The following is a 72089-nucleotide window of genomic DNA, read 5'->3' on the forward strand; positions in this document are numbered from 1 at the left end:
GAGCAATTGATCTAATGTGGTGGCAGAGGCTGTGTCAAGACTAATGTAATCTAATAGATAATTTCTATATTGGTTAGAATTAAGATTATTTTTATTTTTCCAGTTCATGAGGACTGTTTTCTTGGCTATGCATAGGGCAGTGAAGATCATATGGGCTATATTCTTTTCTGAAGTGACATTATCTAAGCTGCCCAGTAGACACACTAAGGGGGAAGTTGGAATGTTACATTTCAGACACTTTGATAAGTCTTCACATATCTCGCGCCAAAACTTTTGCACTGGTGGACAGAACCAAAGAGCGTGGATGTAATTGTCTGGTGTATTGCCTTGACAGTGTGAGCAGTTGTTGGAAGATGTAAAGCCCATCTTGAACATCCGATGATCTGTATAGTGCACTCTATGAAGTATTTTGTATTGTATTAATTGCAGACTGGGATTTTTAATTAATTTAAAAGTTTTTAAGCAAATCTGAGACCAGAAGTTTTGGTCTAGGTTGACTGATAAATCTGCTTCCCACTTTGCAGTAGGAAGGGATATTGATTCATCTAATTTAGAAAGTGTTCTGTATATTTTAGATAATAATTTGGGGGATTTAAGAGTAAGAAAATGTGCCGCACTTAGTGGTGTTTGTAATTCAACTTGACTGAGGTTAAATTTCTTTTTGAACAATATGGGATCAACAAGACAAGGTTTTTAGAATATCAACAAATTAAATCCATAGTAAAAAAGAAATTTAACCTACCCGTTGTTCCTGAGCATGTGCGCGCATGCGCACAACACAAAAAGGGAAGCTAAGCGCATCCGGCTGTGATTTCACGCTACTCCATTGTCATATTTGCAGGAGAATAGGTAAGTAGTAAGTATTAGTACTTTTTATTGATGTTGATACTTGATTTTTTAAGCCTTTGTGATTGTTTGTCAATATTAAAGTGAAGTCACTATCTGCTTTCTACACAAAACTGTCGAATTTGCAGATTCAGTGAAGTCTGCTGTCAAGTTACTGGACACGTGGTATTTGCACAACACTTTTGAGTCCGCAGCTTCAGTGTTTTAAGGCTGTTTCGGTAATGTCGTTATTTAATAAGTTAAATTATTTGCATTGTCAACTGCACATATTGAAGCTCATAAGAAAATGTTTACTGACATTCGTAGATATGGAGAAGAAGTGGGAAGAGATTTACGCGTTCATTTCTGCGGGCTCCTACCCTTCAGGATATGACAAGGCTCAGAGGCAAAATCTCAGAAGATATGCCTCAAAATTCAAACAAAAGGGTCAGTAATTTATTGTTAATACTAACAACTCATATATGTGGTTAAATTAATTTCTAAATATATATTGTTTTACTGATTAAGATGGCGCCGGTGAGGTCGGCTGCCGTCACGACTGCTCCGACCACTTTTTCTTTGTCTTTGTTTTTTAAGTTAGTTTTCAGCGTTTCTAAATCGGCAAAATCATCACCATTGGGTACATTAGGTATGACAGTGACACTCTTGTTTCTATTGGTATACAATGTACTCACAATTCGAAGTTTTTAACTCCGGATCCGAGCTGGCCGAGTGAGATCTCGAGGGAGAACAAAGGGAAGCGGCGGCGGCCTAGAGGGAAGCGAGCCGGCGTCAGGAACAGGCTGAGAGCTCGTGCACACCGCACACCTCTGCCTAGCATCCTGCTCGCCAACGTCCAGTCACTGGAGAACAAGCTTGACGACCTCAGGGCCAGGATAAAGTTCCAGAGAGACATTCGGGACTGCAATCTCCTCTGCTTCACCGAGACATGGCTGAACCCAGCGGTGCCGGACCACGCCATCCAGCCGGCCGAGTTCTTCTCGGTTCACCGCATGGACAGGACACGGGACTCGGGGACGTCAAGGGGAGGCGGCGTGTGTTTAATGGTGAACAACAACTGGTGCAACAGTGCGAACGTTGTTCCTCTCACACGCTCCTGCACACCAAATCTGGAACTACTGTCCATCATGTGTCGTCCTTTTTATCTACCTCGGGAATTTACATCGGTCATTGTAAGTGCCGTTTATATTCCACCACAAGCGGACACGGTCACCGCCTTATGCGAGCTGCATGAGGCACTCACACAGCACCAGACACAACACCGGGACGCTGCGCTTATTGTGACGGGGGACTTTAATAGCGCCAACCTCAAACGCGCAGCGCCGAACTTTTATCAACACATCACCTGCCCCACCAGGGGTGAAAGGACACTGGACCACTGCTACACTACGGTCAAGGACGGCTACAAGGCACAATCCCGCCCCCCGTTTGGCAAATCTGATCACGCCGCCATCTTCATGCCAAAATACAAACAAAGGCTGAAACAGGAAGTTCCGGTTCAGAGGAAGGTCGCGCGCTGGACGGATCAATCGGTGGCCACGTTACAGGACGTACTCGATGACGCAGACTGGGGCATGTTCAGAAACAGCTCTGACGATGATGTCAACGTGTTTACGGAAGCGGTTGTGGGATTCATCGGGAAACTAGCGGATGATACCGTGGAGACAAAGACTATCACAACGTTTCCCAACCAGAAGCCGTGGGTGGATAAAACCATCCGCGACGCTCTGAGATCCCGCACTGCTGCCTACAACACGGGACTCATGACGGGGGACATGGACCCGTACAAAGCCGCGTCATATAACGTGCGGAGGGCGGTGAAAGAGGCGAAGCAGCGCTACGGGAGGAAACTAGAGTCACAACTCCAACAGAGTGACTCTAGGAGCCTGTGGCGGGGACTAAGGACAATAACGGACTATAAAGCACCAACAACCGGTATGACGAACGCGGCCGTGACTTTGGCAGACGAGCTGAACACTTTCTATGCTCGCTTCGAGGCTGCAGCTAAGGTCTCCAACAATGCTAGTGTTAGCGGCGCTAACGGCTGCAGACAGGAAGATACTGCCAGCACCGGAAACGTGCTCGTCATCTCCGAGCATGAAGTAAGGAGAGCCTTCAAGAGAGTGAACACCAGGAAAGCAGCAGGACCAGACGGCATCCCAGGTCGTATCCTAAGAGACTGCGCATACCAGCTAGCTCCTGTGTTCACTGAGATATTCAACATCTCTTTATCTCAGTCGGTGATCCCCACATGCTTCAAAGAGTCCATCATTGTTCCTGTCCCGAAGAAACCCCACCCTGCTTCTCTCAATGACTATCGCCCTGTAGCCCTCACCTCAGTAGTGATGAAGTGCTTTGAACGCCTGGTCAGAGACTTCATCATTTCTTCACTACCAGACACACTGGACCCACTACAGTTCGCTTACCGTCCAAATCGTTCCACAGACGATGCCATCTCTCATCTCCTCCACACATCACTCACTCACTTGGACACTAGAAGGGGGAATTATGTTAAAATGCTCTTCATAGACTACAGCTCTGCATTTAATACCATAATTCCCTCCACACTCACCACCAAGCTGGAGCATCTGGGACTCAGCTCATCTATGTGTCAGTGGATCTCCAACTTCCTAACTGGCAGACCACAGGCAGTAAGGATGGGTGGACATGTCTCAGCCTCCACCACTCTCAGCACTGGAGCCCCCCAGGGGTGTGTTCTGAGCCCCCTGCTGTACTCTTTGTACACATATGACTGTGTGGCCACTACCAGCTCCACCACCATCATCAAGTTTGCTGACGACACCGTCGTGGTGGGCCTGATCTCTGATAACAACGAGACGGCCTACGTGAAGGAGATTAGGAATCTGGAGAACTGGTGCCAGAGGAACAACCTCCTTCTAAACGTCAGTAAGACAAAGGAGCTGATAGTGGACTTCAGCACTAAGCAGGAGAGGAACTACCAGACCCCCGTCATCAACGAGTGCCCAGTGGAGAGAGTGGACAGCTTCAAATACCTCGGAGTTCACATCACGCAGGACCTGTCATGGTCCTGTCACATCAACACCGTGGTGAAAAAGGCCCGACAGCGTCTCTACCACCTCAGACGCTTGAGAGACTTCCAACTGCCCTCCAAGGTGCTCAGGAACTTTTACTCGTGCACCATAGAGAGCATCCTGGCGGGAAACATCTTAACCTGGTTCGGGAACAGCACCATGCAGGACAGACGAGCTCTACAGAGGGTTGTGCGGGCAGCTGAGGGCACCGTCCGCTCCGAGCTCCCTGACCTGCACTCAATCTACAGCAGGCGGTGCTGGACCAAGGCCAGGAAGATCGTGAAGGACCTCAGCCATCCCAACAACAGACTGTTCTCTCTGTTGAGGTCAGGAAAGCGATTCCGCTCCCTGAAGACCAACACAGAGAGACTGAGGAGGAGCTTCTTCCCGCAGGCGATACGGTCTCTCAATCACACCACCACACAGTACTGACCCACACATATGGTTCTTACACACACACTGGACTTTCTGGACATTGTTTTTGCACAACACTGGTCACTATATTCTTCATTTCCAGTTAATACTTGTACAGCTGCTGTTATTGTGTATATATTTATTTATATTTAGATTTCTTCATACATTCTTATATAGTTCTATATTGTGTATTGTGTATTTTGTTGTACAGTTATTTTATTTTCAACTTTAATTTATATATTTTATCTTATTCTTCCCAGTTAAATTTACCCTTCATTCTAATTTGTGTTGTACAGTTATTTCATTTTTAACCTTAATTTATATTTTATTCCTTCCTAGTTAAATTTACCCTTTTTAATTTTTCATATTTATTTCCTATCTTATTCATAGCCTTTTCCTTTTTTGTTTTCTTTAGGTCACGAGCAGTTGTCCAAGCATTTCACTACATATCGTACTGTGTATGACTGTGTACGTGACAAATAAAATTTGAATTTGAATTTGAATTTGAATTTGAAATTTGCAGGTGGAGAACTCTTTGTTGGAACCAGAAGAGTAGTAAAAACCATGGATGATGCCAGGAAGATATTTCATGAGTTTCATTCATCTCCAATTGGAGGACACACTGGCACACACAAAACGCTAAATGCAGTGTGTTCCAGATTTTACTGGTTTGGTATGACAGTTGACATTAAAACATGGGTATGTATTAACTGTTTGTACTGTTGTTAAATAGTGTTTAAAATAAGCAAATTTTTTGATATCAGTTAAAAGAGAAACTGTACACTTGCAAAATATAAATAAATATGGTCAATTAGTGATATTGTAGTGAACCTGTAGGCCTGGCAGAGATTTGAAGACGCGCACACAAACTATTGTTGCTAAATAGTTTGTTCATTAGAGAATATGTCATTAAGTGTTTTTGTTTTTTACAAATGAGAATGTTGAACATTTACGTGAACTCCATAAATATTTTTACCTTAAAGATTCTGGAATGTGACCAGTGTCAAAAAGTTGGGAAACCACTAACTGCTGTGCAACCGTTGCAGTGTATTCAGGTAAATATTATGCCCCGTTTACCCATCAAACTATGCTTGTAGCTCATATTCATAAAGGCAGGAGGGTTTGCCAACTAATTTTAACCATCAATGTTAATGTGTACATTATACAAATTGTTATTCAAATTATTAATTTGTCCTTGATAGGTGTCTGAAGTGTGGGAACTTATTGGTATAGATCTTACTGGACCTCTTCCTAAAACTTCAAGCGGCTTCCAGTATATACTTACTGCAACTGACTACTTTTCAAAATGGGTTGAAGCTTTCCCATTAAAAACGAAATCTGCATCTGAGGTAGCCCAGCACTTGTGCTCCATTATATATAGACATGGCTGCCCCAAAAGGATTTTGTCAGACCAAGGCAGAGAGTTTGTGAATGAAGTAAGTGTTAAATAATTTTCAGTTACATTTGTTAACTTTACTTCACTGGGGTCAAAGATTTTTTCTTGTGTGCTTGTATAAGAAGTATAACCTTGTCCTTATCTGTTGAAGCTCAACTCTGATCTTTGCAAGTTATTGCAAATTGAAAGAAGTGTCACAGCACCATACCATCCACAGACCAATGGTCTAGATGAAAAGACCAATGACAACATAAAAAGGTATGCCTAATTTTTATCTATCAGTTTTTAATAACATTACTTATGTTATTCAAACTTAATTGTTACTTAATAATTTATTAATTTCTTTACTTCTAATTAAACTTTCTGTCTTACTTACTGTGTTTACATATTTCTATGCCTGCATTTAGAGCCCTCCGAAAACTGGTGAATGACCAGCAGAATAACTGGGATCTGTATCTAGAGCCCACCCTGTTTTCACTTCGGTCAAAAGTACATACCACAACAAAATACACACCTTTTTTTCTGATGTATGGAAGAGAGGCAGTATTTCCATCAGAAGTGCCTGCTCAAGTGCCGGTGAGTGTTTGTCAAATTCTTTCTATGTTAGAACTAAGAATTGAAACCATTTAAGAAAAAAACCCAGTAATGTCTTTATGAATATGATATCATCTTGTTTTAATTGCTAATATCTACAAAATTTTAGATTTCCAACATCATTGGTAAATGGTAAATGGCCTGTATTTATATAGCGCTTTACTAGTCCCTAAGGACCCCAAAGCACTTTACATATCCAGTCATCCACCCATTCACACACACATTCACACACTGGTGATGGCAAGCTACATTGTAGCCACAGCCACCCTGGGACGCACTGACAGATCTGCCAGACGACAAAAGGTACAGTGACTATGTACAGTCTGAAAGTGAAGCACAACATGCAGTTAAAGAAACTGCACAAGAAAACATTGCGAAGTCACAAGACAAGCAAAAGGTTGCATACGCCAAGCGGGCCCTGAAAAAGTACAAAAATGTTGTGTACAATGTAGGGGATCAAATTCTGCTTCTAAATATGAGGAAACGTGGGCGAAAAGGAGGAAGACTTGAACCGGATTTTTCAGGTCCCTACACAATTGATGACTTCAGTGGAAAATGTGTTAGACTGAAAAACGCTGAGGGAAATACTTTAAAAAGTCTATACAGTATTGACCACATTAAACCCTATAGAAGAAGCCACCCTGTCCAAGTCTCAACTCCAACTGAATCTGTTGAGAGTAGCCCATCTTCTGAGATGTGGCCTTGCAGTCCTCAGCATCAACATGAAGCGCTGCAAAATAACAGATCCTCTGTCATTCAGTTTGCACCAAAAATAGCTCAGGTAAAATCAGTCCAAGCACCAGAAGAGCTTGTACCAGTGACCCCCCAGAAACCCAGCACGCAAGAAAAAGGTGGCATAGCTAAAAATCTCATTCTGACCGGTTGGTCAATTGTTGCCTGTTTGGCTAGTCAAATGGATAGAATGTTTTATTTTTTTCTCCCCTCTTGCTAATTTTGACCTGTTGGTCCAATTTTGGCTAATTTCTGATTTACATAAAGCTACTCCCCTCTGGCATGTTTATGTTGTTGGCCCGTTGGCCCTTGTCTGCTTGTGGCCCGTTGGCCCTTGTCTGCTTGTCGCCCGTTGGCCATTGACCGTGATTTTCAAATGGCAACTGTTATTACTAAAGAAACTTATCATATTTTGTTTTTTAGTGAAGTGGCTTTGGGCTGCAAAAGACACCGGGCGTGTGGAGGCAGTCGTTGGGCCATACAAATTGTATGACTCTTCTTTTCGCACACTGGAGGACAGTGGGTGGCTTTCTGATGAGGTAAGTGAAATAATCATTTTTGGTCCTAGTGGTGGTCTGTAAAAATAATCTTCTTTTAATCCAAACAGGTCATTGATGCATACCTGCACTGCCTCATTAGGAAACAAAAGGCAAGTAAGAACGTATGCCGGTTATTTCACAAAGGTATTTTATACAATTTTGTAATCTTTTTAAAAAAAAAATAAATCTTGCATTTTTCAGAAACCCGTGTATCAGTTGTCTTGCGTTGTTGCAACCTCTCTGTTTTCTGGGAAGTTTAAATGTGTCAGCAAGGTAATGTAGAGGTTATATTGGTTATATAGTGTATGTTATGTAAATAAATCTAAACCTTTATAAACGTAAAAATATTCCACAGATGTTGTTTCCGGCTGAGGACATTTGGTTGTGCCTACTGAACTCTGGTGCACACTGGATCCTTGTGGTACATGTTCACACCTCATGTGTTTTTTCTCTTTTTTGTTTTACTGTTCTTTTTAGCAGCATATTCTTATTTTGAAAATGCTTACAATTGATTATGTTTACTTAAGTGAGTGTAATACGCATATTCTACTAAATACAATTTTAATTTTAGGTTGTCAAAATCTCCTCACAATCTATACTGCTGTTAGACCCTCTTGGAAATGAAGGTTGTTATGAAAGGAAAGTTATGCGTAACTGGAGGTATTCATCATTCATTAATTATCTGTTTTAGGTTGTGGGGTTTTTTTTCTTTTTATTTAGAGCAAAATGCTGGCTAAATTTTAAAAACTTGTTTTGTTTTTATTAGGAATTTTCTGAAGATGAAAGGAAAGGAAGAGTCCCGAGTGGATTGGAAAATGGAGACTCTGCCACACAACAAGCACATGGACTCCAGCAGTTGTGGAGTTTTAGTGTTGAAGGTATTTAATAACCAATTGTATTTAATGTATTTAACTAGAATTAAGTTAATCAATTGCAATTACTGTAGCATATTTTACAGTTTGCTGAACACTACCTTCTGAGTGGAGAGGTTACTAGGGTGCTGACCACTCCAGAAGCCATTGGGCTGCACCGCACTGAAATTGCTTGCGGACTGCTAGAACAACAAAGTAAGTTGAGTCATGTGCTTTTGTATTGCAATAGCACTTTCAGTTTTGTTTAAAACTGTTAGGTTGAATGTCAGTGTGTTTCTAGGTAATGCTGATGACTACTGTGTGGTTTGTTCCATGCTGGAAGCCGATCCTGAGTCCAGTATGATTGAAATGGTAAAACAAATAAACCACAAATGCAATATACAGTGGCTTGCAATAGTATTCGGCCCCCTTGAACTTTTCCACATTTTGTCACATTACAGCCACAAACACAAATCAATTTTAATTGGAATTCCACGTGAAAGACCAATACAAAGTGGTGTACACGTGAGAAGTGGAACAACAATCATACATGATTCCAAACAATTTTTACAAATGAATAACTGAAAAGTGGGGTGTGTGTAATTATTCAGCCCCCTGAGTCAATATTTTGTAGAACCACCTTTATCTGCAATTACAGCTGCCAGTCTTTTAGGGTATGTCTCTACCAGCTAGAGACTGGTAGAGACATTGGTCTTTCACGTGGAATTCCAATAAAATTGATTCATGTTTGTGAATGCAATCTGACAAAATGTGGAAAAGTTCACAGGGGCCGAATACTTTTGCAAGCCACTGTAGTAATAATTTTCTCATCAAATTCATAATGTTGGTTAACACACTTACACACCCCCCCTTCTCCCTCTTCAGGTGCAGTGCGAGTTTTGTTCCAGATGGGTACATTTTGGATGTGCTCAATATGACAGCAGCCTGGTCAAGTACCTGTGCGACAAATGTGCATAATTTGTACACTGTTTCTTTTTCAGTTCTTTCTCCCTGTGTTCTGTTGGATCTATAAATGTCAAATATATGTATCTGTAAATATATTCAGTAAATATATACTGTAACTATAATGGAGTGAGTTCATTGTCATAGTTTATATAGTCAGGTGTTCCAATCACTTCAGTGGTGACAGCTGTATAACTTAAGCACCTTGGCATGCAGACTTCTTCTACAAACAAGTGCCAAACCATGCTACTGTTGTTATTATAAACTAGAAGCATAATTCTGATGGGAAGAATTACGTGCCAAAACATGCTACCTTTGTTAATAAGAGCAAGAAGCATAATTCTGACGGGAAGAATTACGTGCCAAAACATGCTACCTTTGTTAATAAGAGCAAGAAGCATAATTCTGACAGGAAGAATTGCGTGCCAAAACATGCTACCTTTGTGAATGTGACCTACAAGCACACTTTAATGGGTAAAAAGAAGTGTCAAACCGAACTGCCTTTATGAATATCAGCTACAAACATACTCTGATGGGCAAAGTTAAGTGGCAAACAGTCATATCTACTTAAATTTGTGCTGGAATTATTGTTTGGCAGCAGAAATGTGCATAAATTACATACAGTAGGACATTTTGCCAAAGTAGGGCAGTTTGTCATATGGCAGCGTAAAATTATCCTACTGGTAGGACGGTTTGCCAAAGTAGGACTGTTTGTCAGGGGACACCGTAAAATTATCCTACGGGTAGGACGTTTTGCCAAAGTAGGATGGTTTGTCAGAACACCGGCCCAGTGTTGTTCTTTTGGTTTTTCCTCTTGTATCCATCCCCAATATTTGAATCCGTAACACATGTTAACTCTGCTTGCTTGTTGAGATGCAGATTATGCTGTAGGTAAGGCACCACAACCTTGAGAAATAACATGAATCAATTATTTAAAAATGATACTGTTTTGTAGTTTCAGACAAGCTCTAGCAACACTGGATTTTGTTAACGCCCTGGAACAGCATCCTTCACTCTTCTTCTCATCCATGTGCTACACCAAGACCAGGCTGACAGCTGATGTTCTAGAAAACATCTTCCATCCACCTGGCAGCACCAGGCGTCAGTCGAGAGTACTAAGCCACTGGCAAGACTACCTGCTTTCCGTAGAAGGTATTAAATTTGGTTGAAACTGTAGTAATGTGTATATTTATGTCAGCATAGTGTAATGGGACTTTTTTTCAGTTTATTCTCATTAGAAATAACTTTTTTTTCCTCCTTTTCCATCCTCAGAAAAAAGTGGAAATCTGTCCATATGTTTGCAACTGGACTGAGGGAAATTCCTCCAGCAGCAATTCTTATGCAAGGGGCTCCAGGTCTCAGATTTGACTTTTAATCTTTAATGATGCCATCACCTAACAATTCCTAAAAATTACTTTAATTACAAATTAAAATATTTTTGTTGTATTTATTGTGTTTACAGTGGTCCCTCATTTATTGCAGGAGTTACATTCTAAAAAATAACCCGCGATAAGTGAAATCTGCAAAGTAGCTAGCTATATTTTTTACAATTATTATAGATGTTCTAAGGCTGTAAAACCCCATAGACGTGGATGGGGTAGCGCATGTGCATGCGGTTTGTCTTTTCTGGTCAGGGAGTGGAGAATCACACTGCAAAGAGAGCTATAGGATGCTTCCTCCCACTGTTCACTGAATCGCCCATCCACAAGTTTTGCAGTGCTGGCTCAATCGTCGGCTGCCACACCACTAAGATTAGTATAATACTCTAACTCAGTAACAGACAACAGTTTGATAAAATGCTATGTAAAAAAAAAAGAAACCACAAGATTAGATTCTATAAGTTTCAAAGACATTTAGTTTATATTTTTTATATAATACAGTACATGTGTACGAATGACCGGCAATAATTCAGTCACTGAAATTATCCATGAAACTACACTCAACAAAAATATAAACGCAACACCTTTGTTACTGCTCCCATTCCCCATGGGATGGACGTAGAGACCTAAAATTCATTCCAGATACACAATATAACCATCCCTCCCAAACAGTGGTCACAAATCAGTCCAAATGTGTGGTAGTGGGCACATCTGCTATATTGAGATAATCCATCCCACCTCACAGGTGTGCCACATCAGGATGCTGATCTGACATCATGAGTAGTGCACAGGTGTACCTCAGACTGCCCACAACAAAAGGCCACCCTGGAATGTGCAGTTTTGTCTCACAGCAAAATGCCACAGATGCCACAAGCAATGAGGGAGCGTGCAATTGGCATGCTGACAGCAGGAATGTCAACCAGATCTGTCGCCCGTGCATTGAATGTTCATTTCTCAACCATAAGCCGTCTCCACAGGCGTTTCAGAGAATATGGCAGCACATCCAACCCGCCTCACAACCGCAGACCTCGTGTAACCACACCAGCCCAGGACCTCCACATCCAGCAGGTTCACCTCCAAGATCGTCTGAGACCAGCCACCCAGACAGCTGCTGGAACAATTGGTTTGCACAACCAAACAATTTCTGCACAAACTGTCAGAAACCGTCTCAGGGACACTCAACTGCATGCCCGTCGTCCTCATCGGGGTCTTGACCTGACTCCAGCTCGTCGCCGTAACAGACTTGTGTGGGCAAATGCTCACATTCGATGGCGTCTGGCACGTTGGAGAGGTGTGCGCTTCACGGATGAATCATGGTTCACATTGTTCAGGGCAGATGGCAGCTGAGAATGTCCCAGTTCTTGCATGGCCAGCATACTCACTGGACATGTCACCCATTGAGCATGTTCGGGATGTGCTTGACCGGTGTATACGACAGCGTGTACCAGTTCCCACAAATATCCAACAACCTCGCACAGCCATTGAAGTGGAGTGGACCAACATTCCACAGGCCACAATTGACAATCTGATAGACTCCATGCGACGATGTGTTGCACTGCATGAGGCAAATGGTGGTCACACCAGATACTGACCGGTTCTGGGTCCCCAGACCCCCAATAGCGCAAAAAACTGCACATTCCAGGGTGGCCTTTTGTTGTGGGCAGTCTGAGGTACACCTGTGCACTACTCATGATGTCAGATCAGCATCCTGATGTGGCACACCTGTGAGGTGGGATGGATTGTCTCAATATAGCAGATGTGCCCACTACCACACATTTGGACTGATTTGTGACCACTGTTTGGGAGGGATGGTTATATTGTGTATCTGGAATGAATTTTAGGTCTCTACGTCCATCCCATGGGGAATGGGAGCAGTAACAAAGGTCTTGCGTTTATATTTTTGTTGAGTGTAGCTAAGTAATTCCTTAATGCGTGTAGATTAAAGAAACGTATTTTACCTGGATAAGATTGTCTCTGATGAGTCTAAGGTACAAAACATGCCAGCGACGATGATTACCTTTTACTAGCTACATGAGAATTAAAAATGTACAAAAAAAAATGGAGCGACATTTCTGGGTCCATTTTAAAGTTTTCACGCTGTGGCGATAGCAACCGGAAAAACAGCGACCCGAAGTAAGGGCAGACTTGAACGAAGGGTAGAAGGCTGTCCAATTTCACAGCCACTCACTTCCGTCCTAAACGGCCGTCGAAGCCCAAAGCCTGAGAACTGGCTTTGTAACCCTTTCCATACTGACAGATGGCAGTGACTTTGTTTCACAGGTGTTTTTTTAGATAGTGGCATGATGTGTTGCTTTTTGAGATCTCTTAGCCAGCTTCACTTTGTCAGACAAGTCTGTTTCAGTGATTCCTTCATTAAAAAGTTCTGCCAGTATTCAGGGTGTGTTTGTTGAAGTGGAAATAAGCTTTCCAAAAACTATGGTTAATGACACTTTCATTATCTGTTGTCAGATAATCAGTGTTGGGTGTAATGCATTACTAAGTAGTGCGTTACTGTAATTAAATTACTTTTCCACTGAAAAAGTAGAGTAACTAATTACTATTCATTTTTAGGTATTTTCATTACAGTTACTTACAATGTACTTGCGTTACATTGTAAAATAATTAAACTCACTGAATATCATTATTTAATTTCAATAATTTGTCTTCTAAACCTAGAAGTAAACTCTGCCGCTTTAACATCGCTGTAGTGCAGGTGCACGTCATTTTGCGCCAGTTTGCTGCATAGTCGTATTCGAAAGATGTCGGACTCGGATGAAGCGAGTGGCTGTTTTATGAAATGGACATATTCCCGTGTCTTCACTTTTCTGAAACAAGCAGACAAGAATATTACAGTAATATGTAACCTATGTCCTGGGGAGAAAAAACTATCGGCTGCTGTTAATAGCATGAGTAATCTACTGAAGCGCCTGACATGAGAGCATAGACGAACACTTCTGAGTGATCCTTGTTCATCATCCATGGATAACACCGCGGCAACTCCTGCTAAGCAGGCAAAACCTGATTTTACTTCAGCAGCACAGAAAGCGTCTGAAGGCGAGCTTAAAAACATGATTGCAGCCTATATTGTGGAAGAGATGCTACCGCTGCCTACTGTAGAGTCTCCGTCTTTAAAACAATTTATTTTTTATTTAAAGAGTTTAATTTCTATTGTTTGCCCACTCAAGGTTTATAGGGTTTATAGAGCCCGCGCCTTGATCCAGGCCTGACGACAGCGGCGGACCATCCGTTCAGCAGCAGGCACGTCGACCTCCGCTTCCTGATGGCTGAAGATAGGAGGATGAAAACCATGACAGACCTCAAAGGGCGAGAGACCGGTGGCGGAAGAGACGTGAAGGTTATGAGACAACTCAGCCCACACCAGGTAACAAGGCCAAAGCGACGGTTGGGCAGAGACGAAGCACCGTAAGAAGCGCCCCAACTGTTGATTGGTCCGTTCAACCTGCCCATTGGTCTGAGGGTGATAGCCGGACAAGAGGCTGGGAGACGCTCCAATCAGGCGGCAAAAGGCTTTCCAGAACCTGGCGGTGAACTGGGGCCCCCGATCGGAGACTATGTCCTTGGGGAATCCGTGAAGCCAGACGACATGGTCCAGGAGGAGCTCGGCCATCCGTTTGGCGGAGGGGAGGCCGGCCAGGGCAACCAGGTGCACCGCCTTAGAAAACCGGTCCACAAAGGTGAGGATGGTGTCAAGACCGTCCACAGATGGGAGGCCGGTAACAAAGTCAAGACCGACATGGGACCAGGGACGTCTCGGCACAGGAAGAGGGCGAAGGTCGCCAGCGGGCGGCTGGGTGGAGGACTTGGCCCGAGCACAGGTGTCACAGGCGGAAACGAAGTCATGGACGTCCCGAGTCATGGAGGGCCACCAGAAGGCACGACGGAGGAGCTGGAGGGTCCTGTCGGGCCCTGGGTGACCAGAGAGCGGGGAGGAGTGAGCCCAGAGCAAGGCCTCCTGACGGCACCGGGATGGTACATAGAGCCTCCCAGCCGGGGTGTCAGGCGGAGGCGGTTCGGCGGTCAGGGCATCCCGGATAGAGTCCTCCAAGGGCCACCGAAGGGGGGCAGCAAAACAATGAGACGGTAGGATAGGTCCAGGGTCTGACGTGAGGCCGTCCTGGGCGAACTGCCTGGAGAGAGCGTCTGCCTTGGTGTTCTTGGAGCCAGGGCGGTAGGCGAGGTGGAAGTTGTAAGGTTCGAAGAATAAGGCCCAACGGGCCTGCCTTGGGTTGAGCTGCTTGGCAGAACGAATATGGATCAGGTTCTGGTGATCAGTCCAGATCAGAAACGGTTCTTTCGCTCCCAGGAGCCAATGCCGCCACTCTTCCAAGGCCCACTTGATGGCCAGGAGTTCCCGGTCGCCGACACCGTACCGTCGCTGCGTGTCAGAGAATTTCCTCGAGAAATAGCAGCACGGGTGAAGTTTCCCATCCGGGCCGTGTTGAGAGAGGACGGCGCCAGCGCCAACATCGGAGGCATCCACCTCCACCACAAAATCTCTGGCAGGATCAGGGTGGAGCAGGACGGGAGCTGTAGCAAACCGGCGTATAAGGTCTTGGAATGCCTGTTTCGCACCAGGGGGGAGGCAGAAGGGCTTGGGCAGGTTAGCTGGTTTGGTGAGGGATGTCAGTGGGGCGACAATGGTGCTGAAATTGCGGATAAAGCGCCGATAGAAATTGGCAAAGCCCAGGAAGCTCTGCAGCTGCTTAAGGCTGGAGGGCTGAGGCCACTGGGTCACGGCTTGGACCTTTTGCGGGTCCATGGTCAGGCCATTGGAGGAGATGGTGAAGCCCAGGAAGGTAGTGGACCGCTGATGGAAGGCACACTTCTCCAGTTTGCAGAACAGCTGGTACTCGAGCAGCCTGCTCAGCACGGCCCGCACATGGCGAATATGGTCCACTTCGGTGCGGGAGTAGATCAAGATGTCATCCAGATAGGCAAACACCCACCGGCCCAGCATGTCCCGCAAGACATCGTTGATCAGATGTTGGAAGACAGCAGGGCTGTTGCAGAGGCCGAAGGGCATCACCAGATACTCCCAGTGTCCGTTAGGGGTGATGAAGGCCGTCTTCCATTCGTCCCCTTCCCTAATCCGCACCAAATTGTAGGTGCTGCGTAGGTCTAGTTTGGTGAAGATGCAGGCCTGGGAGAGGGAATCGAGTGCGGTGGATAGCAGAGGAAGAGGATGGCGGTTCTTAACAGTGATTTTATTCAAGCCCCGGTAGTCTATACAGGGGCGAAGCCCGCCGTCTTTCTTCTTGACAAAGAAGAATCCCGCAGCTGCAGGGGAGGTAGAAGGGCGAATGAAGCCCTGTTGGAGAGCCTCAGCGACGTACTCCTCCATGGCTTTGTTCTCTGCGGGTGACAGCGAGAACAGGCGACCACGAGGAGGGACCGCTCCCGGGAGGAGCTCGATGGCCATGTCGTAGGAGCGATGAGGAGGGAGAGCAGAGGCTCGCCTCTTACTGAAGACCTCAGATAGGTCGTGGTAAGCCGGAGGGATCTTATCCAGATCAATGGGCTCCGGGGGTGACGCCTCTTCTGACTTTGAGTCCTTTCCAGTCCGGAAGAGAAGGCAGCGGCGTGAACACTGGGGACCCCAGTCCAGGATCCGGCAGGAAGACCAGGAGACGTGGGGGTCATGTTGACGGAACCAGGGGTAGCCGAGGATGAGAGGAGAGGAAGTGGCCGAGACTACTAAAAACCGGATCTCCTCCTGATGATCCCCGACAGACATGCGGACTGGCTGGGTCTGGAACTGGATCGGGTAGGGTTGGAGTGGTCGCCCGTCTACTGAGGTCACCGGGAGGAATCGGTCGACGGAAGTCAACGGAATGCGAAGCCGAGAGGCCAGTTTCTGATCGATGAAGTTCTCAGCGGCTCCGGTGTCCAGGAGGGCTTCAGATGAGAGCCGTTGGTGTTTCAGGTGAAAAGTTACCGGTAACAAAAAACGAGAGGGGTCAGAGGAGTGGGAAGGGCCAGTCTACCTGGCGTCATCGTTTCCCGGCCGTAGCGGGCACTGGGGACGACGGTGTCGAGCTGATCCACAGTAGGCGCAGAGGCCCTCACGCCAGCGTCTCTCTTTCTCCTCTTTGGGGAGTCCACCCAGCTGCATGGGCTCCTCGCTGGATGTGCTGCTTGGGCTAGCTGTGGCTCCATCAGAGGGGGGAGGAGGTCGCGAAGACGTGGTCCTCTGAGGCTGGAAGGGTTTGGAGGCCCGAGGGGTATGGCGAGGCATCACACGTTGGTCAATCTTCAGCGCGAGGTCCACGGCCTCATCCAGGGTTTTAGGGGCCTCACGGCCGGTCATCTCGTCTCGGATGTAGTCAGCCAGTCCCTCCAGAAAAATAGAGCGCAGAGAAGCGTCTCCCCACTGTAGCTTAGCGGCCAGGGTGCGGAATTGAGAGGCAAAGTGACAGACGGGTCGGCTGCCCTGGCGTAGATGAAGCAGCTGTGACTCCACTTCCACTTCGCTGCTCGGGGGAACAAACGTCTTCTTTAATTCCTCCACAAACAGGGCATAGTCATTGCAAGCTGCCGATTTATTGTAGTAGAGAGCCGCGGCCCATTCCTGAGCCTGGCCAGACAAGAGAAAGGGCAACCTTTGCACGAGCGGTGGCGTATTTAGTGGGCTGACACTCGAACAGCATGTCTAAAGTGGCAAGCAAACCATCAGGCCGACCATCAACTCCGTTCCACTTGTCTGGTAGTCCGATCCGGGGTTCCGCGCTCACCGGCGCTGGCTGACGTTGCAGCGAGGTGACGGAAGTGGAAAGTTGGAGGACAGTTTCGGTGAGGGACTCCACTTTTGTGCACATCCGATCTACCACACCGCGAAGATATAGAACTTCGGCTTTCAGCCGTTCAAATTCCGCTGGGTCTATAGCGGGCTCAGACATCCTGTCACGGCGGGCGAGCTACGCACAGTAGCGCGGCGTGCCGGTGTAGCGTGCTGACTAGACCCAAGCGCGGCTACGGCTAGCGGTGGGTTTGGAGCAGACACGCAGTTATTCTAGTAACGATCAGTGCACGTAGCGTGGCTTCGGAACTGTCGTTACAGACAGAGAGCGAGCGGAGCCGGGAAGAGAAAAAGGATTGAAGGGAAAAACACTCACGGTTGCTGAATCAGGCGGAGACTGACGTCGGCAGAGTTTCGGAGCTCCTGACACGAAGAGAATGATGTCTGAGCGGCGAACAGGTGGGTGGCGTCTCTCTTTTAACCCCGGCCCCGTGATCAGCTGATCACAGCTGATCACCGGCTGACACCTTTTTTGCGCCACGGACCGGTTTATGCCCGACAATATTTTCATGGACCGGCCTTTAAGGTGTCGCGGATAAATACAACAAAATAAAACTAGTACCGGTACCGAAAAAAAGAAAATTTATTCATAACACACGTGAAAAGACCAAGGAAAACCGAGTTAACGATAAAAAGGATAACAGAATAACGCTGAAAACTATACATTTCACACCTGAGCCTCAAATCTCCCGGCCCGGTACCAAACGACTCATGGACCGGTACCGGTCTGAGGCCCGGGGGTTGGGGACCGCTGCTCTAATGCACAGAGAACCAGTTGTGAAACGCACAGTAAGGAAATGGTCGGCAGAGACTGAAGAGGCCCTGAGGGACTTTTTCCATTCTACTGTGTGGGAGAACCTCTGCAGCCCCCTGGAGGATGACCTCAACAGCATCACAGACTGCATTACGGATTACATGAACTTGTGTGTGGACAGCACCATACCCAGCATAAAGGTATGGTGTTTTTCTAACAACAAGCCATGGATAAATCCTGAAATTAAGGCTCTCCTCAAGGAGAAGAAGAGAGCCTTTAGATCTGGAGACAAACAGGAGCTGAGAGTTGTCCAGAAGAAGCTGAAATGGAAGATAAGGCAAGGGAAGGAAAACTACAGGAGGAAGATGGAAGAGCAGCTGCAACAGGACAACATCAGAGGGGTTTGGAACAGCCTTAAGAAAATCTCAGGACAAAAACAAATCCCCCAGGCTGCAGGAGACTTGGGGTGGGTGAATGGCCTAAATAAATATTTTAATAGGTTTGATCAAACACCGACCCCTCCCACAGCATCGTCCCCCCTCCTGCAATTTCCTTCATCTTCAGGGACTGCCTGTCCTTCATCTCAGGACTTCACACCTCTCAGTTTCACACCTCCCACCTCCCAGTCATTACACCCACCCCCGGCTTCTGTGGACTCCAACATACACCCCCCTCCCCCAAAATCCACTCTTTCTATCTCAGCACTTCAAGTGAGGAATGAGCTTCGCAAGATCAAGGTGCACAAGGCTGCAGGTCCAGATGGCATCAGCTCCAGGCTCCTGAGATGCTGTGTAGATGAACTGTGTGGCGTCATAGGATATCTGTTCAACCTGAGCCTGTCACTGGGGAAAGTACCACAGCTGTGGAAGACATCCTGTGTGGTACCGGTACCAAAGACCTCCCATGCCAAGGACCTCAGCAGCTACAGGCCAGTAGCCCTGACATCACATCTGATGAAGACCCTCGAGAGGTTGGTTCTAAACCATCTGCGCCCCCTGGTGAGGTCTTCATTGGATCCGCTGCAGTTTGCTTACTAGCCTGGCATTGGGGTGGAGGACGCCATCATCTACCTCCTGCACCGAGCTCTGACTTACCTGGAGAAGCCTGGAAGCACTTTGAGGATCATGTTCTTTGATTTCTCCAGTGCTTTTAACACCATCCAGCCATGACTTCTGAGAGATAAGCTGGAGCTATCGGGAGTGGACCACCACATGTCCCAGTGGATACTGGACTACCTCACAGAACGCCCAGAATATGTGAGGTCACAGGGCTGTGTCTCTGATATGCTGGTCTGCAGTACGGGGGCCCCACAGGGAACTGTGCTGGCACCGTTCCTCTTCACCCTCTACACTGCAGACTTCTCCATCAACTCCCCACGCTGCCACCTACAGAAGTTCTCTGACGACTCTGCCATAGTCAGCCTCATCACAGGTGAGGACGACTCAGAGTACAGACAGTGGACTCTGGACTTTGTTGACTGATGTCAGCAGAACCACCTGCTGATCAACGCCGGGAAAGCCAAGGAGTTGGTGGTGGACTTCCGGAGACGCAGACCCACCACACTGACACCGGTGAACATCCAGGGAGTGGACATTGAGATAGTGGACTCTTATAGGTACCTGGGTGTTCATCTGAATAATAAACTGAACTGGAGCCACAACACTGATGCTCTTTACAGGAAGGATCAGAGCAGACTCTACCTGCTGAGGCGGCTGAGGTCATTTGGAGTACAGGGAGCGCTTTTAAAGACCTTCTATGACTCTGTGGTGGCATCCGTCATTTTTTACAGTGTTGTATGTTGGAGCAGCAGTTTATCGGCAGCTGAGAGGAAGAGGTTGGATAAACTCATCAGGAAGGCCAGCTCTGTTCTGGGATGCACCCTGGACCCAGTGCAGGTGGTGGGAGACAGAAGGACTCTGGCCAAAATAACATCTCTGATGGACAGAGTCTCCCACCCCATGCATGTAAATGTTGCTGAACTGCAGAGCTCCTTCAGTGACAGACTGCTACATCCTAGATGCATGAAGGAGCGTTTCTGTAGGTTCTTCCTCCCTGCAGCTGTCAGACTGTACAATCAAAACTGCTCCCAACAATCATAGATGTTTGCATCTGCGCTGTAACTGCAATAATTTAATCAACTGATTCGCACTACAACCTGGTTTGCCTCTTATCTGAAGTTATTTTTATTTAATAACTGTACAGTACTCTCTGTATATAGTAACCACTGTCCTTAATGTAAATATGTAAGAAAAATTGTGTATGTTTCTGTTCTGTGTCCTGTGTCCTGTTTGTTATATATGTGTCTTTCTGGCTGCTGTTACAACCAAATTTCCCCTTGTGGGACAATTAAAGGATTATTCTATTCTATATAAGAAATGCATGTGTTGGTTTATTTATATGTCTGTATGTAGACATGTGTATTTAAAGTGGCATAGAAGGTTGCTGAAATGGTATTACTAATTTTTTCAGTTTTTATTTTTGTGTATTCTTTATTCATCCTTAATTTTTTCTTTTTTCCTATTATTTATGACATTTTATTTATTATCAATATTATTTATTTATTTATTTATTTTAATGTTGATATTACAGTCCTACAAAGTAAGTTGGGATATCTCTTCTTGGTAGTCCCAGGAGGTGTACAACATAGCCATGTCACCAGGTCACTGACTGACTTCTACACACAACATTAGTCATATACAATTGTAAATAAATATGCCATTACCAATGAGTTATTATTTAATTACACCAGTTACGCAACAAACAGGCCCCCTGTGACAAAGTGGCTAGGACAGAATTCATTTGCCATTTGTCACTTGCGTATATTGTTATTTTGTGTTCTGTTATTTTACAGTCAGCCATAATGCTTTAATTTAGACATTGCTGGTGTAACTTCTCTTAACACACAATATCCCGGGTTTTGTTTGTGGTAGCAGTAGTTACATCCTTTACATCCATGCATGTGTTTTAAAGCAAACACTACTAACCATCAGATCATCTGAATTTTCTTCTGTTTACAGGCACATGTCTGGTAAATTATGTTTCTTTATGTTGCTTTGGTTATACTTACCATAGTGTCCATGTTGTGCATTCAGGTCCTATATGTGAGACAGGTGTATGGGAAGGGCCGCCCACTACTTCCTGTTTATATAGGGTCATGAGGTCAATGATTGCATCACTGGGTGCAACCAAATGGAGGGTTTTTCATTTTGTATAGTATTGTTTGTTTTCTTTAAAGTAGCCTTTTGAGTTATATTGCATGCAGTGTTTTACTTTACAAACTATTTAGTTGAGTAAATGAGTTTGTCAGTTTCATGCATGACTTTATTCCTGTTCTTTGTTTAGAATTTTATTATTTGGTTTGACCTATTTTGTTTCAATGGTAGGGACTAACGAGGTCAGGTGTGGGCAAAGTCTTGTATAAAGCCAGTGGGATTTTTGCATGCCTGAGTGATTGTTTTATGGTAAAAGGGAGATGCCAGCAATAAAGTATGCTTAAAAAGAACTTCAATTGTCTGCTAATTCTATTTACTTATCACCTTCCTTGCTGCTTAAGTTATGCTACATCACACCCCCTCACTGAAATACTGACAATGCTGAAAAGAAATGATGTTGGTTAAAAAGTAAGATGTAAGTAACATGTAAAACTAAGAATTTGATTTAATTATATGTGTATCAAAAATCTTTGATGGGAACCTAAAAGTCCCATGATAGTATTTCCTATTTGTTTTTCCTGATTTAAAAGAGAGAGAGAGAGAGAGAGAGAGAGAGAGAGAGAGAGAGAGAGAGAATAGCGGATTAAAGTGTGTTTAAAAATTAAGAGTCTTTAATTGAAGCTTCCTCAGTTTATCATGATAGACTTCAAAAGAACTTGCTTCAGAAGGAAAAAGGTGATATTAATGTTATTTTTAATAACAATAGTATTTTAAATCATTTTAAATATCAGAATCACTTAGACTTAGATTTTTATCTGAATTATCCAATACAACACAAACATAATACATACAATACAAGAATAAGATACATACAACAAATATATTTAAATATTGACTGGTAAAAGTGACTGGTAATCATACAGGATATTTTCACACATCTTATATTTCCAGTATGCCAGGTGAGGTGATGCTATGTTGAGTATCACTTCTTTTCTTTCACAGTCAGATTCTTAAGCTGAGGAGATGCTTTATGGATAAAAAAAAAAACTTTGTCTCACTGATATGTCTAACTTATATTATGACTTTATCTCTTACATTATAAATTGACACCCAATGACCTTCGTCAGAAATTATGTTCAAATCTATACTGATTGATTACATAAAGGTTCATTTTAGCTTTAGTTACTTCTAAATCATACTATGAGTGCTCTTCATCAGAAGTTCCTCGTGGATTTTCTGTTGTAAAAATCATTTTTCATACCCAGTCACAGGAGACATTTCCTCAAGTTATTTCACAAAAGCATCAGCGCAGATGTTATTGCTGGCCTGACAGAAGCCATGACAGCAGCACCATACAGGAGGCAGTGAGGAGACTGATCTTGTGGCTCACTCCATGTGACACTTTTGTAAATGTTGACAAGAAGAGAAAAAAAATGCATTGCTTTCAGAAACTGTTCTAAAATATAGAAACATGTTTGACATGATTGTATTAAATATATCTTACGTGTGCCGTTCACAAATATAGAACTGGTTTCAATGTCGAAGGGTGTTATCTTGGCTGCATCAATCAAAACTTGCGCAATCTCATTTGCATTAGGGACCAGTGACAATGCAAATCCAATGTCCATGTCATTGACAATGGACCCATTACTGCAAAAGAAATAACCCCAAACTTTTTTTTAACTTTATTTAGTTTAAATATTTGTGAAATCGTATACCATAAACAATATACCTGAATGCAGTCACAGTGATGAAGCGGAATGAAGGAAATCTTTCCTGGTAGAAAGGTTCAAGCTGCAGAAATATAAATAAACACACTGTAAGTATGTATGCATTGCTTTTTGGGCTTGTGCTCCTTCACTTCCATGTCATTTGTGATATGTTATTTGCACTATGTAATATCATAGTGCAATTAATATTTCATATTTTCTTTCTGTTCATCCAGCTGCCCATTTTTTGAATGGTTAGCACATAATGAATATGTCACAGGTCACATTTATGCTTTATCTTTTTTCTTTGATCTCTTAGAAATCATGGCATTCAGTTGGTAAAAATAGAAACCCCAGCAGTATTTACTGTGGAGTTTTAGCTCAGTTATATGGTGCAAATATTTTTCCACATTGTTTATTGGATATAATGTATATGATTTTTTTTTTTAGCTCAGTCTGTATAATATTAGTAACAACGGAAAAATTGTTGACTTTAGAAAGGAGACCTGAACTAGGGCTGGGTATCGTCACTGATTTCTAGAATTGATTCAATTCCGATTCACAAGGTCCCGAATCGATTCGATCCACAATTCGATTTAATTCAATTCTATTCAATTTGAATCTGGGAAATTTTGACAGAAATATTATAATTCAGATCAGTACATTTACATATTTTTGTATCTATAAAAAGGAAGCTGACACACGCAAGACTTTATCAAAGGTGTGAGCATCACAGTAGATGCCTTTGTGTCAAAGTAGCTGAAGATAAAACACAGAAAAACATGAAGGTGGTTTTCCTGGCCTGGGATTTTATAAAAATATTCTGCAGTACATCAGAAATGAAAGAAAACCATTAATCAACACATGCTGTGCATCGTGGTCGAAGCAAAATAGTAAAAGTAAGAGTGAATTCATGATGATGATGATGGATCTTCTTTTGCTGCTGGTTCGGTCAAACTAACAGCTTTAGAATCAGCGCCGACAGATCAGAATCAGCAAGCTTTCAGCCCCGACCGTGAGAAAGGCGACATCTAACTGATTCTGATCCGCGGGTCGCGCTGTGTGTTTAAGTCTTTGTGCAGAATCCGTGTTCCTGCTCTCATTTACTGTCTTAGCTGTTTGGTGGTTGTTGAAATTTTGTGAGATTTCACCTGAGATTCTGGCATTTCGGGCAAAATAAATTTATATTAAAAAATCAATTCAGAATTTTAATGAATCGATTTTACGTTATCCAAGCCAGAATCGATTTTAATCGATAAATCGATTATAAAAACCCACCCCTAACCTGGACGTAGGGATAGAAAAAGGACTAGCATATCATTTGTTTGCTTTTTTAAGGTATGCCACAGAAATACTGTTATGTGACTTTATCTAAAAATTATGCAATTAATTAGAATACAGGCATTGTTCAACTTGAAGAAAACAAACTTACTGCTGTCCTTATCAGTGTAGCTCGTTGTTTAAATGCTGTGGATGATGAAGTCAGCAAGTCAGTCGTAAATATCCCTTTAACAGATCTGAATTTCACCGCCAGTATTTTGACTGGCTCAGCAGTTGTTACAGTTGTAGTGGTTGTAGGGTTCACAGTTGTAGTTGAAGCTGTAGTTGTATTTGTTACAGATGTGGTGATTGTAAGATTTGTTGTGGTTGCATTTGTAGGTGTAGTCACTGATGTTGTGGTGCTCACTGTAGTTGTAGTTGAAGCTGTTGTAAATGCCAATAAAGGAAACAAGGTGTTGCTTTAACAAACAGTTCTGAGACATCATGAGTTTTAAATATGATCTTATCAAATATTGTTTACCTAAATCACTGACTGAACGGTCTGTTGTTTTTTATACATATTAAATCTCATTTAAAGTGTATCGCATGAAATTGTTATCTTTGAGTTTTTTGAGAAAATTATTATATAAATAACTACATGGGTTTTTATGTCACAAACAAAACTGTATAATAATCTATCCATCCATCCATCCATCCACTTCTCCTTTTTAGGGTCGCGGGGGGCACTGGAGCCTATCCCAGCTGTCATAGGGCGAGAGGCGGGGTACACCCTGGACAGGTCGCCAGTCTGTCGCAGGGCCAACACACAGAGACAGACAACCATTCGCACTCACATTCACACCTAGTGAAAATTTGGATTTTCCAGTTAACCTATCCCCACAAGCTGCATGTATTTGGACCGTGGGAGGAAGCCGGAGTACCCGGAGGGAACCCACACAAACACGGGGAGAACATGCAAACTCCACACAGAAAGACCCCGGCCTGATTTTGGAATTGAACTCAGGACCTTCTTGCTGTGCGGCAACAGTGCTAACCACCGTGCCACTGTGCTGACTGTATATTAATAATAATAATAATAATATAGAAAATATATTGTTATTATTATTATTATGTATAATAATAATAATAATAACAATATATTTTATATGAGGGCACCTTTCTAAAACCCAAGGTCACCTTACAAAGAGAAAAATATATCAATAAAACAGTAGATTAAAATAGATTAAAATAAATTAAAATACAAAAAACAACAAATAAAAAGAAAAAACAAGATTTGACAGCAATTAAGATATGTATTAAAGCGAGTAAGCCGGTTTAAACATGTGGGTTTTCAACTGTGACTTAAATAAGAGAAGGTAATCTATATTTCTTAAGACTGAAGGAAGTGAGTTCCAGAGCCAAAGACCAGAGTGACTGAAAGCTCTGTTCCCCATAGTGATTGTCATGGTCCTGGGCCATGTTGGCCCAGTGTTCTTAGTTTCCTTGTATGTTTGTATTTTGTTCCTTGCTTAGGCCATGTTTTCTGAGTTGCCCTGTTGTGTTGTTCCCTAAGTGTTTTCCCTTCATGACTCTTCCCCCTGTGTGCCCTCTATGTATTTATGAGCCCTCGTCTCCCTTTGTGGTTGTTTCATGTTTCCCCAGCCCGTTATGTCTGTGTTTTCCCCGTGCTCTCTCTCCTCCTGTCTGAACCTCTGTGCACTTCCTGTTTACTTTGTGACTCTCACGCCCGTACATGTCATGTTCAGTTCACCCCGCCCTGTCTCGTTATGATTATCAGTGTCACCTGTGTTCCCCGTGTGTTCCCACTTTCCTCGTTAACCCTCTGTGTATTTCTGTCTGCGTCTCCCTCTGTTCAGCGTGACGTCGTCCCTCATGCCGTGTGTGGATCTCCCTGTGTCTCTCTGTGAGTTCTTAGTTTGTGGTTTCCCAGTTTAGTTTAAGTTTGTATATTTGTTCTGCCAGCAAATAAAGCTGAGTTTTGAGTTCATTCCCTCGTGCCTGTGAGTCCTGCATTTTGGGTCCTACTCCTGCCTGCCGCACGGCGATTCGTGACAGTACGACGTCACCACAACATGGACCCAGCAGACTTACCCGGGGAGAGCGATCTGATACGTGTCCAACGCCTAGTCGAGTGGATAACCCACACTTCCAACACAAGGGCAAAGATTGTGGGGATAAATGCTATCGAAGCAATCCTCAAAGGAAATTCTCATCTCCGCCAGGTCAGAGGATGTTTGGACTTATTGGCCAATTTGAATGAAGCCCGGGAGGCGGCGCGAACTCGGGAAATATCAGACTTGGCCCAGCAGCAACAGACAACAGCCACCCTGGAGCAGCCGCGTCAGTTTCACCGGCCGGATGAGGTTTTGCCCGGCCCTTTGGAGCTATCTGCGGGGAAGAAACGGCATTCACGCCGCCGACGCGCCACCCCACAGCCGGACATTCGGCCTTCTAATTCACCTGCTGTGCTACCAGAAGCTCAGTCGGCTCCCTCGCAGCTACTCACAGCTCAGTCGGCTCCCTCGCAGCCCTTCACAGCTCAGTCAGCTCCCTCGCAGCCCTTCACAGCTCAGTTAGCTCCCTCGCAGCTACCCTCAGCTCAGCCATTAGCCTCACCAACCCCTGCTCAGCCATTAGCTTCGCCAGCCCAGTCAGTTAACTCTCCTACTGTTCAGTTTGCAGTCCAGTCTCCAGTCCTCCAGTCCCCTGTAGCTCCGTCGCCCTCAGTTCAGTGTGCCACTCTGTCGCCCATATCCCACTCTCCTCCCGTCCGGTCAGCCCAGTCTCCTCTTTCACCACCACCACCACTAGCTCAGTTTCCTGTGTCTCAGCTCCCTGTAGCACAGCCGTTTGCTCCATCATCAGCAGCTACGTTTGCAACAGAACCATTAGCTTGGTGTTCTGTGCAGTCACCTCTAGTTCATTCTCCTGTGCAGTCACCTACTCCACTCTCACCACAACCATTGCTACAACCATCAGTGCAGTCCCCTGTGCAGACTTCAGTGCAGTCCCCTGTGCAGACTTCAGTGCAGTCCCCTGTGCAGACTTCAGTGCAGCCCCCTGTGCAGACTTCAGTGCAGCCCCCTGTGCAGACTTCAGTGCAGTCCCCTGTAGTAGTTCAGCACCGCAGTACAGCTGAGCTGGCTGCACCTGTAGGAGAGAGTGACTGTGAGTCACACACTCAGCCCAAGTTGTCTGGTCCCGGACCCCATGACTGTTCCACCACTGTGAGTAACTCTGTTTTGCCTGCCATTGTGTTACCTGACTTGGATAACTCCGCCACTGTGTGTTTGGACTCTAAAGACGTTATTCCGAGTGACACCTTGGTGCCAAATTATTCACCGACCGCCCTACCTAGCGATCTTTGTGTTCCAGAGCAATCAGGTTCTTGTAACGCTCGCAGCATTTCCTCTGAGTTAGCCAGTATGAACGTTTCACCCGTAGAGTTAGCGGAACCAAAGACTGTTATTCTACACCAGACTCACCGACATACTGCTACTAGCATTGCAGCACCGCAGAACCATTTTACTCAGCCTGTACGTTCTGAGGTTTCTCAGTCTGAGCTCAGCCACACACCCCCATCATCAGCTCAGGATGTAACAGTGCATGCTGAGGAGCACAAACCCCCTGAAACTGTGTGTTCCATTGCTGATGCCCCTTCTAGTGACTGTTTCATGTTCCAGCCTGTTTTGTCTTTAGACATTTCTGACGTTCCCCAGCCAACTCCTCAACCAGCCATTGCTCTCTCGGCTTCTCAAATAGTTACTGAGAACGAGACCTGTGTTGCTGAGCAAGCCAATGTAACATCCACTCCTAGTGTTCTGCCTGAGCCAGGCGACACAGAGACCATTATCCATTCCTCTGCTATGAACAGTTTAATCATTACACCAGCTCCTGTACCTGTGACTCCCAATGTTGCTTCGTCACTTTCTCAGGCTGTGGTTTTTTCTGTGCCACAACTCGAAAGAGCTAACTCAGACGCTGCCTGTGTAAACTCTGCTTTGCCCTTGCCTGCTAAACATAAGACTGCTTGCCCTGTGCAGCCACAGTTAGGGTCCCCTCAGCCAGAAGTCTCCGCACCTGCTGGCTCTGCATCCGTCTCCACTGTGGGTTCAGGAGAACCTCTCCAGCCACTCCTCGTCTCCGCTGGAGGGTCCGAGGGGCCCGTTCAGCCTCCTGTCTCCGCTGGAGGGTCCGAGGGGCCCGTTCAGCCTCCTGTCTCCGCTGGAGGGCCCCAGGGGCCCGTTCAGCCTCCTGTCTCCGCTGGAGGGTCCGAGGGGCCCGTTCAGCCTCCTGTCTCCGCTGGAGGGTCCGAGGGGCCCGTTCAGCCTCACGCCGCATCAGCTGGAGGGCCCGAGGAGCCTGTCCAGCCGCCATCTGCGACCGCTTCGTCATCGCCTGGTCCGGCTGCATCCGTCTGTGCTTCCGCTACGCCTGGGCCGGCCTCTGCCTGCGCTTCCGCTACGCCTGGGCCGGCCTCTGCCTGCGCTTCCGCTACGCCTGGGCCGGCCTCTGCCTGCGCTTCCGCTCCGCCTGGTCCGGCCTCTGCCTGCGCTTCTGCTCCGCCTGGTCCGGCCTCTGCCTGCGCTTCTGCTCCGCCTGGTCCGGCCTCTGCCTGTGCTTCTGCTCCGCCTGGTCCGGCCTCTGCCTGTGCTTCTGCTCCGCCTGGTCCGGCCTCGGCCTCTGCAGCTCCGCCTGGTCCGGCCTCCGAGTCTTCGTCCTCGTCTGGTCCTGCCTCCGAGTCTTCGTCCTCGTCTGGTCCTGCCTCCGAGTCTTCGTCCTCGTCTGGTCCTGTGCCCACCAGGCCATGGCCAGCACGCCTGGGACTGGAGGGCCGCCGCCGCCTTCCGCGCGGTCGGCCCCCTGAACTGCTCCGTCGTCTCCTTCGGCGCCGCCGCCGCCGCCTTCCGCGCGGTCGGCCCCCTGAACTGCTCCGTCGCCGCCTCCTTCGCCGCCGCCGTTGCCTTGCGCACGGCCGGCCTCCTGAACTGTTTCCACGTCGCCTCCTTCGCCGCCGCCGTTGCCTTGCGCACGGCCGGCCTCCTGAACTGTTTCCACGTCGCCGCCGTTGCCTTGCGCACGGCCGGCCTCCTGAATTGTTTCCACGTCTCCGCCGTTGCCTTCCGCATGGTCGGCCCCCTGAACTGCTCTGTGTTTGGGTTATTTTCTCGGGCTCCGGTGTTTGCTGTGCTCTTCTTTTGTTTTCTGTTCCGAGCCCTCCGTCCTGGGCCCCCGCCGCCCGCCCTGGGTTGTTTTCTGTTTGGTTTTGTTTTTCTGTGTTTGGGCTGTCTGGAGCCAGCCCTTGAGGGGGGGGTACTGTCATGGTCCTGGGCCATGTTGGCCCAGTGTTCTTAGTTTCCTTGTATGTTTGTATTTTGTTCCTTGCTTAGGCCATGTTTTCTGAGTTGCCCTGTTGTGTTGTTCCCTAAGTGTTTTCCCTTCATGACTCTTCCCCCTGTGTGCCCTCTATGTATTTATGAGCCCTCGTCTCCCTTTGTGGTTGTTTCATGTTTCCCCAGCCCGTTATGTCTGTGTTTTCCCCGTGCTCTCTCTCCTCCTGTCTGAACCTCTGTGCACTTCCTGTTTACTTTGTGACTCTCACGCCCGTACATGTCATGTTCAGTTCACCCCGCCCTGTCTCGTTATGATTATCAGTGTCACCTGTGTTCCCCGTGTGTTCCCACTTTCCTCGTTAACCCTCTGTGTATTTCTGTCTGCGTCTCCCTCTGTTCAGCGTGACGTCGTCCCTCATGCCGTGTGTGGATCTCCCTGTGTCTCTCTGTGAGTTCTTAGTTTGTGGTTTCCCAGTTTAGTTTAAGTTTGTATATTTGTTCTGCCAGCAAATAAAGCTGAGTTTTGAGTTCATTCCCTCGTGCCTGTGAGTCCTGCATTTTGGGTCCTACTCCTGCCTGCCGCACGGCGATTCGTGACAGTGATAAGACGAGCAGATGGAACAACAAGAGGAGTGGCAGATGAAGATCTGAGAGAGCAGGAAACAGTGATGATATGAAGCAGATCACAGAGATCTGAGAGTAATCGATCCGGGAAGTAATAAGACTATGGACAAGGATGGCAGCAGCATGGGGAGTAAGGAAGGGATGAAGTCGGTTAATGTTACGTAAGTGAAAGTATGCAGACCGGGTTACGTAATTAATGTGAGACTGAAATGAGAGAGTACTGTCGAATATGACACCCAAACTCTTTACCTGCGGGGAAGGAAGGATTGGGGAATTTTCAATATTATTGGAGAGACTGTGAGATTTGATTAAGATAGAGGTTATGCCAACGAGGAAAACTTCTGTTTTATTACTGTTAAGTTTGAGAAAATTGGATGAGAGCCATGATCTAATCTCCATAAGACAGTTTAGGGGAGATAGGTGGGAGCGATGAATTAATTATGTATATGATGTGAGAAATGAATCTGTGTATTGCCTTGTTCAAAATGAATCCTTCAGGAGTGACATGTGTGACTTCTGTTTACTTACTGTTTACTTGGGTTGCTACGACAGATGTGGCATTAATAGTTAATGTGAAGTTGTTGGGCTTAGACACAGCTTCTACTAAGGTTTTTGCAACATCTGCAGCCTGTGGGATTTCTGCAGGTGTTATCGTGTTGTTAAACACAACTTCCACTTCTGCTTCAGTATTAGATGCTCGTGTTCTGGTCCCAGCTTGTCTAAATGAAGAAAAAAAAAATTTAAATTTAATATCCTAAATGAACACTATTTTTAGTCATTGTCGATAATAAGATTAGTGTTGTTAAGAATGAACAAAAGTGAAAATCTTACCTAAATGCTATGACAATAACATGGCTGAAGAGTAAACCATATCGAGCTCTATAGATGAATTTATACTGTGCAAAACAAACAAGTAGAAAATTAATTAATTCAGATGTCGTTGTTTTAACAAAACTTGTGAATACATCTCAGTATTTAACTCACCATTACTACCACTTGTGCCTCAAGTGCCTTAAATTGTGGACTGGTTGTATTAGTGAGTGCATCTTCAAAGGGTGTAACCAAAACGGCTACTAGAATAAAAACTGGTCCACGGACCACTGCCATTGTTGCTGTCGTTGTTGTTGTTGTTGTTGACTTCGTTGTTGTTGTTGGCGTTGTTGTTATTGTTGTTGGCTTTGTTGTTGTTGTTGTTGGCATTGCTGTTGTTGCTGTTGTTGTACTTGTTGGGTTGGTGTTTGTAAGATTTGTTGTGGTTGCGTTTGTAGCTCCTGTCAGCATTGATGGTGTAGTGTTCACAGGTGTAGTTGAAGCTGTTGTAAGCCCTGTAGTTGTAGTTGTTACAGGTGTGGTGTTTGTAAGATTTGTTGTGGTTGCATTTGTAGCTGTCGTCAGCATTGATGTTGTAGTATTCACAGGTGTAGTTGAAGCTGTTGTAGACACTGTAGTTGTATTTGTTACAGGTGTGGTGTTTGTAAGATTTGTTGTGGTTGCGTTTGTAGCTCCTGTCAGCATTGATGTTGTAGTGTTCACAGGTGTAGTTGAAGCTGTTGTAAGCCCTGTAGTTGTATTTGTAAGATTTGTTGTCTTTGCGTTTGTAGGGGTAGTGATCATTGGTGTTGTAGCGTTCACAGGTGTAGTTGAAGCTGTTGTAGACACTGTAGTTGTATTTGTTACAGGTGTGGTGTTTGTAAGATTTGTTGTGGTTGCGTTTGTAGCTGCTGTCAGCATTGATGTTGTAGTGTTCACAGGTGTAGTTGAAGATGTTGTAGGCCTTGTAGTTGTATTTGTAAGATTTGTTGTGGTTGCGTTTGTAGGGGTAGTGATCATTGGTATTGTAGCGTTCACAGGTGTAGTTGAAGCTGTTGTAGACACTGTAGTTGTATTTGTTACAGGTGTGGTGTTTGTAAGATTTGTTGTGGTTGCGTTTGTAGCTGCCGTCAGCATTGATGTTGTAGTGTTCACAGGTGTAGTTGAAGCTGTTGTAAGCCCTGTAGTTGTATTTGTTACTGGTGTGGTGTTTGTAAGATTTGTTGTGGTTGCGTTTGTAGCTGCCGTCAGCATTGATGTTGTAGTGTTCACAGGTGTAGTTGAAGCTGTTGTAAGCCCTGTAGTTGTATTTGTTACAGGTGTGGTGTTTGTAAGATTTGTTGTGGCTGCGTTTGTAGCTGCAGTCAGCATTGATGTTGTAGTGTTCACAGGTGTAGTTGAAGCTGTTGTAGACACTGTATTTGTATTTGTAAGATTTGTTGTGGTTGCGTTTGTAGCTGCAGTCAGCATTGATGTTGTAGTTTTCACAGGTGTAGTTGAAGCTGTTGTAGACACTGTATTTGTATTTGTAAGATTTGTTGTGGTTGCGTTTGTAGCTCCTGTCAGCATTGACGTTGTAGTGTTCACAGGTGTAGTTGAAGCTGTTGTAGACACTGTAGTTGTGTTTGTTACACGTGTGGTGTTTGTAAGATTTGCTGTGGTTGCATTTGTATCTGTAATCATTGATGTTGTAGTGCTCACAGTTGTAGTTGAAACCACTGTAAATGTAAAGAAAAGGAAACAGGTGTCACTTAAATGTCACAGTTCTGACATATTGTGAATTTAAAATATGATAATATTCAGTATTACTTACCAGGGTCACTGACAGTAACATTGGTAATGTTGAAGACCGTTATGTTTGGAGCTGCATTAATCAAAACATTTGCAATGTCAGTGTTATTAGGCACTGCTGTAGATGCAAACCGAATGTCAATATCAGTGATGATGGATCCGTTTCTGCAGAATGAATAAACCAAACATCGTTTTACTTGCATTAATTTATTATGTATTATATATTATATGGAATCTGCAAACAAAAAATAAATTACCGGAATCCAGTCACTATCATTGAGAGGTATGAAGGAAACGTTGTCTTATAGATAGGTTCAAGCTACAGAAACACACACAATCAAAGATCTGTCAGTACGAATCCATGCAATTAACCATTGCTTGACTTGAAGATCAAAACTTACTGTTGTCACTGTCATGGAGGATCTTTCTGTAAACGCTGGAGATGATGAGTTCAGCAAGTTGTCTGTAAATGCCTCTCCAATTGATGTGAACTTCAACTGCTTTGTTATAACTGGCTCAGCAGTTGTAGTTGTTACAAGTGTAGAAAACAAAGAGCAAGCAATTGACAACAAAGTAATTTTCATAAACACACAATGCTTTTTATATACCGTACTTTCTGGACAATAGAGCGCACCTGTATATAAGCCGCATCCGCTCTATTTTTAAAAAATTTAAAAAAAAAAGATATACAAGCCGCACCCAGCTATAAGCCGCAGATATCTATGATGAAAAAATAGATATTTACTGCATGTACAGAACAATCTTGTAGTGCAAATGTACAAGTATGTACCTGAACAGATTCTTTCCGAACAATGCCTTTTAACACGGCAGCAACTTTGCTGATTAAAACGTAACAGAACCAAGAGAAAATAACCGCTATTTATTTACCTCCATTTTTCCTGTATTTGAAACCACATGTCACTTTAATCATCTTCGCTGAAACCCATGAAGTCGTCTTCTTCAGTGTCGGAGTTGAACAGGCTCAGAAGCGCTTCATCACATCTGTCTCCATCAGTCTCGCTCTCCGTGTCACTGTCATCCTCCGGTGAAGTTGGCTCTGAAGGTGCGCCGCTCTCTTCGCGCAGCAGTCCAGCCTTTCGGAACCCATTGGTGATGGTGGATTCTTTCACAGCACTCCACGCTGTTAGGATCCACTGACAGACATCAGAAAAGGATGCTTTTCGCATGCGGCCAGTTTTTGTGAATGACTTTTCACCGCTTGTCATCCAAGTCTCCCACTCAACCCGTAGTGCAGCTTTAAATGCCCGATTTACACTGATGTCAAGTGGCTGCAAAAACTTTGTTGTACCTCCAGGAATCACAGCTGGAATGGAGTTTGTTTTCTTGATCGCTGCTTTCACAGAATCTGTGATGTGGGCCCTCATGCTATCCAAAACAAGCAGTGCTTTTTTCCGGTGAAAAAATCCTCCCGGGCGCTTCCCATAGCACTCCGTTAACCATTCCTTCATTAGACCTTCTATCATCCACCCTTTGGTGTTAACTTTGACCACTATGCCTTTCGGGAGTTGTTCTTTCGGCATAGTTATGCGCTTAAAAATCACCATTGGTTGAAGTTTTTGTCCGGATGCCGTGCATGCCAGAACGCAGGTGAAGTGCGTCCTCTCATGGCCTGTTGTTTTCAACAACACGGATGATGCACCTGTCTTGTTAACGGTCCTGGTCAGAGGCAGATCAAATGTTAAAGGTACTTCATCCATATTGATTATGTCGTCTGGTCCGATGGAGTTTTCTTGTATCTTTTTTTCAACGAATTTGTGGAAGTTTTCAACTTTTTCCTGATAGTCAGGGGGGAGTTGCTGACAGAGAGTGGTCCGTGCCCTGACGGACAGGTTTTTACGTTTCATAAATCTGAAACACCATGACGGCCCACCTTTGAAATCTTTAATATTCATTTCGCGGGCGATTGTTTTGGCTTTCAGTCGGATCTGTACAGTGGATACACCTCGGCCACCTGCTCTCAGTGTCTTCACCCATTCCTCCAGGACATTTTCAAGTTCAGGCCACCTGCTTTTATGTCCTCTGAAAGCTTTTCTCGACTTTTGGCATTGCATGAGCTCTTCCCGCTGCCGCCTCCAACGTCTCACCATAGACTCATTGACGCTAAGCTTGCGTGCAGCAGCGCGGTTTCCCTCCTGGATAGCAAGATCGATGGCCTTCAACTTAAAACTTGCATCATACGAACTTCTTCGTGTGGTTTCCATGATGAAGGGGCGAGGATTTGAAAATAATTACCAGTTGGTAATTTGTTGTGCGTGTTCTATCTGCTAAAGAAAAAGTAGTGTATTCTTCTTTGCATTGATTTTTCATCTATCTTGTTTTTTATTCTAATTCTGGTTAGAGTCCCCCTAGTGGTGGAAGAAAAATCCACAGAATAGCCGCACCTTTGTATAAGCCTCATGGCTCAAAACCTAGGGAAAAAGTAGCGGCTTATGGTCCAGAAAGTACGGTATATATACATTGTAAATCCCGTCAAAGGTAGCCTTTCTTATGAGTAGCACATTAAAAAATTAAGTGGGGGTCACACAGATGTTAATATTTGATGTTAAATATAAATAGTTGTATTGACTTGTTTCAAAAACAATCTTTCAGGAGTGACAAGTGTGACTTCTGTTTACTCACTGTTTACTTGGGTTGCTACGACAAATGTTGTATCAACAGAGAGTGAAAGTGTTGTTGGGATTAGACACAGCTGTGACTAACGTTTGTTCAACATCTTTAGCCTCTGGGATTTCTGCAGGTGTTATGGTGTTGTTAAACACAACCTCGACTTCTGCTTCAGTATCAGATGCTCGTGTTCTGGTCCCAGCTTGTCTGAATGAAAAAAAGAAAGAAAAAAATGTAAATTTTTTATTAAATATCCTAAATTAACACTATTTTTAGTCATTATTGATAATAAGATTAGTGTTGATATAAATGAACAAAAGTAAATACCTTACCTGAATGCTATGACAATAACATGGCTGAAGAGTAAACCATATCGAGCTCTATAGATGATTTCATACTGTGCAAAACAAACAAGTAGAAAATTAATTAATTCAGATGTCGTTGTAATCAGCTGGAAATTTAACAAAACTTGTGAATACATCTCAGTATTTAACTCAGTATTTATACTGTGCAAAGCAAAGTAGAAATTAATTAATTAATTCAAATGTAGTTATAATCAGCTGGAATTTTTAAAGCACTTGAAAATCATTCTTAGTATTTTACCCACCACTACAACCACTTGCACTGCAAGTGCCTGAAATTGTGGACTGGTTTTATCTTTGAGTTGAGGCACATAGGGTGTAACCAAAACTGCTGTAAGAACAACAACTGGTGCACGAACTACCGGCACTGCTGTTGTTGCTGCTGTTGTTGTTGGCTTTGTTGTTGTTGTTGTTGTTGGTGTTGTTGTTGGCTTTGTTGTTGTTAATGCTGTTGTTGTTGGCTTTGTTGTTGTTAATGCTGCTCTTGTTGTTGTTGTTGTTGTTGCTGCTGTTGTTGTTGGCTTTGTTGTTGTTGTTGTTGGCTTTGTTGTTGTTGCTGCTGTTGTTGTTGGCTTTGTTGTTGTTGTTGCTGTTGTTGTTGCTGCTGTTGTTGTTGGCTTTGTTGTTGTTGTTGCTGTTGTTGTTGTTGCTGCTGTTGTTGTTGGCTTTGTTGTTGGTGTTGTTGTTGGCTGTGTTGTTGTTGTTGCTGTTGTTGTTGGCTTTGTTGTTGTTAATGCTGTTCTTGTTGTTGTTGTTGTTGTTGTTGCTGCTGTTGTTGTTGGCTTTGTTGTTGGCTGTGTTGTTGTTGTTGTTGCTGCTGTTGTTGTTGGCTTTGTTATTGTTGTTGTTGTTGTTGGCTTTGTTATTGTTGTTGTTGCTGTTGTTGTTGGCTGTGTTGTTGTTGCTGCTGTTGTTGTTGGCTGTGTTGTTGTTGCTGCTGTTGTTGTTGGCTTTGTTGTTGTTGTTGCTGTTGTTGTTGGCTGTGTTGTTGTTGCTGCTGTTGTTGTTGTTGGCTTTGTTGTTGTTGTTGCTGCTGTTGTTGTTGGCTTTGTTGTTGTTGTCGCCTTTGTTGTTGGCTTTGTTGTTGATTCCGCCGTTGTTGTTGGCTTTGTTGTTGTTGCTGCTGTTGTTGTTGGCTGTGTTGTTGTTGCTGCTGTTGTAGTTGGCTTTGTTGTTGTTGGCTTTGTTGTTGTTGCTGCTGTTGTTGTTGGCTTTGTTGTGTTTGTTGCTGTTGTTGTTGGCTGTGCTGTTGTTGTTGCTGTTGTTGTTGGCTGTGTAGTTGTTGTTGCTGCTGTCGTTGTTGGCTTTGTTGTTGTTGTTGTTATTGCTGTTGTTGTTGCTGTTGTTGTTGGCTTTGTTGTTGTTGCTGCTGTTGTTGTTGGCTTTGTTATTGTTGTTGCTGTTGTTGTTGGCTGTGTTGTTGTTGTTGCTGTGTTTGTTGGCTGTGTTGTTGTTGCTGCTGTCGTTGTTGGCTTTATTGTTGTTGCTGCTGTTGTCGTTGTATTTGTTGTTGTTGTTTTTGTTGCTATTGTTGTTGACTTTGTTCTTGTTACTGTGTCAGTTGTGGTGATAGCTGCAGTTAAACCTTCAGTTGTTGTTGAATCTGTAGTTGCTGTAGTTTCTGTAGTTGCAGTTGAACCTTCAGTTGTTGTTGATGTTGTACTTGTTGTTGTACCTTCAGTTGTTGTTGATGCTCTTAATTCTGTAGTTCCAGTTGAACCTTCAGTTGCTGTTGAGGTTGTAGTTCCAGTTGAACCTTCAGTGGTTGTTGATGCTGTGGTTGCTGTTGTTTCCGTAGTTGAAGTTGATCCTACAGTTGTTGTTGAATCTGTAGCTGCAGTTGTACCTTCAGTAGTTGTTGAAGCTGTAGTTGCTTCAGAAACTGTTGTTGCTTTTGTTTCTATAGTTCCAGTCAAACCTTCAGTTGTTATTGATTCTGTTCTTGCAGTTGTACCTTCAGTAGTTGTTGATGGTGTATTTGCTGTTTTAACTTCAGTTGTTGTTAAGGCTGTGGTTGCTGTTGTACCTTCAGTTTTGGCTGATGCTGTAGCTGCTGTTGTTGAAGTTGTAACTTCCGTTGTTGTTGATGCTGTAGTTGCTGTTGTTTCTGTAGTTGCAGTTGAACCTTCAGTTGTTGTTGATGCTGAAGTTTCTTTTGTTTCTGAAGTTTCAGTTGTACTTTCAGTAGTTGTTGATGGCGTAGTCGCTGTTGTGCCTTCAGTTGTTGTAAAGGCTGTGGTTGCCATTGTAACTTCAGTTGTTGTTGACGCTCTAGTTGCTGTTGTTTCTGTAGTTGCAGTTGAACCTTCAGTTGTTCACATATTTAAAGCTCAGTTGTGTAGTTGTGCAGCTTTGTATTATTATTTGCATGATTTCCACCTGATCTGATTTCAGAACGCTTTTCCCAACAATCTGTTTTTTGCCAATCCTGTGTTTTTCTTTCAATCATTTCAGTATTCTCAATAAAGCTTTAGTAGTTGCTAAATTTACCCTATGAAACTTGACCAAGAAATTGGCCAAAAATCTAAGCAAAATCATATCAGAAAACATCAGAGTGACAGCCTGATGTAATCGAAAAAAAGAAAAAACATTTTAATATGCATGTGATGGATGATTAACGCCACAAGACGGCAAATCTCCGTTAACGAGCTACCGCGGATCGCCCCGTGCGTGGGGCTGGACAGCCAACACGTTAATGAGCTAACTGCGCTAACACACTAGCTCCCACCAACGTAATTGAGCATTGCATGGCACATCCAACATACTGTTTTACTTTTGTCCATGACGCGCTTACCTTCAGGGTCATATGTCACATGAAAACCAAAATAGTTCCAAACGCCACATCTGAATGAGGGTGGGGGAGGTTCAATTTGCCATGTTGCAACGACAGCTTAACTTCTGTCTTGCTAGCTTGCCCTGCACTCAGTGAATCTGCGTTCGACTACTCCGCCTAGGCTGCACTGTCGAGCGCAGATCCTCTGAGCGCTCAAAACAGACAGCATCGTCAGAAGGAAAGGTGATAAAATTAATTAAAAATTTTGTATTGTTCGATACATTTGCTTACCGAACGGAAAGCACTGTATCGAACGATATTCGTATCGATATTGAACCGTGTCGATATTGAACAACAAAAACAACAAGCACGCATGCTACAAACTTTACCCGAGTCATTTAGACAGCCGTTAGCACATGATTCTCCTTATGGGGACCTGATATGTTTAAAATGCTGCTGAGAATATAGCCCAGAAGAAGCGTATAGTATAGCTTTTATTTTGGAAAGAGCCATTTCTCTGTAATAAACTCTCTTTTCCAAAGATGAGTGATTCCTCAATCAGATACAGGGCTCGCAAAATTTTTCCAGTCGGGCTACCAAAATCTATCTCTGCCCTGCCCATCGGGCTATCGCAGGAAGGAAAAATATATGTCAATGCTTTTACATTCTTTCGGAAATGTAGCTGGGTAATTATGTCATTGGCATCGGTGAGCCACTGTCAATATGTGACATATTGAAATCGCGTTTGAATTTGCGCTTGTTTTTTGCTTTCACTTTGCAATCGCGCGAACTGTGTATAGAGAGCGACAGCACTGATCTGTGAGTGATGATAATTTGCGCACCAATTCCTCTGACATCGTCTTATCAATCGTTAGCTTACTATGCAAACATGACAAGTGAAATCTACCGCAGCTTAAACATGTGAGAGGTTGATCTCACATGTGAGAGGATCGCTGAGCATTATGTGAGTGTGTGTGTAAAAACAGCAGGATATATATTTTAGTTCTGCTGAGCCAAATAAGACAGGTCAGGGTGAAGAAGTGACAGCCAAAGAAAAGCTTACCACAAAACGGAAAAGTTATGACAAATCAGACTATAAGGCAAAAAGAAAGTGCAGCTTTATGGTTTCATGGACAAAAGAATTTCTTGTGGCTGCAATATGACGAGCTAAATAACCAGGGCTGCACATAAGTGGTCCGCAGGTGCGCATTCGCTGTCAAAATAAAAAATGCGCACAAGATAAGAAGTTGCAACGCGTGTTTGCGTACATAAGATTTTCAGGAGGACAGACATTTGTTTAGAACTCTTAAAGATGTCGAAGAAGCTCCTTTAAGCAATTACTTTGGTGTTCCTCCACCTCCAAAGAAATGTCAGAAGGAGTCCGAACCACAAAAGAAGCACGTATTCTCGGAAAAGTAGTTGCAGGAGGTGAGCTGGCTTCAAACAAATGATGAACGCACAGAGATGTGGTGCAGAATGTGCCATGAAAATTTAATAAATGACAAATTAAAAAGGCATGAACATTTTTTTTGTATCGAAAAAATATCGAACCGTGACACCAAAGTATCGAACCGAACCGAACCGTGAATTTTGTGCATCGTTGCACCCCTAATATATATATATATATATATATATATATATATATATATATATATATATATCTCAGAGCTTGTTCTTGTGCTTCCATGATTAGTGCCTCTGAGCTGTCTTTCAGTCCAGCTTTGTCCAGCCACTGGTAGGATTTCTGGATATCAGCCACCACCTCTATCTGCCGGTGGTACATACCGTGCAGGGTCTTCCATGATGGTTCCTCGTCTCCGTCCTCTTTCTTGGGTTTCTGCTGCCGATACCAAGCTAAGATCCTGTGGGACTTCCAGATACAGACGGACAAAATGGTGGTGGCTAACCAACATAGTGGTGGTAGACAAACAGAAGAAGACGGCCGTAGTGATCGATGTAGCAGTTCCGAATGACAGCAATATCAGGAAGAAGGAACACGAGAAGCTGGAGAAATACCAAGGGCTCAGAGAAGAGCATGAGAGGATGTGGAGGGTGAAGGTAACAGTGGTCCCCGTGGTAATCGGAGCACTGGGTGCGGTGACTCCCAAGCTAGGCGAGTGGCTCCAGCAGATCCCGGGAACAACATCGGAGATCTCTGTCCAGAAGAGCGCAGTCCTGGGAACAGCTAAGATACTGCGCAGGACCCTCAAGCTCCCATGCCTCTGGTAGAGGACCCGAGCTTGAAGGATAAACCGCCCGCAGGGGCGTGCTGGTTGTTTATATATATATATATACAGTCAGGTCCATAAATATTGGGACATCGACACAATTCTAACATTTTTGACTCTACCACCACAATGGATTTCAAATTAAACGATGTGCTTTAACTGCAGACTGTCAGCTCTTATTTGAGGGTATTTACATGCAAATCAGGTGAAAGGTGTAGGAATTAAAACAGTTTGTATATGTGCCTCCCACTTGTTAAGGGACCAAAAGTAATGGGACAATTGGCTTCTCAGCTGTCCGATGCCAGGTGTGTGGTATTCCCCTCATTATCCCAATTACAATGACCATATAAAAGGTCCAGAGTTCATTTCAAGTGTGCTATTTGCATTTGGAATCTGTTGCTGTCAGCTGACAAGATGAGATCCAAAGAGCTCTCACTATCAGTGAAGCAAGCCATCATTACGTTGAAAAAACAAAACAAACCCATCAGAGAGATAGCAAAAACATTATGCGTGGCAAAACAACTGTTTGGAACATTCTCGAAAAGAGGGAACGCACCGGTGAGTTCAGCAACACCAAAAGACCCGGAAGACAACGGAAAACAACTGTGGTGGGTGACTGAAAAATCCTTTCCCTGGTGAAGAAAACACAGTTCACAAAAGTTGGCCAGATCAAGAACACTCTCCAGGAGGTAGGTGTGTGTGTGTGTGTGTGTGTGTGTCAGTCAATAATCAAGAGAAGACTCCACCAGTGTGAATACAGAGGGTTCACCACAAGATGTAAACCATTGGTGAGCCCCCAAAACAGGAAGACCAGATTAGAGTTTGCCAAACGACATCTAAAAAAGCCTTCACAGTTCTGGAACAACATACTATGGACAGATGAGACCAAGATAAACTTGTACCAGAATGATGGGAAGAGAAGAGTATGGAGAAGGAAAGGAACTGCTCATGATCCTAAGCATACCACCTCATCAGTGAAGCATTGTGGTGGAAGTGTAATGGCGTGAGCATATATGGCTGCCAGTGGAACAGGTTCTCTTCTATTTATTGATGTGTGACTACCGACAAAAGCAGCACGATAAATTCTGAATGGTTTCAGGCAATATTATCTGCTCATATTCAGCCAAATGCTTCAGAACTCATTGGATGGGGTTTCACAGTGCAGATGACAATGACCCAAAGCATACTGCAAAAGCAACCAAAGAGTTTTTGAAGGTAAAGAAGTGGACTGTTTTGCAATGGCCAAGTCAATCACCTGACCGGAATCCAATTGAGTGTACATTTCACTTGCTGAAGACAAAATGAAGGGAAAATGCCCCAAGAGCAAGCAGGAAGTGAAGATGGTTAACTTATCTTTCTTGTAGAACTGTGCTCCAAATAAAGAACTTTGTGTTAAAAAAAAAGGTTGTTAATCATTTACAAATCAATATTGTCTGTATGTACAGCAATTTCCCCCCCAAAAAGTGAACATGCAAAACTGCGGCGTTAAGCAGTTGAAAAATTTGGGTGCGCCTAACTTTTGTGCTGGTACGGAAAAAAAAAAGAAAAGATAAGGAACCATGTTTAGTTACAGGCTCATGGGAATCTTTTCTGTTGATCAGTGATAATGCAGTCCTGTTCAACAACAATTCATTCTGTACTTCCTGATAATGACACAGAAGTCAGGCTGCTACATTACAAATACCTTAACTATGAAGTGGCACAGTTGGACACGGGAGCAGTCAACCAGGTGTATCACCTTGACCTCCTCAAAGCATAGAGAGAGGCTGAAATCACTTCTCTGGTGAGTCTGGTGAAGGAGAGAGATGAGTTTGGCCAGAGGTTCAAAATTTCATCATTAACCCCTCACTCCATTGTGATGATCATCTCACACAGGCCCACAGAGTGAATGTTTCTGCATTCCAATGTTGTTTTGCAGATGTGTTCTTCCAGCTGACCGTTCCTACTAATCTCATAGAACACTATTTGAAAGGTGGCCTTATGTGAAGGTGCATGACGTTACAGGTTACAGTGGGGCAAAAAAGTATTTAGTCAGCCACCGATTGTGCAAGTTCCCCCACTCAAAATGATGACAGAGGTCAGTAATTTGCACCAGAGGTACACGTCAACTGTGAGAGACAGAATGTGAAAAAAAAATCCATGAATCCACATGGTAGGATTTGTAAAGAATTTATACGTAAATTAGGGTGGAAAATAAGTATTTGGTCACCTCAAACAAGGAAAATCTCTGTATTCTGTATCTCTGTATCTCTGTAAAGTATTGTAGACCTGCACCAGACTGGGAAGAGTGAATCTACAATAGGCAAGCAGCTTGGTGTGAAAAAATCAACTGTGGGAGCAATCATCAGAAAATGGAAGACATACAAGACCACTGATAATCTCCTTCGATCTGGGGCTCCACGCAAGATCTCATCCCGTGGGGTCAAAATGATCATGAGAACGGTGAGCAAAGATCCCAGAACCACACGGGGGGACCTGGTGAATGACCTGCAGAGAGCTGGGACCAAAGTAACAAAGGTCACCATCAGTAACACACTACAACGGCAGGGAATCAAATCCCGCAGTGCCAGACGTGTTCCGCTGCTGAAGCCAGTGCATGTCCAGGCCCGTCTGAAGTTTGCCAGAGAGCACATGGATGATACAGCAGAGGATTGGGAGAATGTCATGTGGTCAGATGAAACCAAAGTAGAACTTTTTGCTATAAACTCAACTCGTCGTGTTTGGAGGAAGAAGAATACTGAGTTGCATCCCAAGAACACCATACCTACTGTGAAGCATGGGGGTGGAAACATCATGCTATGGGGCTGTTTTTCTGCCAAGGGGACAGGACGACTGATCCGTGTTAAGGACAGAATGAATGGGGCCATGTATCGTGAGATTTTGAGCCAAAACCTCCTTCCATCAGTGAGAACTTTGAAGATGAAACGAGGCTGGGTCTTCCAACATGACAATGATCCAAAACACACCGCCCGGGCAACAAAGGAGTGGCTCCGTAAGAAGCATTTGAAAGTCCCGGAGTGGCCTAGCCAGTCTCCAGACCTCAACCCCATAGAAAATCTGTGGCGGGAGTTGAAAGTCCGTGTTGCTCGGCGACAGCCCCAAAACATCACTGCTCTCGAGAAGATCTGCATGGAGGAATGGGCCAAAATACCAGCTACTGTGTGTGCAAACCTGGTAAAGACCTATAGTAAACGTTTGACCTCTGTTATTGCCAACAAAGGTTATGTTACGTATTGAGTTGTATTTTTGTTATTGACCAAAATACTTATTTTCCACCCTGATTTACGAATAAATTCTTTACAAATCCTACCATGTGGATTCATGGATTTTTTTTTTTCCACATTCTGTCTCTCACAGTTGAAGTGTACCTCTGGTGCAAATTACTGACCCATGTCATCATTTTAGGTGGGGGAACTTGCACAATCGGTGGCTGACTAAATACTTTTTTGCCCCACTGTATCTGAGAAAATTGTTTAAAAATAATTGGCTGAAATGCTAAAAATGGGCGCGATAAAAGAGCCCCTTGATGCAGCCCCGTCACTAGGGTTATGTGTCCTGGATCCAAATGCTGGATCCACTCAGTCAACTACACCAGGGTCAACAACAACTGCTGGGTCAAAGATGACTTCTGAGTCAACTATGACTGTGACAACTATAAATACTGGGCCAACTACAACTGGGTCACCTAAAGCTGCTCAGTCAACTACAAGTGGGTCAACAACAGCTCCTGGGTCAACTACAACAGGGACAATAACAACCGCTGGGTCAACTACAACTGGATCAACAACAACTCCCGTTTCAACTACAACAGGGACAACTACAACTCAAGTTACCATGACTGTAAGTCGAAGAACATTAGGAACTTCACCTCCAGCTTCCACTTGTTGTTGTTATTGTTGCCCTAATTGTGTGACAAAAACAGAAGTTTAAGTGTCATTTAAAACTCATGAGACATTTACAAGCGATTTGCTGCTTATTTGCATTTAAACAACAAGTAAATCTGATAGTTGCAATAGTAAGTATCTTTCTTAAAGTCAAACAGCTTTTAAATATATACATTTGAAATAATTAGATTTCAAAAATTATAATGATACTATGTTCTTATAACAAGCTATATTTTCTTTTAACTCATATAGTCATAATTTAAAAATTATTAGATAGTAATGATCTCCTCAGATTGGAATTAGAAAATTAAAATTACATATACAATTAAAGAAATATCTAAAATAATCTGAAATTATGAAAGTAAGTGAAATCACAAAATTCTAACTAAATAGTGCAAGTCAAAGTTAGTGAATTTATTCAAACAGTAACTGGGAAGTTAAAAAGCATGAATCATTAAAACAAAATTACATTTCTACAGTCTATTTCATATATATATATATATATATATATATATATATATAGATAGATAGACAGACAGACAGACAGACAGACAGACAGACAGACAGACATCATATGTATGTAAATATTAGAGATGTGCAAAGCAGCCGGTATTTGTATCTGTATTTGTATTTGTTGAGGGGGGAAAAGTATTTGTATTTGTATTCGTTGTCAAGTAAAATTCAAAATAGGCTTAAAAATCCTTTTTTATTTGCATTACACTTCTAATTAATATTAAGTATTCTTTAATTATATCCATTACAGTAATTGTGGATATGCAATATTAGTTTATGTTTTTCCATAGATCCAGCAATGAACATGTAACAAAAAAGGTCATTGAAAAGAAAATAACATAACAGCCATTGCATCATCCAAACCAACAACTAATAAAATACCATTGTGAACATAATGAACTCCACCACCACTCTAGCTTCTTGGAGGACGCTGAACAGACAACGAAACTGACTTGCAGAGGCAGAACATGGTTGTGATGATGAATTGGTGCTGGTGGGGGGAGTTGGCAGACAGTACCAGGAGAGGATGCTTTAAGTGCCTGTGATTGTGTATAGCAGATGTTGACACGTTTAATATGTGTGCCTCTGCTGATTTGACCTTTGCACACATTACATATCACTTTGGTTTCATCTGCAGCACTGACGGTAAAATGCTTCCAGACTGAACTTGATCAAGTTTTTTGTCTCATTTAGGATCAAGAGATGGCTCAGCAGCAGCAACACTCTTTTCTATTTGATTGCCCTAATCCATAAGTGACGGGAAACTATGCTAAGGTTAACTAGCCTATAATCTACATCTTGCTGTCTGCAAAAGACACAGTAACTTAAATATACAATACTGTATAACTCCCACAAGTGCATACAATTCGACACAACTACACAAGAATTGTTTTAACCTTTTAAACCAAATGTTAACGTTACTCTGTCAACAGCCTATTGTCTAAATTACCAAGCTAACAGAACTACGTAAACAGAGCGAACATGAGAGCACCCGAATGCAGACGTCATTAATGCAGTGCAATGGAATAATCTCCCGATCTTCGCAAAAGTTATAAACTGCCTCCAGAACACAGTTATGGGACAAAAAAAATCTATTCAACAAAAATAGTGATGCAGTTCAGCCTTTTTTCGCTCATCCGACCCTTCTCTCTTGCTGTGTGGAGCAGTTTTTCCTTGTTCCCAAATACAAATATTTTCTAGATAATAAAGATGCCATCATGCCTGATATGAATAACAACCTTCAATGGCTAAGATAGAGCTGTTTGAGAGATTAATATGTTCAGTACCTGAAGTACAAAAGGAGAAACAGAGCAACAGAAAGATATAGATTTTGTTTGTGATAGTAAAATTCCAAGTACAATGAAGTGCCACTTGAAATGTGTCTTAGTCATTTTAGACCTATTGATTTATTTATTTATTTTTTTATCTGAGGAGATCCATCACATTCATATTAAAATGTTTTTCTTTTTTCAATTACATCAGGCTGTCAGTCTGATGTTTTCTGATATGATTTTGCTTAGATTTTTGGGCAATTTCGGGGTCATGTTACATAGACTAAATTTGGCAACTACTAAAGCTTTATTGAGAATACGGAAATGACTGGAAGAGAAAGTTAAGAGTGGCAAGAAACCATTCTGAAATCAGATCACTCACTACACAACTGAGCTATAAATATGTGAAGGGCAGTGAGTATGAGTATTACTTCTTCCCACTCCTTTTCGGGCACCTGTTGTACTACAAGACAATATTTTCGGGCCATTTGTTGTGGTGCATGTTCGGTTTCCTTTTCGGCAAATAGATCTCACATTGGAACTTTTGAAAAGATAACATTGCAATGTCTACAGATCACATTTTTAAAATACTTTTCTTTTGTTCCTCTTCCAAAGTGAAAGGCAAAGGTTAACTTACAAGACAGATGTCATCTGTTTGTCTGTATTTTTTGTTAATCACTGTAGGAAATTAGAAAGAGGAAATTAAAAAAAGCTATAAAAGAATTGTGGAAATATATACTTTTATTCTCAAAATGCTTGTTGTATATTTTATGCATTTTTCCATTATTCATCAAAAGTATTTAAATTCAAAGTATTCAGTTTGTTAAATAATCCTATATGGAAAATAAATAGAAAAAACTTATAAAAGATTTGCATAAGATTTGGCTTACTTCATATAGTGAATCATATAAGGCTTACATGATTTACTCATGAAAGTGCCCACTTTCTCATTACTTTCATATATTGTTTTAATAAGTATCCAAAAGATACAAGTTTCAGTTATATAATTTTTCAAGGGATCTTATATCTATTTTCACTCTTGTATGCTTTTCATACAAGTTTCACGCAAGACAGATACAAACTTTATAAGATTTATATATATATCTTTTCCATACGGGATGTTATGACATCTGATCAGTTCACATCAGTGGAATGCGGACTTACAATGCTGATAGGAACCTCATGGCAAAGAATGACTAAAAGCAGCAAACAAGTAGCCTAAAAGGATTTAATGAAGAATTTATTTGTCAGAGAAAGAGAGCCAGAATTAAACTGTTTCTAGTTTAAAAAAAACAAAACAGTGATTTCTGTGATGGGAATGCTTTAAAAAGCTTTAAGGGGTTAAAAGAACATGGCCTAACAAATCAACATTTTGGAGGGTTTTACAAAATAGGCATTACAAAGAAAAAATATTTAAAAGTAAAATGTGGATAAGACTGAAACAGGCTATCTTAAGCACAGCATTTAGGCCAATTCAGTCAATATAAGGCATGAAGTGAAATGAAGAAAATGAAGAGTGGTTTAATTTGTTATGACATTTGCATTGGGGCTTTTAATTCACTGGATTTAAACAGCACTGCTTTTTTGATTTAGATAGATAGATAGATAGATAGATAGATAGATAGATAGATAGATAGAACTTTATTAATCCCTCGGGTGGGTTCCTCTGGGAAATTCGATTTCCAAAAAAAGCACAGCACCGACAGAAGTTACAGAGTTACAGAATATTATATATATATACACACACACACACACACACACACACACACACACACACACACACACACACATATATATAAATACAGAGACAATGTAAATAAAATATACGAAGGGGATAAATAGAATAAATAGGAATAAAAAATAAAAATACAAGTGAATTGCACATTTCAAGTATTGAGGTCTATTGCACTGTTGACTATTTACAAAAGTATTGCACAAAAGGTATTGCACAGTGAGGTGAAGAGGCACTACAGCTTAGTTGTTCCCCCCTCCTTTGTCCTCCTGTTTCCCCTCCCTCTCCCCTCCAGAGAGGAGTTAAACAGTCTGATGGCGTGTGGGACAAAGGAGTTTTTAAGTCTGTTAGTTCTTGTCTTTGGGAGAAGCAACCTGTCACTGAACAGACTCTTCTGGTTGTTAATGGCCGTGTGCAGAGGATGCCTGGCATTGTCCATAATGTCCATCAGTTTCTTTAATGTCCTTTTCTCTGCCACTGTCACCAGAGTGTCCAGCTTCATGCCGACCACAGAGCTAGCCCTCCTGATCAGTTTCTCCAGCCTGGATGAGTCCTTCTTTGCTGTGCTGCTCCCCCAGCACACCACAGCATAGTAAAGTACTCCAGCAACCACCGACTGGTAAAACATCCTCAGGAGCTTCCTGCAGATGTTAAAAGACCTCAGCCTCCCGAGGAAGTACAGTCGGCTTTGGGCTTTTTTATACAGGTGCTCTGTGTTGCATGACCAGTCCAGTTTATTGTCCACCCACAGCCCGAGGTACTTGTACTTGTTGACCACCTCCACCTCCTCCCCCTCTATCTGAACCGGCAGTGGACCTGCTCTGGACCTCCCGAAGTCCACAACCAGTTCCTTAGTCTTTGAGGTGTTGAGTTGCAGGTGGTTTGTGTGACTCCATGCGACAAAGTTCCTCACCAGACTTCTGTACTCCTCTTCCTGATCATCCCAGATACACCCCATGATGGCTGTGTCATCTGCAAACTTCTGAATGTGGCATAATTCAGAGTTGTAGCCGAAGTCAGAGGTGTACAGGGTGAAGAGAAGAGGGGACAGCACAGTTCCCTGTGGTGCTCCTGTGCTGCTGACCACTGTGTCAGACGTGATGTCCTTCAGCCTGACGTACTGTGGTCTGTCGGTGAGGTAGTCGGAGATCCAAGCGACCAGGCAGGGGTCCACCTCCATCCTGTTCAGTTTTTCCTGAAGCATACAGGGCCGGATGGTATTAAAGGCACTGGAAAAGTCAAGAAACAGGATCCTGACCGTGCCTTTTCCCCCATCCAGGTGTGAGTGGGCTCTGTGTAGGAGGTACAGGATGGCATCCTCCTTGTATGCAAACTGTAGTGGGTCCTGGGCATGTTGTACCTGTGGTCGGAGGAGGTTGAGGAAGAGCCGCTCTAGAGTCTTCATAAGATGTGACGTCAGTGCCACCGGTTGGAAGTCATTCAGCTCATTGGGCCGGTTCTTTTTGGGGACCGGGACGATGCAGGATGTCTTCCATAGTGCGGGCACTCTCCCCAGTCGCAGACTGAGGTTGAAGACTCGTTGTAGCGGCGATTTAAACAGCACTGTTTTTTTCAAAAAGCAGTTCAATTCATAGGCCAGTGAATTTGTCTGCGAATAAATCTATCAGAGAAGACATAAGCTGAAAAAAATCACATGAGGACATTTTGATGCCTCATTGTTCTTTTATACTAATTATACACACAGCACATCATATGATCTGGAGCTCGATCTTGACTCAGGAAGTAACTACTGATGGGAAATTTTCATTGTCACGTTAGATTCGGGTAACATCTAGCATCAATGACGTTAGTTGAGTGTGTAAACACTATTGTTCTTTTGTGACAGGAAGAAGTAAAAATAATTCATGAATGTAACTTGAAGAACCTGACACACATTTTTAAGAGACACCAATGAAAAACAAACAGTGGTGTCTTTTATTTGGTGAAGACATATTTTTCATCCATGTCCTCATTGTTTCAAGCTGTGTGCCTGCCAAGTGAAACTAACAGTGTTAAAGATCAGTATCAGTATCAAAGATTAGGCAGCAAAATTTCCGTGGAAATTATGGTTCACTGAGTGCACCATAAAAGCTGAAATTAACATTAGAACTACATTTTTATATGTCAGGGTTTATATACATGCCACTACTTACTAAATGAGAGAAATTTACCCTGAACCAATTCATGCATAGTTTTGTCACACAAAGGTCATTCATCCCCAGAATAAAAGCAAAACACTGCTCACCATTTTAAGGTTTAATGTGCCACTGGCTGTTACATTTAATCTCATCTGACAATAATTTATGTAGATGTGAGACTCTACTTACCTACTTGTAAATAGAGTGTGTGTGTGTGTGTGTGTGTGTGTGTGTGTGTCTGTCTGTCTGTTTGTGTGCATGTAGGTGTTTGTGCTCACGTAGGTGTCACATGGATATGACTAATAGATTAAAACTGTGTCACACCCTCATAGCAGACAGCAATTATTAGACTGAATGACATCCACAACATTGTTTTCATATTTTTACTAAACCCCTAATTAACAGTTGGCATTTAGCAAAGCAATTCCTTTTACTATTAAAATGATTAATCTATTCTACTCAACTGCGAGTATAGGTCTTTTAGTCAGACTATAGAAGGTCAGCAAGATATGCACGAAAATTAATCTGCAGATAAACATAAATGTGAAGTCTGTGAGAATACAATTTACCTACTAGAAATGATGAGCACAGTCATAAAAGTCTCTTTTTACTGAAAGAAAACCACAAGTCTGAAGATTTCCTTCCAGCCCTGTAGTCACATCAATTAACTAACCGTAAAGCTTCATTTGTTGATGCAATTCAGTGAGAAACAGTATTAGTGCACCTAAGCCCGCTTCCCCACTAGGAAACTAATTAGGCCAGTCCCCAAGCAAAATACAGGCTGGGTTATAATTGTTTTTTTGGGGGTTTTTTGGCCTGTTGTTAATTTTCACCCTAACTGTCTGCTTTTAAGAGCAAGACGGTGGCTCCACCCTGAAAACTTCAAGTTCCAGAAGCTCCTCTTTTATTGTTATCGGTTCAGCTGCGGTTCAGGACAAAAAGCCCATTGTTGTCAGTTTGCCACAAATATTGTGTAATGTTCTTTTGCAATTCAGATGGTGGCAGTGAAGGAAAATAAAACATTTGGTAACCACATGCTTATTGTACAGTGCTTTTGATTTTGATTCACAAATAAACAAACTTTACCTGGATTACTGGATTTTAAATCAACTATTACTGGCAACACTGAATTAACTGAAGCCTAGAGTCTAGCGTGTAGCTCCTGGCTTGTGGCAGTTTCTCTGAGCATTCTCTGTCTTTGGGATTATTCATTATTCATTCATGAGCAGCGAGACTTGCTTCTCTACACAGCTGATGTTTTTGTTTCTTTGGTATTGCATTAACACACACCTGAATACTCCAAACCAGTAAAACCCACAAATTGCTCTCTTAATAGAGGTAGTCACACTTACTTATTATCAGTTAATCAAGTGCATTTGATAACGTGATGGTTATGGCTGCCACTTACTCTTTTAATTCCGTAAGACTGGACTTAGTTTTTCACACAATGCTTCTGCATTTTTGCTTAGCCTTTCTTAAATAAATAATGCCTCTTTACATGCCTTTTTAAAGCTAATTTTAAGACCTGCTAATGATCAGGATAAATAAAGCTTTAGAATATGAAGAGAGTGTACTTGATATTTACCATGACTGTAAATGCTTCTTCGTCATCATCATCACCTTTATATATAAAGCACTTTAAAACAACCACAGCTGACACAAAGTGCTGTACGTTGGAAATGTAAAATAAAATTACATGAGATATGAATAAAAAACAAATAAAAGAAAACTAGAATAATTAATTAAATAACTACTTCAATTAAAAGAGAAACCAAGTCTCACTGAGATTAAAAGCCAAAGAATAAAAGTGGGTGAAAGACGTGATTTAAAAGTGGACAGTGAAGGGGCCTCTCTAACGTGCAAGGTGAGATTATTCCATAATTTAGGAGCCACGATAGAGAAGGCCCTGTCCCCTGTGAGTTTCCTCCTGGATCTCGGTACCTCCAGGAGCAGCTGGTCAGCTGACCTGAGAGACCAACAGGGTGTGTGGGGATGAAGAAGCTCAGAGAGGTAAGGCGGGGCAAGACTGTGAAGGCATTTAAAAACAAACATGAGGATTTTAAAATGAACTCTAGAAGACACATTCTTCTTCTTAGTCTTCTTAATCAATAAATTGGCTCTACAAAGAAATCAGAGTTTTCAAAGACTTTTCTTCACCTTTTTAAAGGTATAAAAGGGGTTGCATACAACAGCTCATTGTTTTTCCTTAAGGCGATTCCCAAGGCCAATACTCTTCCTTGTTATTGTTGGCTGTAGTGGAAGGCGTCACTGACACCTAGTGGAGGTTTCTGTCTAATTAGCCACATTTTGGACTATTTCGTGGAAAATCCTGGCTGTTTAGGTTTCTGCTTTTACACGGTAACCTGGTCTGCACCTTGCCACTACAAACTTCCAGTAAATAACAAGTGCACATACACAGATTTTTAAAACCAATTTTACTTTACACTTTCTTTAAAATGTGGTTTCAACATCAGATGCATCAGAATGAAAAACCTACAGTACCTGCGGGGCTGGGCGTCACAAGACTTTAGGTGGCTCCACACTAAAAATTCCTTTAAATTTCATCAGTTGTGCTTACCTAAGAAAAGTAACTACCAAACAATGTAAATAAAAGCTTTAATTACATAAAGGCCTGAACAAACAAGCTGAAAGCCCTTTTGTCCTGTTAATACTAAGCAGCCTTTGTTAAAAGGTCATATGCAGGGATGAATCAGCAGCAAGTGACTTGCACCGGCTGCGGTTTATATAGTTATTTAGTCAGCTTTTGTCACTTTATTTATACAATATAAAACCATACACAAGATTGGTGTTTATAGGAACTAGCAGGGATTGTTCCTGTAAACAATCATTAAGCTAAAGAACATTGATAACATAGTTTTAAAGCTCTTACTAATCTATTTTAAGTAATAGTTCACATATTGAGCTTAAAGCAGCAAGTAAATCTCTTGAACCTGAACCAGTAATTGCAACCTAACACCACAACAAGTGGCTGAAATAGGAAGGATGCTGCAAGCTTTGCGATCACAAACTAAACCCTCACCCACAATAATTTCACCTTTGGAGCCACGGGATAATCTCGCCCTGTGTCCTCTACCACCCACTGAAGCTGAGCAACAGGAACAACTTCTTTCTGTCCCTGAAGTGTTCCAGAGTGAGCTGAATGAAGCCGGTGTGTTTTAACCCAGTGCTTGTTTAGTTTTTAAACAGCTCTCTGATACATATTTGTCAGATCATGCCAAGATAGCACATATTGTCAACCTACTTCGGGGCAGAGCTTTAAAACTGGTTCAAAATAAATAAATGATAAATAGAAATTGTAGTTTGACTTATGCTGATTTCATTAACAAGTAAAAATGTTTTTGATAAAGAATCTCATCCTGATGCTGATGCTCACAAGAGAGATACTCCCATACAGCTTATGACAAAATTTAATCCGAAGTGATTGATGGCCCTAATCACGACCTTTTGACCTCCCCCTCCCCCCCGGAAGTGTGTAATGAGCGTGACGAATCGCATCCGGAGAAGGGGAGGTGAACCCCGGAAGCGCGCCATCTGTTGCTAAGCGTGTCGAATTGCATCCTGAGAAGGGAGGGGGAAACCTCCGGAAGCGCGCCATCTGTTGCTAAGCGTGTCGAATTGCATCCTGAGAAGGGAGGGGGGAAACCTCCGGAAGAGCGCCATCTGTTGTTGGGAAAAAAAAGTTTTTAGAGGGAGGGAGTGCAGCGGGGGAGGAGAATAAAAAAGCAGAGAGGTGGAGTCCGTCACAATTTCTAAGGCACAGACGCAAGATGGATTTCCTTCTGCAGCCCAGCAGCGTTCCTGTGTCCGATGAGATCTGCTCTCCCAAAGAAGAAGGCTTTGAATATGACATATTCAAATACAGCATATTTACTATGGAAGGCCTCGATCCGGACCTTATGACCCTACCGGAAATACTCCGGAAGTGTCTAGTCATTTTCAGACCTGATGCGTCATGTTCCCTAAGCACAGCGGTGATGCAGCAGATGATTCTGTGATGTATAGAGAGACAGAGCGGCAGCTAGTTTTCCGCAAACTCATAGTCTGAATTCTGTTTCAATATTATGACAATTTTCTCTGTTTTTTTTTTACAATAGCGGGTGTAATTTTACTTTCTTAAGCTGCACCGGCGTTTGTAATGGAAATAAAGAGTGACTTCCTGTAGAGATTTCAATAGTATTTTATTTTCCTATAATACAGACGCTGTAAAAAACCTTTAAGATACACCATAGTTTGTGATGAAAAGAAGACCTTTCTATCCGCTTGTAACCTACAGGTTGCCTATGTGTAAAAAACGAATAAATATCCCTTAGTGAATACTACTTTTCCTTTTGAGAGACTGAAAAACAAACCATAATTGCAGCGACAGGCGATCTTGTTTCACACACACACACACACACACACACACACACACACACACACACACACACACACACACACCGCGGGTCAAGGAGGAGTTTTTTCCTTCATTACTTTTACAATGGGTTTTCTCAATAGATAGAAAATGATGACGTTGAGGAGTCAACAGCCGATATTATCATTGCTTGTAACCCGGTAAATAATTTCGTACATCTCCCCATAAAACAAGTCTTAGTGGAAAAAAGCTCATATTCGAATAAGTTTATTAAAGCACCCCCCTCTGTGGGAAAGAGTCAACCATGAGGCGAGTTTTGTCAACAGCAATTGCCCATTTGGTAAAACAAATATCCGCCTCAAAGTCGTATTTTACCGTTGCAGAATGTGGAAAACAGACGGCGTTCGCAAGAAGGCACACACACACACACACACACACACACACACCACACACACACACACACACACACACACACACCGCGGGCCAAGGAGGAGTTTTTTTCTTCAATACTTTAACAATAAGTTTTCTCAATAGATAGAAAATGATGACGCTGAGGAGTCAACATCCGATATTATCATTGCTTGTAACCCGGTAAATAATTTCGTACATCTCCCCATAAAACAAGTCTTAGTGGAAAAAAGCTCATATTCGAATACGTTTATTAAAGCACCCCCCTCTGTGGGAAAGAGTCAACCATGAGGCGAGTTTTGTCAACAGCAAGAACAAGGTCAGACAACTGTTGCCCATTTGGTAAAACAAATACCCGTCTCAAAGTCATATTTTACCGTTGCAGAATGTGGAAAACAGACGGCGTTCGCAAGAAGGCAATCAAAAAAAAACAAAAAAAAAAAACAACCCTCTCTAACTATCGGTATTGTCAAGAGAAAGATGCGAAAAACAGATGCTTCGCTAGACTAGGATAAAATGAGAGAAGAAACGGGAGGGGAGTCGATATCTGCTCAGCCCCTACTGTGACAGTTCTACCAATCGCGAGGAAGAATCCGTGAATATTATGTCAGCATTCCGTTCAAACAACGCCGCCGATCAGAGCGCCAGGGCCATCTCGCCAGAACTGTTCGTACCTCACCCCGGTAAGTTTTTTTTCTTTACGACTTTAAATTATATATCAACAGAGATGTCAATAATTTGATTACTTTCTTTTAGATTTCTACATCAATGATTTCACGCAAGTGGACTACGGTACGATTAAATAAGTATATACCATTTTTTAAATAAGTTTAGATAGACTTGATTTAACCAAACTCTGATACTTACAGAGGCAATTGATAGTGCAGAGAGTAGCAGCAAAAATCGCACCTGCGCCGAGACTAATCAACAAAGCGGTCCGTGCCTTCACGACGACGAGGCCAGAGCTCTCACCGGGGTCTGGGTCACCGTCGAGTTTAACAAAGCCTTAGAATTAGGTTACAGAGTGGCTAAAATCACAGAGGTCTGGCACTTTGATAGCCGCAGCAGCGATATTTTCGCCGGTTATATTAACACTTTTCTCAAAGGCAAACAGGAAGCCTCCGGTTATCCTCCGGAAGCTCGCGACGAGGATGAGAGGAACAAATACGTGGAAGAGTACCACAGGCATCAGGGCATACGTTTAGACCCGTCAAAAATAGAGGTGAATCCGGCCAAAAGACAAGTTTCGAAATTGTGTCTCAACAGTTTCTGGGGAAAGTTTGCTCAGAGAACCAACCTGACTCAGACCACTCTGGTCAGAAAGCCGAGTCAGTTTTTTAACTACGTCTTTTCAGGACAGTACGACTTTAAACACGTCTCTTTTTTAAAGACCAAAAAACAGGAAGTGGCTTTAATTCAGTGGAGCTATAACGAGCGGTGCGTGATACCTCCCGGCGCGACCAATAACGTTTTCATCGCCGCTTTCACCACAGCCTACGCCCGTCTAAAACTCTACGAGTATTTAGAAAAATTGCAGCACAGCGTTCTGTACACCGACACCGACTCTCTGATCTACGTAGTGAAAGAGGGGGAGGAACCTTTAGAGCTGGGCAACTATCTAGGGGATCTCACGGACGAATTAGACGGGGACACCATCCAGGAATTTGTCTCCGCGGGTCCAAAGAGTTACGCCTACCGGACCAGAAACAAAAAGAAACTGGTGGTAAAAATGAAAGGAATAACGCAGACGAGAGAATGTTGCGAACGTGTCAATTTCGACAGTATGAGCGGGTTGGTGGAAAGTTACCTTTCTGGTATGAAAGAGGCGGAGCTCGAGACCCCTCAGAACGGGATTCAGAGGGATAAGAGAGGCTTTGTGCTCAAAAACAGAACATTTCAGAAAAAGTTTCGCGTGGTTTACGACAAGAGACGTCTCTTTCCAGACGGCACAACTCTGCCTTTCGGGTACTAGTGTTTTTGTTTTAGTTTTCTTCTAAAAAAAAAAAAAAAAAAATGGAGGAAACTGATTTTGATCACAGACTGAAAGTGCCTTTTTCCTGTCTCGTTGTGGGTCCTAGCGGGTGTGGGAAAACTCATTTTGTAAAGTGTGTTTTGGAAAACTGTGAACGCGTCATGGATACTGTGCCCGCGAATATTGTGTGGATTTATACTTCTTTTCAACCCATGTACGAGGAGCTTTCAAAGACCAATAAAAACATTAAATTTGTCGAGGGGCTGCCTGATTCTTTTGAAGATTTCCGAGACGTTCTGGTGGTGCTGGATGACGTCATCTTTCAGGCCTCGGATCACCAGGAAGTGGTTAAAATTTTTACTCAATACCGCCACCATAAAAACGTCTCGGTCATGATGCTGACCCAGAATGTTTTCCATCAGGGTAAATACAGCCGCACCATCAGCTTAAACTCCAATTATATGGTGTTGTTTAAAAACCCCAGAGACAAGCTGCAGATTGAGATTTTGGCCCGTCAGATTTTCCCTTCGCAAAAAACATTTTTCTCCGACAGTTTCAAAGACGCCACCGAGGAGCCCCACGGGTATTTAATCCTCGATCTCACTCCCTCGTGCCCAGAACGCTACAGAGTGCGCGCCGGTCTGCTTCCGGGGCAGTACCCCGTCATTTACCTGCCTAAACCCAAGTAGCCATGTCTCAGCGTATAAAAAGAAACGCAGTCTTACTGCAAGCTCTGTACCACGCGTCGCCGCAGAAACGCAAAGACATTCTCGCTCACAGCTCCCCGGATTTCCTCCAGGCGCTGTGCGAGATAGCTTTAAATCTTTTAAAGGGAAACATACCTCTTTCCGCTTCTCAATACCAAAAACTGAAACGCCAGAAAAAGATCATCAGGCTGCTGGCCGACAAGAAAACGAGTTTAAACCGTAAACGTCAAGTTTTAAAGAAACAAACGGGCGGGTTTCTTTTCCCTCTGTTGTCCACAGCCGTACCCATTCTGGGGAACCTGCTGGGAGGAATATTTCAAAAACGCTGAGATGTTTAAAAAAATGATTCTCGTTCCCTCTCACGAGTTGAAAAAACTGACCCGACCCACCGAGCCTACCGTCAGAGAAACTGCCAAAGACGATTTGGACGAAAAGATGAAAGCCATACTGGAGGATCCGCGGCTAAATTCGTATGAAAAAATCAAAAGATACGAGTCTCTGCTGCGGAGATATCTCACACTCTCTAAACAGGGCCGGGACGAGGAGAGTAGGGTGACTTTCCACCTCCCGCCCGAGGAGGCGCAGCAGCAGCAGGTGCAGCAGCAGGTGCAGCAACAAGTGCAGCAGCAACAAGTGCAGGTGCAGCGGCCCAGAGAGGAGGATGATGAAATGATGGAAGAAGTATTAAAATCCTTACCCCCTCGAGATCGCAAAAACGCCCGCTACATTATGCAGAAATTAGCTGAGGGTGGAGGAGGATGGACAAAGAGGGGTGAATTTGTTTACAAGGGGGATGCGGTGCGGGGTTCGCACATGATCGATCTATTTAAAAACCTCTCCCTCTCTTTTAAAAGTAAAAACCAAACGCGACCGAAAGGATGGAACGCGTTTTTAACTACTTTGGTCGAAACAAACATTCCCTCATCCTCAATACATAACCGTAGAGCTCGCGACCAGTATGCGCGTCTTAAATCTGTGGAGGAGGAGGAGGAGGAGGAGGAGGGAGGACAGACACCTGCGCGAAGGGGGAGAAAACCTTCTCGGGTCAAAATAACGCTTTCCCCGACCTGGACCTCTATGTAAAATCAAATGTTTTTTGTTTTTTACAAATGAAATAAAAAACGCTGCAACAAACTTTTTTTTTGTTTACGTTTCTTTATTCGATACACGCATCTTTAAACTTTTGTAAGGAGCACGCCCCGTGATGACCTCTGCGAGAGCGAGCGGGGCAGCGTCCTTTCAGAAAGTCAGACACCATGTCATCATTTTTAAACACATCGTTATAGTACAGAGAAAGTATTTTACTGACGGATAACCCCTGAGCCTTGTGACATAGATAAAAAAATGCAATGTTGCCCGCAAACGACAGACATAGGGTGCTGAAGTTGACGATCGTGATAGAGTATTTTCCGCGGTCAAACTGTCGCCTTTCAACTTTAGACACAACGATGTGGAGTATCTGGCGTTGTGTCAGGACGGCAGGCAGGTGCCCGCCAAAGCTTTCCAGCCACAGTTTGACCGCGGAAATTCGGTCAGGGAGTTTTATCACATGTTTTCCACCACGGGGAGACACCTCAAAGATTTACCTCTGAGCATCGACCGCCGGGAATTTAATGAGGGGTACGCCCTGTTTGCCTTTAATCTGGAACCCAGCGAGGATGCTGACGCCCTGTCTCCCGTCTCCAACGGGAATTTGAGGCTGGAGATGAGATTCAGAGTTCCTCTGCCTCAGACCACCACTCTCATAGTGTACGCCTGCTACGACTCCATTTTGGAGATTGACTCTAAAAGACAGGTGCTGGTGGATTATTACTAAAAAAATATACATGGATAACCTTCAGCTGGAGCACATTCTACATCGCGCCTTGGGAGACGTTTTCTGCGGGGTTTGGGCCTCGGACCAGCTGGCCTTTTTGAGGCGCGACTTTAAACCCCCCGCCTACTTTATAGTAAACACTCACCCCTCGCACTTGAGGGGAGAACACTGGCTGGCTCTGACTCTGGAAAGGGACGGTTCCTCCACTTTTTTTGACTCTTACGGATTCCCTCCCGACTTTGCTCACTATCCCTCGGTCATCTCAGAGTTTCTGGAAGGCCGCTCTGACAAAATACTCTATCACGATCGTCAACTTCAGCACCCTATGTCTGTCGTTTGCGGGCAACATTGCATTTTTTATCTATGTCACAAGGCTCAGGGGTTATCCGTCGGTAAAATACTTTCTCTGTACTATAACGATGTGTTTAAAAATGATGACATGGTGTCTGACTTTCTGAAAGGACGCTGCCCCGCTCGCTCTCGCAGAGGTCATCACGGGGCGTGCTCCTTACAAAAGTTTAAAGATGCGTGTATCGAATAAAGAAACGTAAACAAAAAAAAAGTTTGTTGCAGCGTTTTTTATTTCATTTGTAAAAAACAAAAAACATTTGATTTTACATAGAGGTCCAGGTCGGGGAAAGCGTTATTTTGACCCGAGAAGGTTTTCTCCCCCTTCGCGCAGGTGTCTGTCCTCCCTCCTCCTCCTCCTCCTCCACAGATTTAAGACGCGCATACTGGTCGCGAGCTCTACGGTTATGTATTGAGGATGAGGGAATGTTTGTTTCGACCAAAGTAGTTAAAAACGCGTTCCATCCTTTCGGTCGCGTTTGGTTTTTACTTTTAAAAGAGAGGGAGAGGTTTTTAAATAGATCGATCATGTGCGAACCCCGCACCGCATCCCCCTTGTAAACAAATTCACCCCTCTTTGTCCATCCTCCTCCACCCTCAGCTAATTTCTGCATAATGTAGCGGGCGTTTTTGCGATCTCGAGGGGGTAAGGATTTTAATACTTCTTCCATCATTTCATCATCCTCCTCTCTGGGCCGCTGCACCTGCACTTGTTGCTGCTGCACTTGTTGCTGCACCTGCTGCTGCACCTGCTGCTGCTGCGCCTCCTCGGGCGGGAGGTGGAAAGTCACCCTACTCTCCTCGTCCCGGCCCTGTTTAGAGAGTGTGAGATATCTCCGCAGCAGAGACTCGTATCTTTTGATTTTTTCATACGAATTTAGCCGCGGATCCTCCAGTATGGCTTTCATCTTTTCGTCCAAATCGTCTTTGGCAGTTTCTCTGACGGTAGGCTCGGTGGGTCGGGTCAGTTTTTTCAACTCGTGAGAGGGAACGAGAATCATTTTTTTAAACATCTCAGCGTTTTTGAAATATTCCTCCCAGCAGGTTCCCCAGAATGGGTACGGCTGCGGACAACAGAGGGAAAAGAAACCCGCCCGTTTGTTTCTTTAAAACTTGACGTTTACGGTTTAAACTCGTTTTCTTGTCGGCCAGCAGCCTGATGATCTTTTTCTGGCGTTTCAGTTTTTGGTATTGAGAAGCGGAAAGAGGTATGTTTCCCTTTAAAAGATTTAAAGCTATCTCGCACAGCGCCTGGAGGAAATCCGGGGAGCTGTGAGCGAGAATGTCTTTGCGTTTCTGCGGCGACGCGTGGTACAGAGCTTGCAGTAAGACTGCGTTTCTTTTTATACGCTGAGACATGGCTACTTGGGTTTAGGCAGGTAAATGACGGGGTACTGCCCCGGAAGCAGACCGGCGCGCACTCTGTAGCGTTCTGGGCACGAGGGAGTGAGATCGAGGATTAAATACCCGTGGGGCTCCTCGGTGGCGTCTTTGAAACTGTCGGAGAAAAATGTTTTTTGCAAAGGGAAAATCTGACGGGCCAAAATCTCAATCTGCAGCTTGTCTCTGGGGTTTTTAAACAACACCATATAATTGGAGTTTAAGCTGATGGTGCGGCTGTATTTACCCTGATGGAAAACATTCTGGGTCAGCATCATGACCGAGACGTTTTTATGGTGGCGGTATTGAGTGAAAATTTTAACCACTTCCTGGTGATCCGAGGCCTGAAAGATGACGTCATCCAGCACCACCAGAACGTCTCGGAAATCTTCAAAAGAATCAGGCAGCCCCTCGACAAATTTAATGTTTTTATTGGTCTTTGAAAGCTCCTCGTACATGGGTTGAAAAGAAGTATAAATCCACACAATATTCGCGGGCACAGTATCCATGACGCGTTCACAGTTTTCCAAAACACACTTTACAAAATGAGTTTTCCCACACCCGCTAGGACCCACAACGAGACAGGAAAAAGGCACTTTCAGTCTGTGATCAAAATCAGTTTCCTCCATTTTTTTTTTTTTTTTTTTAGAAGAAAACTAAAACAAAAACACTAGTACCCGAAAGGCAGAGTTGTGCCGTCTGGAAAGAGACGTCTCTTGTCGTAAACCACGCGAAACTTTTTCTGAAATGTTCTGTTTTTGAGCACAAAGCCTCTCTTATCCCTCTGAATCCCGTTCTGAGGGGTCTCGAGCTCCGCCTCTTTCATACCAGAAAGGTAACTTTCCACCAACCCGCTCATACTGTCGAAATTGACACGTTCGCAACATTCTCTCGTCTGCGTTATTCCTTTCATTTTTACCACCAGTTTCTTTTTGTTTCTGGTCCGGTAGGCGTAACTCTTTGGACCCGCGGAGACAAATTCCTGGATGGTGTCCCCGTCTAATTCGTCCGTGAGATCCCCTAGATAGTTGCCCAGCTCTAAAGGTTCCTCCCCCTCTTTCACTACGTAGATCAGAGAGTCGGTGTCGGTGTACAGAACGCTGTGCTGCAATTTTTCTAAATACTCGTAGAGTTTTAGACGGGCGTAGGCTGTGGTGAAAGCGGCGATGAAAACGTTATTGGTCGCGCCGGGAGGTATCACGCACCGCTCGTTATAGCTCCACTGAATTAAAGCCACTTCCTGTTTTTTGGTCTTTAAAAAAGAGACGTGTTTAAAGTCGTACTGTCCTGAAAAGACGTAGTTAAAAAACTGACTCGGCTTTCTGACCAGAGTGGTCTGAGTCAGGTTGGTTCTCTGAGCAAACTTTCCCCAGAAACTGTTGAGACACAATTTCGAAACTTGTCTTTTGGCCGGATTCACCTCTATTTTTGACGGGTCTAAACGTATGCCCTGATGCCTGTGGTACTCTTCCACGTATTTGTTCCTCTCATCCTCGTCGCGAGCTTCCGGAGGATAACCGGAGGCTTCCTGTTTGCCTTTGAGAAAAGTGTTAATATAACCGGCGAAAATATCGCTGCTGCGGCTATCAAAGTGCCAGACCTCTGTGATTTTAGCCACTCTGTAACCTAATTCTAAGGCTTTGTTAAACTCGACGGTGACCCAGACCCCGGTGAGAGCTCTGGCCTCGTCGTCGTGAAGGCACGGACCGCTTTGTTGATTAGTCTCGGCGCAGGTGCGATTTTTGCTGCTACTCTCTGCACTATCAATTGCCTCTGTAAGTATCAGAGTTTGGTTAAATCAAGTCTATCTAAACTTATTTAAAAAATGGTATATACTTATTTAATCGTACCGTAGTCCACTTGCGTGAAATCATTGATGTAGAAATCTAAAAGAAAGTAATCAAATTATTGACATCTCTGTTGATATATAATTTAAAGTCGTAAAGAAAAAAAACTTACCGGGGTGAGGTACGAACAGTTCTGGCGAGATGGCCCTGGCGCTCTGATCGGCGGCGTTGTTTGAACGGAATGCTGACATAATATTCACGGATTCTTCCTCGCGATTGGTAGAACTGTCACAGTAGGGGCTGAGCAGATATCGACTCCCCTCCCGTTTCTTCTCTCATTTTATCCTAGTCTAGCGAAGCATCTGTTTTTCGCATCTTTCTCTTGACAATACCGATAGTTAGAGAGGGTTGTTTTTTTTTTTTGTTTTTTTTTGATTGCCTTCTTGCGAACGCCGTCTGTTTTCCACATTCTGCAACGGTAAAATATGACTTTGAGACGGGTATTTGTTTTACCAAATGGGCAACAGTTGTCTGACCTTGTTCTTGCTGTTGACAAAACTCGCCTCATGGTTGACTCTTTCCCACAGAGGGGGGTGCTTTAATAAACGTATTCGAATATGAGCTTTTTTCCACTAAGACTTGTTTTATGGGGAGATGTACGAAATTATTTACCGGGTTACAAGCAATGATAATATCGGATGTTGACTCCTCAGCGTCATCATTTTCTATCTATTGAGAAAACTTATTGTTAAAGTATTGAAGAAAAAAACTCCTCCTTGGCCCGCGGTGTGTGTGTGTGTGTGTGTGTGTGTGTGTGTGTGTGTGCCTTCTTGCGAACGCCGTCTGTTTTCCACATTCTGCAACGGTAAAATACGACTTTGAGGCGGATATTTGTTTTACCAAATGGGCAATTGCTGTTGACAAAACTCGCCTCATGGTTGACTCTTTCCCACAGAGGGGGGTGCTTTAATAAACTTATTCGAATATGAGCTTTTTTCCACTAAGACTTGTTTTATGGGGAGATGTACGAAATTATTTACCGGGTTACAAGCAATGATAATATCGGCTGTTGACTCCTCAACGTCATCATTTTCTATCTATTGAGAAAACCCATTGTAAAAGTAATGAAGGAAAAAACTCCTCCTTGACCCGCGGTGTGTGTGTGTGTGTGTGTGTGTGTGTGTGTGTGTGTGTGTGTGTGTGTGTGTGTGTGTGAAACAAGATCGCCTGTCGCTGCAATTATGGTTTGTTTTTCAGTCTCTCAAAAGGAAAAGTAGTATTCACTAAGGGATATTTATTCGTTTTTTACACATAGGCAACCTGTAGGTTACAAGCGGATAGAAAGGTCTTCTTTTCATCACAAACTATGGTGTATCTTAAAGGTTTTTTACAGCGTCTGTATTATAGGAAAATAAAATACTATTGAAATCTCTACAGGAAGTCACTCTTTATTTCCATTACAAACGCCGGTGCAGCTTAAGAAAGTAAAATTACACCCGCTATTGTAAAAAAAAAACAGAGAAAATTGTCATAATATTGAAACAGAATTCAGACTATGAGTTTGCGGAAAACTAGCTGCCGCTCTGTCTCTCTATACATCACAGAATCATCTGCTGCATCACCGCTGTGCTTAGGGAACATGACGCATCAGGTCTGAAAATGACTAGACACTTCCGGAGTATTTCCGGTAGGGTCATAAGGTCCGGATCGAGGCCTTCCATAGTAAATATGCTGTATTTGAATATGTCATATTCAAAGCCTTCTTCTTTGGGAGAGCAGATCTCATCGGACACAGGAACGCTGCTGGGCTGCAGAAGGAAATCCATCTTGCGTCTGTGCCTTAGAAATTGTGACGGACTCCACCTCTCTGCTTTTTTATTCTCCTCCCCCGCTGCACTCCCTCCCTCTAAAAACTTTTTTTTCCCAACAACAGATGGCGCTCTTCCGGAGGTTTCCCCCCTCCCTTCTCAGGATGCAATTCGACACGCTTAGCAACAGATGGCGCGCTTCCGGAGGTTTCCCCCTCCCTTCTCAGGATGCAATTCGACACGCTTAGCAACAGATGGCGCGCTTCCGGGGTTCACCTCCCCTTCTCCGGATGCGATTCGTCACGCTCATTACACACTTCCGGGGGGGAGGGGGAGGTCAAAAGGTCGTGATTAGGGCCATCAATCACTTCGGATTAAATTTTGTCATAAGCTGTATGGGAGTATCTCTCTCTCACAGCATTTTAGTCTCCTACAGGGAAGAAGTGTTGGTGATTATTCCATTGACTTTGGGATGGATGGATTTTGTCACTGGGCTGCTACCCTACTTAGTTAATACCACAGTGCTAACCATTATTAATTATTTCACTGAGGCTATCCACTTCATTGTTTTATCCAAATTATGCACTGGAGATCAGGAGACTGCGCAAACCCATAATCAACCAATGGCCTTCATCTCCATAGGATTCAGTAAAGGCTTCAATCAATCAATCAATGATGCACCAGGACAAACTCAGCAGTGTGTGAGGAAGATGAGGAGGAAGAGCCAGCACCAGCTGAGAGATGAGGAGAATAGACAGACTGTTCCCTCTTTGTGAAGGACTGTTAGAAAAGTAAAATAAGTGATTATCTGTCCTGAATAAGTCTTATTAGGTAATCTTAAAATAATTTTATCATTAGTGTTTTTAGTGTGGGAGAAACTATTCAAGCACTTCAAGTAAAAAGTTATATATTCAGAAATTAAATGATGTAAGTATCAGCACTTGAATGTACCTGAAAATAAATGTCCACAGGGCTGGGTATCATCATTGATTTCTATAATCAATTCAATTCCAATTCACAAAGTCCCAATTCGATTCGATTCAATTTGAATCGGGGAAATTTCAGAAATATTATAATTCTGATCATTTATCAGTACTGACAGTTGTGAGACTTCATCAGAGGTGGCAGCATCACAGCAGGTACCTTTGTCTCAAAGTGACTGAGAATAAAACACTGAAAAACATGAAGGCCTGGCTTTTTATAGCAGATAACCCCTTAAGAATATTCTGCAGTAGATCAAAAACTGAAGAAAACCATGAATCAACATATGAACATTATCTGATACTGCTGAAGTGAAGCAGAGCAATCTTACAGAGGTTTTATTAGAGACACAGCTAAGCATTTTGCAATTTGGTATAATTTTAAAAAGTTTAAATTTCATCGGTATTGAACAGCAGAAGTGAGGCTTTCTTGTCGCAGGTAATTTTTGAAAAAACAAAAAACAAAAAAAACAGCGGCAGACAGCACTGTACACAACGGTAGACTGGTGGGTATAAAGCAAGCAAATAATGCAGAAAACAGAGATTTGAGATGGGAAACTGTTCTTGAAGTACAATGGGAGAATAGAATAGAATAGAATAGAATAGAATAGAATAGAATAGAATAGCCTTTATTGTCATTGTACAGAGTACAACGAAATTGGAGTGCCACTCCCTTGGTGCAAGTTTCAATAATAAATATAAATGTAAAATATAAAAAGTACAAAAAAACAATCGTAAGTACTCAAACAATAGTATGTACAATATATACAGGATAGCAGCATTAATATAATGACAGTATGAATAGCAGCATAATATAATGGCAGTGACGGTATGGTATAGCTAAGCATGTTCAATTGTTTTTGTGCTTATTTACTACGGTGATAGCTCTGGGAAAGAAGCTATCCCTGAATCTGTTTGTCCTGGTTTTATGTGACCTGTACTGTCGGCCTGACGGTAATAGTTCAAACAGTTGATTGCTGGGGTGAGAGTAGTCCTTGATGATATTGCCAGCTCTGCTGAGGTACCGAGAGTTTGCAGTGACCTCCAGGCTGGGCAGAGAGCAGCCAGTGATCTTCTGTGTTGATGACCCTCTGCAGTACTTTCCTGTCCGCAGCTGAGCACCCTGCATACCATGTTGTTATGCTGTACGTTAGGATGCTCTCTATGGTGGCTCTGTAAAATGTCACCAGCAGCCTCTCCTCCAGGTTGTTCCTCCTGAGCACTCTCAGAAAGTGGAGACGCTGCTGGGCCTTTTTAACCACCGCTGTAGTATTTGCAGTCCAGGAGAGGTCATCAGATATCTGCACGCCCAGAAACCTCATGGAGTGTACCCTCTCCACACAGCTCCCGTAAATGTAAAGTGGGGCCGGGTCTGCTCTGCCCTTCCTGAAGTCCAAGATAAGTTCTTTAGTTTTCGTGGTGTTCAGTTGGAGGTTGTTAACTGAACACCACTCAGTCAGTCTGTTGACCTCATCTCTGTAGTCCGACTCATCCCCCCTTGAGATGAGTCCAACCACTGTGGTGTCATCCGCAAACTTTATGATGGTGTTTGAGAGATGGGTAGGGGAGCAGTCAGATGTGTAGAGCGTAAACAGGAGGGGACTCAAAACACATCCTTGTGGAGACCCGGTGCTGAGTGTGATGGTGCTGGACCGGTGGGGGCCGAGTCTGACAGACTGTGGTCTATTTGTCAGGAAGTCCTTGATCCAGAGGCAGATGGGGGTGGAGAGAGCGAGAGAGAGCTGTGCAGGAAGTGTGATTTTATCGTGGTACACAACACTCAAAAAAGTGAAATTGCGTGGTTGTTACATTTACAAGAGTCTAACTTGTAATTTGAACAAAATAATTTTATGTTTTTGTGGTAAACGTAATTATATCATGTAGGATCTACATGAAATTTAATTTATTCTTGTTGAGATGATGTGATAATATCTAGCAAGAGTGGTGAGTTTCCTGGACTCGCAATATCACAAGAAAATAGAGGTTTCAAACCACAGGAGAATCACTGGGGTTATAAGAGGCGAAAAAGCCATGTGCACGCTATGGCACAAGGACAAAAATGTAAAAATAATTCTTTATCAAGCCTAGTAATCACAGCTTTCCTATTCTTTTTTAAGTATGGATTGACAGCTATGTGGTGCAGTGGTTTGCACTGTTGTCACACAGCAAGAAGGAACTTGAGGGGTTTGACTCCATCAACTAGCCGAGGCCTTTCTCTGTGGAGTTTGCATGTTCTCCCGGTGGTTGCATGAGTTCTCTGGCTTCCTCCCACCATCCAAAGACATGCTTTTAGCGTGGTTAGGTTAACTGGTGATTCTAAATTACCCATAATTGTGAATGTGAGTGCCTCTCTGCATTAGCCCTGTGCAGTGATGGGAATAACAGCGTTACAAGTAATGGCGTTACTTTTTTCAGTAACAAATAATCTAACTAATTACTATTTCTATCGTTACAACGCAGTTACCGTTACTAACAACAAAATGCGGTACGGTCGCGTTACTATTTTTCAACAAACAGACGGTTGAAGCTGTCGTCAGTTTACCGCACCTGCTTAAAGCTGGGGGCTACAGCTTTAAGCAGGTGCGTGGGCTCCCTCGGGCGGCAATCACTTTCTGGCAAACAATCACTTTTTGGCACAACACCTGAAGCTAAGCGTGCAAAACAATCGCATGAGTGATGCCCTTTGACTGAGGAAGAATAAAGTAGTTGTGGTAAGCCAATCACACGGCCACTTTAAGATGACAAAGCAACAAGGTGATATAACCAGTTTTTAAATTGTGTTGATAGGCCACGTAAAACCACAGTCATAATAAACAATACAGTGGCTTGCAAAAGTATTCAGCCCCTTTGAACGTTTCCACATTTTGTCACATTACAGCCACAAACATGAATCAATTTTATTGGAATTCCACGTGAAAGACCAATACAAAGTGGTGTACACGTGAGAAGTGGAATGAAAATCATACATGATTCCAAACATTTTTTTACAAATAAATAACTGCAAAGTGGGGTGTGTGTAATTATTCAGCCCCCTGAGTCAATACTTTGTAGAACCACCTTTTGCTGCAATTACAGCTGCCAGTCTTTTAGGGTATGTCTCTACCAGCTTTGCACATCTAGAGACTGAAATTCTTGCACATTCTTCAAACAGGCAGCGCACACAGCAAGAGCTGTTTTTCAAAGCATTAATTTCTTATGATGTAAATGTATCTAAAACAGGTAGTAATGCATGTAAAACCCAAAATCAAAGTTAGGTTGCATGTGACGGAGTCACCCCGTCCCGAGCCGCCGACAGCTGATCTGGGCGCATACACGCACCACCACCATTAGTTTTTACAATTACCGGGGCTGCGCGGTTTTTCGGCGACCGGGCAGATAAACAAAAAGGGGTGAGAGGTATAGTTTGAGCAGCGCAGAAGGTGGCCAACGTATTTTCCCACTTACCTTCCATAAAGCCGGTCGCGGAGACTCGCTATGATCGCCGAATTATACGGGGGTTATGCAAGCCGATGGTATGGGGTTCCGGGGTTTAAATAGTGGGTTCGCGCGCGCTTGAAGAGTCACGTGAACTGCATTATTCTTTTGGTTTGTTTGGTGTTATTGTGAAACACTGTAGGCTGCCGGGAAGTGGCCATAAATGTCTGTATATGTCACGAATCGCCGTGCGGCAGGCAGGAGTAGGACCCAAAATGCAGGACTCACAGGCACGAGGGAATGAACTCAAAACTCAGCTTTATTTGCTGGCAGAACAAATATACAAACTTAAACTAAACTGGGAAACCACAAACTAAGAACTCACAGAGAGACACAGGGAGATCCACACACGGCATGAGGGACGACGTCACGCTGAACAGAGGGAGACGCAGACAGAAATACACAGAGGGTTAACGAGGGAAGTGGGAACACACGGGGAACACAGGTGACACTGATAATCATAACGAGACAGGGCGGGGTGAACTGAACACTGACGGGAGAGGTGAAACAGGAAGTACAGAGGTTCAGACAGGAGGAGAGAGAGCACGAGTAGAACACCAACGTAACAGGCAGGGGAGACACGGAATAAACACGAAAGGGGACGAGGGCTCATAAATACACAGAGGGGCACACAGGGGGTAAGAGCCATGAAGGGAGAACACTTAGGGAACAACACAACAGGGCAACTCAGAAAACATGGCCTAAGCAAGGAACAAAATACAAACATACAAGGAAACTAAGAACACTGGGCCAACATGGCCCAGGACCATGACAGTATATACATATATGTATTGTAGGACTACAGCAGGAAATAAGCTGAGGGGGAAAGACGGTTTGATAATAATAAAGAGATGACTATTACGCCTAGTGGGAGGGGCTATGGGGTATAAGAGAAGGCGGTCAGGGCCCACCTGTTGCTTTTGCTTTCTTTCCAGTGAGCTGTTACAGAGAGGGTAACATGCAGACTGTGTTTTGTATATAGATATTTGTTTGTGCTGACTTAAGTCAGTTCTATTTCTTTGTAAATAACTTTTTGTGCACCTGGGAGGCCGGCAAAATAAATAAATTATCCACACTGAATGCTTTCCGACTACGCCTGTATTTGTTCGGAGGAAGTTTAGGAGAAGGAGCCCGCGACATATGGTGTCAGGAGTGGGATGGCTAGTCGGAAGAGGAAAACGTGCCTCCCAGTTAAGCGCACAGGGCTGCGGTCCCAGCAGCATGAGCTTCCGGCGGGGAAGACAGCAGAGGAGCTGGCATGGGACACAGTGCCGTCATCTTCTTCAGCAGAGGAGGAGGAGGAGGTTTCGGGCAGAATTGGTCCAGAATTGCCGACTGCTGCGACCGCAGCACGTGACCCAAATGGAGAGCTGATTGCGATGATGAGGGACTTCCTGGCGGGACAGCAAAGGAGAGAGGAGGTTTTTTTGGCAGAACTCAGGGGGCTGAGGACTGTTTCCCCTCCCAATGCTCAGCCGCATTCAGGTTTTGCTGGTCAGCAAAGTCCAGTCCAAGCACCAGCCGGAGCAAGCACCACAGCAGCAACGGCCACACCAAGCACGGCAACAGCAAGCAGCCCCAGAATGGTTCTGCCTACACCTGCACGTCAAAGAGGATACCGGGATTCCCCAGAGGAGGTTCCCTCTCGTCAGTCACAAGCAGTGACCAACAGCCTCGACCAGTCAGTCCCAGAGTGGATGCGATCTGCTGGGCCAAAAATTCCACCCTATCAGATGGGGGAAGACATTGAGAACTATTTGTTGCGTTTTGAGCGAGTTGCCAAAACCTGGAGATGGCCAGAGAGTGAATGGGCCTGTCGTCTAGTTCCACTGCTATCAGGGAAGGCGTTGGAGGCCTACACTTCAATGGATGAAGAAAGAGCCCATCGTTATGAAGATTTAAAAGCTGCGTTGCTAACCAAATTTGACATTTCCCCTGAGACGTATCGGCAGAGGTTTCGGTCCAATACTGTTCCACCTGGTGAGAGCCCCACAGAGACCTATTATCGCCTGAAGGGCCTCTATCGGCGCTGGATCCGACCAGAGCAGCATACGAAAGAAGAGATGGGAGAAGCTATCATCATGGAGCAGTTAATCCGCGTACTTCCAGGGGAGGTGAGGACCTGGGTGAGGGAGCATGAGCCAGCAGATGGACTGACCGCCGCTAAGCTGGTGTCACAGTACTTCAATGCGCGTAAAGGAGCACCACCTGCACACTCATCTGGGACGCCACAGCGACCACCACTCCCATCATCGGGTCTTCTGAAGAGGGAGAGCAACCCAGAGCCACCCGGGAACCCCAAGGTATTCAACGTACGAGGGCCGGGTAAGGACTTTCTTTGTTATTATTGCCAGCAGCCAGGTCATAAAGCCTCGGTATGCCCTATCCGGAAGGCTAAAGTCACTGGTGCCTGCTATGCACCCCGGCTGGAAATGGAGCCCACAAGGGTCCAGCCAGTGGATGTGCAACGCTA

The 72089-nt window shown here is 43.7% G+C and overlaps 2 protein-coding genes across 2 annotated transcripts; one reads left to right on the forward strand and one right to left on the reverse strand.

Moving 5' to 3' along the window:
* Positions 1 to 6778: 6778 nt before the first annotated feature.
* Positions 6779 to 9403, forward strand: LOC146636620 (uncharacterized). The gene is made up of 10 exons (XM_085349609.1): positions 6779 to 7154; positions 7459 to 7574; positions 7643 to 7684; positions 7776 to 7847; positions 7930 to 7995; positions 8146 to 8234; positions 8341 to 8452; positions 8533 to 8641; positions 8727 to 8797; positions 9311 to 9403. Exons 1-10 carry the CDS (start codon positions 6779 to 6781, stop codon positions 9401 to 9403), a joined length of 1146 nt encoding a protein of 381 aa, XP_085205735.1.
* A 13402-nt stretch (positions 9404 to 22805) lies between these two features.
* Positions 22806 to 31952, reverse strand: LOC146636621 (uncharacterized). The gene is made up of 7 exons (XM_085349608.1): positions 31422 to 31952; positions 31269 to 31333; positions 30966 to 31156; positions 24632 to 24903; positions 23223 to 23284; positions 22995 to 23140; positions 22806 to 22891 (listed from the first exon to the last, which is right to left on the reverse strand). The coding sequence occupies exons 1-7, from the start codon at positions 31950 to 31952 to the stop codon at positions 22806 to 22808; spliced, it is 1353 nt and encodes a 450-aa protein (XP_085205734.1).
* Between the last annotated feature and the right edge of the window lie 40137 nt (positions 31953 to 72089).

Source organism: Diplotaxodon limnothrissa, linkage group LG3, assembly GCF_057381915.1.
Source record: "Diplotaxodon limnothrissa isolate DT_005_m linkage group LG3, D_limnothrissa_male_GT1.1, whole genome shotgun sequence".
Taxonomy (NCBI): Eukaryota; Metazoa; Chordata; class Actinopteri; order Cichliformes; family Cichlidae; genus Diplotaxodon; species Diplotaxodon limnothrissa.

Coding starts and splice junctions, on each gene's coding strand:
- LOC146636620 (XM_085349609.1), top strand. CDS start 6,779: ATGAGGAAACGTGGGCGAAAAGGAGGAAGACTTGAACCGGATTTTTCA. Junction 7,996..8,145: donor GTGCACACTGGATCCTTGTG/GTACATGTTCAC, acceptor TTTTAATTTTAG/GTTGTCAAAATCTCCTCACA. Junction 8,453..8,532: donor GTGGAGTTTTAGTGTTGAAG/GTATTTAATAAC, acceptor CATATTTTACAG/TTTGCTGAACACTACCTTCT.
- LOC146636621 (XM_085349608.1), bottom strand. CDS start 31,952: ATGCTGACAGGAGCTACAAACGCAACCACAACAAATCTTACAAACACC. Junction 31,334..31,421: donor AGGCACAAGTGGTAGTAATG/GTGAGTTAAATA, acceptor TGTTTTGCACAG/TATAAATTCATCTATAGAGC. Junction 31,157..31,268: donor GTTATTGTCATAGCATTTAG/GTAAGATTTTCA, acceptor TTCTTCATTTAG/ACAAGCTGGGACCAGAACAC.